Source organism: Chelonoidis abingdonii, chromosome 1 (assembly GCF_003597395.2).
Source record: "Chelonoidis abingdonii isolate Lonesome George chromosome 1, CheloAbing_2.0, whole genome shotgun sequence".
Taxonomy (NCBI): Eukaryota; Metazoa; Chordata; order Testudines; family Testudinidae; genus Chelonoidis; species Chelonoidis abingdonii.
The window spans coordinates 147,558,353-147,620,172 of NC_133769.1; the positions used below are offsets into that span (position 1 = coordinate 147,558,353).

The window sequence follows — 61,820 nt, forward strand, 5'->3', positions numbered from 1 at the left end:
CCGCAGCTGGAACCCAGAGCCTGAGCTTTGGTGCCTCCCCGCTGCAGGGCTGAAACCCTGAGCTCCCGGTGCCCCGCACTGTGGGGCTAAAGCTGGGAGCTGTGGGGTGGAAGCCCCAAACGCTGGTTGCTCCCCCTCCTCACAGTGCTAGAGCAGAGCACTCCCAAGGGCAGCTCTACCCCACTTCCTACTCTCCCCGCCCCCAAGGGCTCCCCCTCCCCCCGTGGCCAGGTTGGAGGCAAGAAGCTGGAGTCGGGCAGTGTGGGCAGCTGCTTCTCTGGCTGGTGCCATGGAGCGGGCAGCCGCATTGCTCTGTCTCCTGCTGGTGTTTGGGGTTGTGGCTGCTCTTCAGCTCATGCACCTGGTAAGAGCTGCCCAGGCAGGATGACCCCGCTCTGTGCCCGGCAAAGCCCTTGGGGAGCAGTGGCCACAGGGGAGTCTTCTTGGCACACAGCCCCTAGTTACCTTGTCCCTGCACCCTGAGCTATCCCACTGCCCACATACAGCCCCTAGCTATCCCACTCCCTGCATTCTGAACTATCCCCCCTGCCCTCACACAGCCCTTAGCTATCCCCTTCCCTACTCCCTGGGCTACCCCCTGCCAGCACACAGCCTCTAGTGACCTCCATCCTGAGTTACCCCCAGACCCACACATAGCCCTAGCTATCCCCGTGCCCGCACACAGCCCTAGCTATCCCTGTGCATGCTCACAACCCATAGCTACCTCCTCCCTGTACCCTGAGCATTTTTCAAACCTTTTGAGCTGAACCCCCACCACACACAACCTAGACAAGCTGGGTGGTTTGCTGAGGTGAGTGAAGGCGTGGAGGTAGTGCTGCCTCCATGGACCCTGCCATGCAGAGCTGGCCCAAGCCCCACCAGCCCCTTCCCCCCCCAGAAATAAAAGTCAAAGTATGCCTATGCATGAGGGCCCACCCTGGGCCCAGAGCCTCAAGTCTCCCACCTCCCTGGCTGGGCCCTGGAGTTTTTATAGCATGTTGATGGAGGCCTCAGAAAGAAAAGGGTTGAGAACCCCTGCTCTTAATAATACTTAGTCCTGCCATGAGTGCAGGGGATTGGACTAGATGACCTCTCAAGGTCCCTTCCAATCCTACGATTCTATGATTCTATGATATTTCATATCTTCAGATCATTAGACATATCACACTAACATTTTCTTTGGGTTTATTATTTATGTGAAATTTTAAATCATTAAGAAAAAAATTAAAACAACAAAGACATTTCCAGATAAAAACAATATTAAGATGAATATAAGGGTTGTGAGAACATATTAGTAACTTTGGGTATAATACTTCAAAGGGATGCTGGACTTATCCCCAAAAAAGCTTGTTAAGGTATAGAATTGAACTCAAACAAATCTGCTCTGTATTGATACCAAGAGGAAGATAAACTCAAATGTGTTTTATAAACATCAGTTTAATCTAATTTGGGACTACAAACATTAAAAGGCATTTATTATAATCTTATGACTATTGCATGGTGTCACTTCAGTGCAGAGTTAAGGTTGTTTGGGTGCCCTAACTGTGCATTTATAACCCACTGGTCAGTAACTGCGAACTAGGTTACATTAACATTTAGATTTCTTTTAAATTTAACCTTGCCTTTCAATTTCCTCCATTTATAATGCTTATTTTGAGATAATTCCAAAACCTCTTTAATGCATTTTACACTAAATTACTGAAATGTTCTCTCAACATTGCCTCCATCTTAATGTGTTTTTGGTCTGGATTATAATAGATTGATCAAGGGACAGGTGTGCAGTAGCCAGGCCCCATGATCCAGTTGTAGTTGTAGTACATATGGGGCCAAAGTGTACAATTTAAATCCATAAGGGGGTATCTGGGCTAAATATCCCATCAGGGTAGTTGCAGTTGGTGACAATGGGAATATGACTGAAGATTACAGCTGGGGAATCACAGAAGGGAAATCCTAGAGACCTATGTGTTCCAAACCCCATTCCTTGAAAAGGAAAGAGTTAATATCGTAACTTGTGATGGCTCTGACACTACTTTTCTTGATTTCATGAGATATTAGGGTCATGGATCTAGATTGCTGGCTGAAAACCCAGTCTCTTTCAGAATTGTAGGCTCTAATATCTGTCAACTTCTCAAAAAAGGTAATTAAATATATTTTTCTGATTGAACCCCCTTTAAATAGCACATGATGCAAGAAACTGTAATATGTCCCAGTGGGGAAAAAAAGACTGTCTTGACCAGGGTAAGGAGTACATTGAAATATGTGGAGCAAAATAGTATGCTATCCACAGCACCAGAAGGATTTGGGGTAAAATAACAGGCAGGAATATTTTATGGGAAGGAGAAATCTGGAACTTAAAGGGGATCCACAACAGAAAACAAAATTGAGCTTTTGCAATTTTATTATTCCTTTAGGAGGGATAAAGAGGGCCTGAGAGGGTTTCTTTTTTAAAATCTGCCCCTCTATTTTTAACTTCAGAAATGAGAAGACTTGTCTTCCCTGTTGTTGTTGGAAGACTCCTTAACAAGACCAGAAAACTGGAGATGGAGATTTCTCAGCCTTTAATTGAAGGGGGAAGAGAAGAGAGAGAGGAGTGTTGAATGTTTAAAAAAGACATATTTCCTCCCAGCTGATTTTCAAGAATTTGAATTAAATAGTTAACTAACAAAAACCAAAGTGTTTTAAACAGCCTGGATCCAGTGACAGGAGACTCGGGCACCCTGTCTGTATTCACAGTCATATCTGCTCACATCAGAAATACATTTTTTTTAACTCTTTTTTACTCTTAGTGACACTGCAGAGACTGATAGCAGTGGGCATGTGAGATGGTTCTATTCTACATTGTGCATCAGCAGCAGAATTGTTACATTCCAAATGCAGGGTTAAACTCTTATCTTACATCTCTGCAACCACATTCAAAACAGAGGGCCTGATTCTCCATTCCCTAGCAACCAGTGCACTCAATTTACACCTGTGTCCAACTCTATGGCTTGAACTTTTTCCCACACTTAAGTAAGGGCAGCTGTACAGTTAAAACGTTGCATTGGTGCAGCTGCACTGAAGCTGCAGTGCTGCTGTAGCACTGTAATGAAGATGCTCTACGCTGATGGGAGAGAGCTCTCCCATTGGTGTAGTTAATCCACTTCCCCAGGAGGCAGTAGCTATGTCAACTGGAGAAGCACCCTGAGCAACACAGTTATACCAATGTCTGTAATGTAGACCAGACCTAAATCTGGAGTAGCTCCATCGAAATGAGTGAAGTTCCATCAGTATAAGTGGGAAAAGAATCAGGCCCAACTGTTCTGATCTGGTAATTTTACACTCACTTTTCACCGGCATAACACAAAGTGCAAAGCAGGAGAGAATCAGGGGTCGTCTGCATTGGCAAGTTTCTGCACAGTAAAGAAGCTTTTTGCACTCAAACTGCATACATGTACACACTGCCAAGTCACTTTGTGCGCAGAAAGTCCTCAGTTACAGCGCTACAAAAAATACACCTTGACAAGAGTCGTACGGCTATTTGCACAGAGGCTCCAGCGCTCTATTGCCAGTGTGAACACTTGATTGCTTTCTATGCTGTAATTGGACTCTGGAGCTGTCCCATAATGCCTCAATTGACTGCTCTGCTCCTTGTTTTGAACTCAGCAGCCCTAGAGTCATGCGCCCCTCCCCTTTCAAAGCACCATTTCTGACAGCCCTTACGAACTGTGCTGATCTGCTTCAGGACATAATGCAAACCATTAATGTGAAATGCTCATGCTATTGACCACAGAGGCAGAGGTGTGTGTGTGAGAGGCCTGGTCTACGCTACGCGTTTAAACTGATTTTAGCAGCGTTAAACCAATTTAACGCTGTACCCGTCCACACAATAAGGCCCTTTATATCGATATAAAGGGCTCTTTAATCCCGTACACATACGGTGACAGTAAAAAAAGCTGAACGGGCTCCATGGTTTGCCGTGCTATGGCATCTGCCAGGCAATCCAGGGAAAAAGGGCGCGAAATGATGTCTGCCGTTGCTTCCGAGGAAGGAATGACTGACGACATTACCAGAACCCCCGACAATGATTTTGCCCCGATCAGGCACTAGGATCTCAACCCAGAATTCCAAGGTGTGGGGAGACTGTGGAACTATGAGATAGCTACGGAAAGCTACCCACAGTGCAACGCCAAAATCGACATTAGCCTCGGACCATGGTTGCACACCACCGATTAATGTGCTTAGTGTGGCCGCGTGCACTCGACTTTATACAATCTGTTTTACAAAATCAGTTTATGTAAAATCGAAATATAGACGTACCAGAGAGAGAGAGAGAGACGAGCGATGCTGTACAGAGAGCTCAAGGAGAGACGGCTGATATCAAGGTTTCCCCTCCCCTACCTCAGACTTGTTGCTTTCTGTCGCTGTCTGCACTTAAAAGACAGCATGCTGACAGATTCTGTCCCCCAAAACAGATGTCTCTCTCCCACCTCCATACACACACACACTCCATTACACACACACACACACCACACAACACACGACTTCATGAAAAGCAGCTGACAATGTAGTAGGATGCCCATGGAACAATGAGATTGGGAAACCTGCATCATGTGACATTGTGCCTGCCCCATGAGCATGCAAACCCTTCCCAAAGTACCCAGCAGCCAGCTGCATAGTGAGATAGCTACACAGTGCATTGCTTCTTTTCTGCTGCAAGAAGCTGCTAATGTGGAATGCATGCCAGCGCACCAGGAGCAGAGGTGGAACACGCAACAGTGGTTTAATCCAGCATTCTCCAGGAGTAGAGGGGCAGTTCACACCCATCTAGGCATGTATGGGACAAACCAGCCCTGCCTCACAGGACAAAGGACTCTGCCCTAGCAGCAACAAAGGATCTGTTGGACTCTCGAGTGAGTCCACCCCCTTCCCTGATCAGTCAGGGACTACGAGACTGACCCTGAATGGGGTGGGTGGGCAAGCCAAGAGGAAAGAAAACATAAAAGGGAAGAGATTGCCATGCTCTCCTCTCTCTTTCATCTACATCTACAGACATCACCACCAAGCGACTGAAGCACTGATCAAAGAGGAGATCCTGTGAGGGGCACCACCAGCCTGTGGTGAGAAGCTAAATTGTAAGGGCATTGAAATGTTGTAAGATCAGATTAGAGCATTTGGTTTATTTCGTTTGACCAAATCTGACTGTTAGCTTTGGCTTATAATCACTTAAAATCTATCTTTGTAGTTAATAAATTTGTTGGTTATGCTACCTGAAAGCAGTGCATTTGGTTTGAAGTGTGTCAGAAACTCCCTTAGGATAACAGCCTGGTACAGATCAATTTCTTTGTTAAATTGCAAACTCATATGGCTGCAGTGTCCAGCAGGCATAACGACACTGCAAGATGGAGGTTCCTAGGTTTGTCTGCAGGACCGGAGATATTGGCTAGTGTCATTCGGTTGCAGAATCCAAGCAGCTATCATGCAAGCAGGATCGGCAACCTATGGCATGCGTGCCAAAGATGGCATGCAGCTGATTTTAATGGCACGCTGCTGCTTGCCTGGGGTGGATAAGAGATGGAGGCAGTCAGGGACAAGGGGAGCAGGATGGGTTGGATAGAGGGTGGGGATCCCAGAGATGGTGTAGGCAGGGGTCTCTGGAGGGGGCAGCAGGGAAGCAGGGGGGTTGATGGCCATGAAGGTCGGGGCGTCGGGGGCATGGATGTCAGGCAGTCAGGGGATAGGGACAAGGACGGTCCTGGGAGGCAGTAAGGGTGGGGGGTCTCTGGAGGGGGTGGTCAGGGACAAGGAGCTGGGGGAGTTGGATGAGTTAGGGAGTTCCTGCGGGCGGCTGTCAGGAGCAGGGGTGTAGAGAGGGGTGGGGCCAGGCCAGGTGAGCAGGATATATTGTATGGGTTGGGAGTTCTGGGCCCTGTGAGGGGCAGGGAGCGTTTGATAGGCATGGGAGTCCGAGGGTTCTGTCTGGTGAGGGAGTGTGGATAAGGGTCAGGGTAGTCAGGGGACAGGTAGGGGGTAGGGTCCTAGGGGGGCAGTCAGGGGACAAGAAGCAGGTTGGCTTAGATAGGGGGTGGGGTCCTGGGGGGCAGTTAGGGGGAGGTGTCCTAGGAGGGGGTAGTCAGGGGACAAGGAGCAGGAGGGTTGGGAGTTCTGAGGCGGGCAGTCAGGGTGCAGGAAGTAGGAGGAAGTGGATGGGGACAGGGCTAGGGCATGACAGGGGTGGGGCTAGGGCAGGGTTCCCTGGGTGCACATCCTAATGAAATGTGCGGCGCACACCTATGGGCAGAAGCTTGGTTCTGCCGGCTCACCTGCCTCTTCCCGTAGTGTGCTGGGTTCCTGCCCCTTCTCCGCCTCTCCATCCCTTCATCCCTGCCAGCTGATCAGCTGATGGCCCTTGTGAAGAAGGGGGTTGAGAAGGAGCAAAGTCAGCATGCTCGCTGCTCCCCGTGGAGGCAGAGAATCAGTGGGGGCAGGGCCTTGGGGAAGGAGAAGGCATATCCCCTCCAGCCCCCTGACCTGACCCCCCTACACACACCTTCCAGCCCTCTGCCCTGACCCCCTCTCACACACACCCAGCCCTCTGTCCTGAGCCCCGCACACCCCCCAGGCTTGTGCTCTGAGCCGTGTGCCCTGCACCACCATCCCCAGGTCCCTGCCCTGAGCCCTGTACCTCCCTTATACACACCTAGCCCTCTGCTTGACTCCTTCACCCCCATCCCTCACAACTCCATCCACACATACCCAGCCCCCCCCAACCCTGACACCTGCATCCCCTTCACATGCCCCCAGCCTCTGCCTTGACTCTTGCACCCCCCCCACATCCCCATCTGCTCCACACCCAATGCACCTGCCACATCCCCACCCTGAGCACCAAACAGGAGCTCCTGCACACACCAGTCCACCCCCACATTCCCACCTGCACCCCTCACACCAAATGGGAGCTGCCCAGGTAAGTGCCCCACACCCAAACCTCCTGCCCCAACCCTGAGCCTCCTCCCTCATTCTAGCTCCTGGCCAGACCCTTCATCCCTAGCCCTGTGCTTAGTGCATTCCCACCCTCAGCTCAGTGCAGAGAGAGGAAGAGAATGGGCCAGAACCAGGGAGAAGGTAAGTACCCACTGTATGTGGACAGGGCCGGGATCCCAGATAGGCAGCGGGCTGAGCGGGTCCAGCAGCTGGAATCCCAGCTGGCAGGAGACAGCAGATGGACCCCCTGAGCAACAGGGGGCTGAGCCGCTCAGTCCACTGCTGGTCTGGGGTCCCAACCGGCGGCCTCACACAGCCCACTGCCGGCCTAGGTGAACAGAACCCCAGACCAGCAGCGGGCTGAGCAGGCCAGCAGCATAAGAGCAACATTTTAATTTCATTTTAAATGAAGCTTCTTAAACATTTTGAAAACCTTGTTTATTTTACAATACAACACTAGTTTAGTTATATAATATATAGACTTATAGAGAGAGACCTTCTAAAAAACCTTAAAATGTATTACCCCAACGGCACACTGAAAACTTCAATAAAAAGCAATGAATAAATGAAGACTCAAGCACACCACTTCTGAAAGCTTTGCCGACCCCTGTGCTAGAGGCTGTGCGTGACCAGCCCAGGAGTTGGGGTTCTCACAGCAGCAGGGTAAGCCGGCTCCAGAGTTGAGGATTGGAGTGACCTAGCAATCACAGTCTGGATAACACAGGAGAACGTCACTGATACCAGATCCTTTGTATATATCTTGAGATCTACTGAGGAAAAGTAACAGAAAACCTAGGCACTGATCATAATTATATTGAGAGATATGCTGCCTTTTACATTTTAAAACATTTTAATTAACATTTATTTTTTCATGATGTATGAGGCACCTCAACAAACAAGTAAAGAACTGTCACTCATCAAAACAGTTCCAAGTCTACATTTAGGTGCTATAACAATCAAGTCTTAGACAAGATGGTTGGGCAGGGAGGGAGGAAGAGAATAATAGAACAGATTTTTTGAAGGTATTTAAAGATGCAGATAGGCATGTAGTGGGATTTTCAATGTGCCTAGGTCCCTAACTTCAATAGGTGTTAGGCACCTAGGTGTTTTAGAAACACCAGGACCACAAAGCTGAATCTGAAATTCTTAGGTACAGAATTACAAAACCCTGAATAAAACAGAAACAGCAAGAAGCATGAGGGACACTGTACATTATCTTTGTAAGAAAGTTTACATAACCATTTCGTGACATTTTACACATCCAAGAAATCTATTTATTCTACATCATTCTTTTTAGAGCTCCATGTTAGAGTTCTCAAGGAGGTTGGCCAGCTTCATTTCCTTCAGCGCTCTCATTGCTGAACTGAGGTCCCCAATAAGTGAGATTTCTCTTTACAAATGCAAAGATGGTTTGCTGGGTCTAGGACTGTGCTTTGAAGCCCTCTCTGAGAAGCGATTGCTTTACTCGTGTTATCATCTTTCTTCTCAGCTGGGCTGAAGCTCAAACAAGGAAATATTTGCGTTGCAGTCATTTCCTAGGTCTCATTATGGTCAGTTTCCTGTCCACTCACTCAAGTCTGCTACAATTGCTATCACCATATCGGCCCTTCCCCCGGACCCTACCAGCTTTCCGTAGGAATTATCATTCTTCTCCATGTAGGGATGACTATTCTCTTTATCACTATCCAGCTGGCACTGAAGATGTGCATTCATGAACCCTCCCACAATGGCTCTGTTTTCTCTGCTGCTACTGTGATCCTGAATTTCAAAATGTTCAAGTACTGTGGACTACAGGCCAGTGATCCACATGTGAAGAAAGTCCATGGATTTATACATCAAGTTGTGTTCTATGGAGAAAGGGCGCTGGACTGAGGCAGACCCACACTGCAGAGCCAGTTCCTGAGTAACCTGCACTCTGATGTGGAAATGGAGATTGAATCTGTGTGGGCACATTCTTCATGACCTGATAGGTATACAGGAAATCTGAAAAACCATAAGAAAATAGGAATTAAGGTAGAAATTCTGAAATAAACAATCAATGCTTCATTGCTTATGTAATTTAAAACTAGAGCCGACGAAGCCCCAGAGAACACATTTTAGGGAACCATTTGACATTTGTCTGATTCGGGAGGAACAAACGTGTTGGGTCAGAACAGGAGTAGCCTAAGGCTGACTCACCACTCTGTGCACTCTGTAAGCCTCCCTGCCTGGGCTCAAATGGGAGATAACTGATTAAAGACTGGGTGATCAACCAGTTAACAAGGGGATTCAGCTCATCAGCTGGGGCAGTTAAAACGGAGAGAGGATGGAACTGGAGGCTGGAAGGAAGAGCAAAGAAGCCCAGGAGCTTTCTGAGTGAGCTCACCCTCCTCCTCTCATCCGGTGCCTAGGGAGTAAGTAGAAACTTGGGGAAAGCCTTATGCTATGGAGACCATGAACGGGTATAAAACAATATAAGCACATGGTGCTGGACTTAGAGAGGAGTGTGTGGGGGCTGTTTGCAAAGCAAAACACAAGGAGAGATGGAACCTACCATGTGACACTTTTGCATATGGAAAACTCTCACTATTGCCTAGTGTGACACACTTTCTAAAGAAGGTTACTTTAGTCACAACTGGATGCTAGGTTACTGGGCTGTTTGAGTGTTTGGAATGTGCAAGGCAGTTCAAAATCTAAAATGGTATTTAGATATGAAAGAATGGCCCAGACCATCTTCAGGGATGGAGAGGACAAAATCCCAGCAAAATCTTTGTGAGGAATCCACAGAAAGGGGAAGTCCCACCTGTAGCACAGGTCTCCTCATTTCCAGACTTCAGAAAAGTCTCCTGTGCTAGGTCTTTGAGGGGTAGAAGTGGAGTGGCCACCAACTTGGTGGAGAAAATCATCTAAATTAATTCTGCCTCAAGCATTTCCCCAGTTCACACTGGGAACCAATCTTTAGTGGGGCTTCTGGGGACATCTACTAGTTTTGGAGCCCTTATCAATATAGCGCTACACTAGAGAGAGCTATTAAAAGAGTACAGGACCTCTGGATCCTAGATGATTCACATAAGGGTAACCTCATGGAGTTTAATCTATTGCATAGGTAATTCCTGTTTAGGGAATAATCTTACCCACTAAAATTACTACTGTCAATTTCTCCTCCCATAAGGTGGAAATTTATACATACAATGTATTGCAATCATGACTGTAGCAGCATAATGTGCATATAGTCAAATAAAAGACAGGCAACAAGATTAAATGAAACAGATTGATCCAGATCTGATCTCATTTAAGCTGGTGTAAATCTGAAGTAACTCCATTGCAGTCATTGAAGTACTTTCAGATCAGCATTGATGTAATAGAGTAGAAAGAGGCCCAGTCTCTTGACTTTACTGTTCCCATACGCACAGCAATGCAATTTCAGTATCTAATTCTTCTCTCCTCCTTCTCTAACTAACTAAAAAGAAGCTGAGCTCTCTCCTAATGAACAAAGGAAAATAATAGTTCAGAGGGACAATAGCTCCAGCTTCTGTGAAGGACAACAGCATTAGGCCAGGTCTACACACGGGTTTTATAGTGGTACAATTAGTTCAGTTAGGGGCGTGATATTTTTACTGAAATTGTTATGCCAATATAGCCTTCCTACTGTGGACACAGTTGCATCACTATAAAGGTGATTTTTACTAGTATAGCTTATTCCCCTTCCCCTAAGTACATTTATACCAGTATAACTGTGTCCACACAGTCGGGATGGGGGATGGTTCCACTTTAGATGGTAAAAGTAAAGCAGAACAACTTTTGTGTGTAGACAAGCCCTTAATTTCTCACTTTCCTTACTCTCCTCTTACATAGCACATTTGAAAGATAACTCACAGACTCATATTAAGTGTTTCTCCATTCACCCAGTAGAACTCGGCTCCTTTCTTGCGCAGCCCAATCCAAGAGTCTCTTGTGCGCATTCGATTCATTATGAAATTCTAGACAAAACATATGTCACAATGAATTTCCACGCTGGGAAGTGCATCTTTTATGAATCCATTCAGTATGGAAGAGTTTACGTTCAGAAAATGGGTTCCTGCCTTTATTTTAAAGACAGATACCGGGGGTCTGATTCTCCCCAGCCCTGCAGCTTGTGTTGTCATTTTTGCCTGACCATGTGGGTGTAAAATGACACCATTCTGAATAGGGAGGGTTTTACTCATCTTTGCACAGATCTAAATAGCCACACAAGGTACAAGGCAGTGGACAATCAAGCCCAATGTGTTTTCTTGATTAGATTGCTACTGCTCTATTGCTAAATTTCATTGCAAGAAACAACTTTAAAAGCACAGAGAGGTCACTAACTATAGTCAATAGAGGATGAGCTAGTCAGCCACGTTGTTGGACAGACAGAGCCTTGGTCACTGATCAGAGCAGACCAAAATACAACTTCAGCCAGTCAGAAAGAAACCAACACAATGACACTGGTATATCCTCACCCCACCTCACCTCATGCTCCGCTACTCCTGCAGTTGCAAAAGTGCACAGATCATTAATATCATCAGCTGTGTATCATCAATAACAGAAAATACAATGCTCTGAAGGACAGCAAAATATTTCAGCGCAATGACTTCACTCAACTAATAGTGGTGAAGGGTGAGAGTAGGACAAATCTAAGTAAATACATCTCTAGATTAAGAGACTACAGTGTTTAAGTACACTGGACCTGATTCACCAATGTCCTGATGGAGTTTTATGCCAGAATAACTCCACTGATTTCAGTAAAGTTACATCAGCATAAAAGTTGAGAAATATAGAACAAATATCCCTCACTTTCCCAATTGTTCAATTTTCTTTCCTGATTTTGATATCATTTCACCATTTCATTCTATTTTCTTTCTGGGTAGATCAGATCTAAATTCAGATCCTGCACTCACTGAAGTCAAATTGCAAACCTCACACTGACTTTAGGAGTACAGGATGAGACCCTAAATTTCTAATAAGCAAAAAATTATTATTAAAAAAAACATTTAGGCCTTTTTGTTCATTAAAAAAGAAACACAAACAAGTCCATCTCAAATTTTTATTTCCTTTAATGGTTACTTTTAATTTCATGCCCACTTTGCAGTTTTAATTTCTGAAAACTCCTTCCACCCCATCTCAGAACATGAATGTGCTTCTGTAATGTATGCTAATGGAAAAAACCTATGTTACTGAACATAATGTTTGTGATTTGACTTCTTTGTTAATGACAAACAGTTCTGTCACATGTTATGTTGGATTCTAGCATATTCTGATATTCCAGGGTGTATGGAGAGTGGGGGTGGAAGGGAGAGAGGAGGAAGGGGGAAGAGTGATGAAATTACAGGAATCATTGGAGTAAGAGAAGCGACGCTGTATCAGAAGGATGGAAACTTTACCATTTCTTGTTGGCTTTCAATCACAGCAAGAGAAGCCCCATGTGCAGAGCAGAAGCTTTGACTGGAGTCCCAGTCTGCTTGATCTTCTGAGAGGTAATAACATTTCTTTCTGTAATATAGCCAGTCATCACGGCACGGCTCCAGGTGAGGCAATATGGGAAGACCTTTATTTGAACGAAGTGAACATTACTATCCTAGTACATAGCAAATACATAAGACTGTGTGTTTTATTCACTATTCTCTAAGAATACCACAGCAAGCTGGTTCTACATTCTGTGGCAAGGCACTCTGGTGTCTGTGATACTGCTACAACAACCTGGAAATTCTGCTGCAACTTCTAGTATATTAAAAAATGGAAGCTTGTACTGAATTAAAGATTAAACTGAACAATGCAATACAATATCTTCTGTTAATTATTTAAAATATTAAATTTAATTTATTTTATTTTCTCCCTAAATTATCAACTGACAATGGGCTGTAAATTTCTGTATTGAAAATACACAGCTAAAAGTTGGCAGAACATGGGAGGGCAGACAGCTGACTGCAGAATGTTTGGGGCTTTGGGGCATTGGAAAGGATTTGAGATTGTGAGATAAACACATTGAGTAAAATGTTCAAATTGACTTTGGCACTTACAGTGATCTTTTCAAAATCACCTAAACAGGTTGGGGGCCTAACTCCCATTAAAATCACTTTTAAAAGAACCTACTATTAAAAGGCTACGTCCCACTGACTTTCAGTGAGGTTTAAACTAGTGTAAACGGTGGATTCTCTGTAACTTGAAGTCTTTAAATCATGATCTGATGATAACAGCAACTCAGTCAGAGATTAGGGGTCTATTACAGGAGTGGATGGGTGAGGTTCTGTGGCCTGCGATGTGCAGGTCAGACTAGATTATCATGATGATCCCTTCTGACCTTAAGTCTATGTTAAAAGAACATTATTTAGGTTGCAAAAGGAAAGCACTCATAACCTAGAAAATGCCAGAACTTAGGTGGCCCATGTAACCTTAATTTGGCCTTCTGTGCATATGCATTATGATACAATGTTTAATTACACAATCACATACTCTTTTTTTTTACAGGTCCCTGTCTCCGTCAGTGCAACTGATGGATAATGGTCAGAGAATGAATCAGGGTTGTGTAGTAAACTAGGCTGCATGTGGGATCCCTACTTCACTTGCTCTAGAAGTTAGAAAATGTGTGGAGAGGATGGTATTATAGGTAAAGCAGGTGAATGCTAAATAGGCAAACTCATTTCTATCTTTGGCTCTGCCATGGGACTCTTATGTGATGCTGAACAAGGCACTTAAACCAAAAATTTTGCAGGTGACTATTAATGACATGTTTCTCATTTTCTGGGTGCCCAACCAAGACACCTGAGGTCCGATTTGCAGAAGTGCTGAGCACCCGTAACTGCAATTAAAGTCACTGGATGCTTGACAGTAAGGCAGCATGGTCTGAAGGAATGAAAATAAGGCTGGGAGTGAAGTTGTCCTAAATTTTAAGTCTGGTTCTGCCACTGAAACACTGTGTGGTCTCAGGCAAGTCTGTCTCAATCACCCCATCTGTAAAATGGAGATCATAATGCCCTTCTACCTCACTGTAGAGAGAAATTTCTCAATGTTTGCGAGGTCCTCAGATAGTACAGTGACAAGTGCTCAACTACAGACTACCAGGAAATGAATAATGTTTTATTCACTGCAGGCTTTGGATACTGTACACTAATAATTAAACAATGAGAATAAAAATATTGAACAGCCGTCTCACTACCTGCACACCAACCATACTGGATACTGAATGAGGCTGGGGTCCCAGGGAAAAAATAGTATATGATCACGTCATTAAAGACTCTATCATAATATATATGCAGAAGGTGGCAGAATTAAGTTGCACAGACAATCATAATACTGGCATTTACTGACTTTTGAGTGCTTGACTCTGCAACCTCAATAACATCTCTTAATGCAGTTAAGTATGTAGGATTGAGCTAAAATAAACATTAATCCTAAACAGTTATGAACGCTGCAAACCTTTCAATGACCTACGTGATGAAGCAGCAATTTATTTACTTAGAATATGGCACCACAAGCAGGTTAGGGGGACCTGAGAAGACAAGGAGAACAATTTTGGGGCTGTTTTGTTAAATACCAGGACTGGTATTATTTATTTTAATGGTCTTATTAAAGACAGAGCCTGGAAAGCACTCTATTTAAATTAAAGACAGTTCTAATTTAAAAATTGATGAGACGCATTGATTCTGTTTAGCTAAAATTTTAATATCAGATTAGAAATAGTATCAAATTTTGCACAGCAATACAGGCACGTTTGCCCAGTTTCACAGAGGTATTTAGGCCCCTAACTTCAACTGAAATTAATGGAAGTTGGAAGCCTAAATCTGGGCCATTGAGGATCTGGGCCTTTATTACTAGTTAGACACAGTGATGGGGAAAAATGGAAAATTAGATGCAGTCTAGTAAATTGAAGACAAGACTGGGAGCCAAGAGCTCAAGTTCCAATCTGCCTGAGCCACTGATTTACTGTGTGACCTTGAGCAAGTCACTTGACAACTCTGCCTCCGTTTCTCCATCTATAAACTAGGAATTATAATATTTACCAAGAGTAAATAGTAGCTAAGCAGTTTGAAAATGAAATGCTTTGAGTGAGCTTGAAAAGTCCATTTGTCTAGTCACTAAGAATGCATACGAAACCTTCCCAGGAAAATACCATCATCTTCTGTTGAACCTAAGTTTTCATTAAAGGCCTGATTCACTGGTATCCTTGGTGATTTGCACTGATACAGCAACTCAGAGCAGACATAAACCTAGCTTGACACAAAATGGCGAATCTGACTCTCTGCTCTTAGCTTCTCTGGCTGAAGCCAGGAAACCTTCCAAACTGAAACCAAGTGTAACCAATATGGTGTTGTCTTCCTAAGTCTGTTGACAAACAGTTCCAGTGCCTCTGCTGCTCCTCAGACCTTTGCCAAGCTGAAGTACAGCAACAAACTGACCAGCCTGATCAGTTTACACTGTTTTTATTCAAAGACATGAGGGCAGCAGTGGAACTGACATGAACCAGGTCAATTTCACTCTGCAGATGCCTGTGAAAGCTCTAAGCAGCAGAAGGAAGCACTGTATCTCAAAATAGCACCCTGGTACCCCCACATTTGCCACGGTTATATGAATATGATATGTTTTGTGATAAGTATGCCTTGTGAAGTATTATTTGAAAAGTCATGATGTTTACTACCCTGTTGAATTGTATGTATTAACATTGTATGTAAAGTTATGAAGTTTTGCTACATGTTTGTTACTGAAGTATGTTGAGTTTGAGACACCCACAGCTACCCTTTCAGTGGCAACAAAGGAGCAACTAACACCCACGCAGCAGATTTTCAACAGTGCTAGCCACCAATGTGTTGATGGCCCATTAATGAGAATCTATTCTCCCGGTGGGCTCCTCCTGAAGACTCCTCAAAGAGTACATAGGCAATGAATAACCGCTGACTTAGCAAGGCACATCAGGACATGTGATCCAAGACTCCATGTTTGAGCCAGTACTTTTCCAGGCACCTGGAGGACAGTATAAACTCAGGGACAGTGACATCACCAGACCACCTCTCTCTTCTCCCATCTCAACACCTGGAAACAAGATCGTTTGGAAGAAAAAAGGAAGCCTCCTTGAACCAGTGAGAAGGGATGGTCCTAACTAGGCTTTCTAGTGAACTGTACTCTGCCTATAACATCCAGTAAGGTGAGAAAAACTCTTTGATTCAAATCTTGCTTAGTCTGATAAAGTTTAGGATTTTACCTTTTATTTCTTATGTAACTAACTCTGACCGCTACACCTAACATTTTTAATCATTTAAAATCTAGCTTTCTGTAGTTAATAAACTTATTTAATGTTTTATCTCAGCCAGTGTATTTTTGATTGAAATGCTTACGGAATCTCAGCTCAGGTTAACAAGGGCTGGTGCATATGAATTTTCTTTGATAAAATGACAGACTTATGAGCTTGCACTGTCCAAGGAAGCCTTGAGCAGTGTACGATGGTATATTACTGGGGTGCAAGGCTGCAGGGATTTACTAGTGTCTCCCTGGGTATAGTTCACGGGAGGCTGTGAGAGCCTGCATGTAACTTTGGGTGTGCCTTCGCATGCTAATGGTTATGTGAGAGCAAAGCCTGAAGGGGCTGCTTGTCACAAGCAGAGCAGTTTGACGTATCCTGAGCCAGAGTTAAAGGGGGCACAGCAGTCCCACAGTCCATGTTGTACTAGGGGGTGGGGGATGACACAGTGAGCAGGGTGAAATGCACAGCTTGTTGCTCTGGGCAAGATTTGCACTTCATATGCTGGTGTAGATATTTTAAGTGTGTTGACTGAATACAGTCAAGAAAGGGTTACACGTTTTGGGCTACTGTCTGAGAGAGACCCAGAAACAGAAGCCTGGGGGAAAGGTAAGGATACCTTTCTCCTCCATCGGAGTAGCCATTAGGTTGTGGGGGAGAGGGGAATAAATAGTCGATCTCTCCCATCCTCACAGCAGCCAGAAGGCTCTGAGGTGGGAAGGAGGAAAGGAAAGAGATATTGTTTTGCCTTTCCAACATCAGTTTGTCTTAAATGCACTTACTCCAGCTAAACCAGATCAAAAGTAAAATCACAGGAACAGCAATCAAAATTCCAGAAACTCGTCTCCAGAACCAGAGGTGTAAGCAGAGACCTGAAAAGAAGAGAGTTGAGAAGCTTCAGTGAATTAAACATGTATAGAACTGAAGGGTTTAGAGACTTGGTCATTAAAAAAAAAAATCAAACATGGATTCAAACTACATTCATATTTAGGCGCCCAAATAAGTGACCTGATTATCAGAGGTCCTAAGCAGCTACAACTTTCACAGAAGTCAATGGGAACTGCCGATGCTTGGTAACTCTGAAAATAAGGCCTAAATATGGATGTAGGTGTCCAACTTTAGGCACTCAAAATTTGAAGTGTTTGCCTCCGTGAATGTGTGGTTTCCTACAGAACTGTTAGCTAGAGAATGACTCATTAATAGAGTACCTCTCCTCTTAGAAGGATGGGCAACTGAGATGCTAGAGACCAGGTCTCTCCTACCTCAGTCCACTCCCTACAACATACATCCCTCTCATATCCCAAAGAGTGGAATCCATGTTATATTGAAGGATAATTAGTAGGGTTGTCAAGTGATTAAAAAAATTAATTGCGATTAATCATGCGATTAAAAAAATTAATCGTGATTTATCGTGCAATTAATTGTACTGTTAAATAATGACAGAATACCATTTATTTAAATATTTTGGATGATTTCTACATTTTCCTATCTATTAATTTCAATTACAACACAGAATACAAAGTGTACAGTGCTCACTATATTTATGTTTGATTTCAAGTATTTGCACTGAAAAAAAGCAAAAGAAATAGTATTTTTCAATTCATCTAATACAAGTACTGTGCAATCTCTTTATCATGAAAACTGAACTTATAAATGTAGAAGTATGTACAAAAAAACCTGCATTCAACAAAAAAAATGTACAATTTTAGAGCCTGAAAGTCCACTCAGACCTACTTCTTCTTCAGCCAATTGCTCAGACAAACAAGTTTCTTTACACATGCAGGAGATAATGCTGCCCACTTCTTGTTTACAATGTCACCTGAAAGTGAGAACAGGCATTTGCATGGCACTATTGTAGCCGGTGTTGCAAGATAGTCACGTGCCAGATGTGCTAAAGATTCATATGTCCCTTCATACTTCAACCACCATTCCAGGGGACATGTCTATGCTGATGATGGGTTCTGATCAATAACAATCCAAAGCAGTGAGGACCAACGCATGTTCGTTTTCATTATCTGAGTCAGATGCCACCAGCAGAAGGTGACCAGACAGCAAATGTGAAAAATCGGGACAGAGAGTGGGGGTAATAGGAGCCTATATAAGAAAAAGACCCCAAAATCAGGACTGTTCCTATAAAATCAAGACATCTGGTCACCCTAAGCAGAAGGTTGATTTTCTTTTTTGGGTGTGTGGCTTCTGTAGTTTCCACATTGGAGAGTTGCTGTTTTAAGACTTCTGAAAGCATGCTCCACATCTCTTCCTCAGATTTTGGAAGGCACTTCAGATTCTTAAATCTTGGGTTGAGTGCTCTAGCTATCTTTAGAATCTCACATTGGTACTTTCTTTCCATTTTGTGAAATCTGTAGTGAAAGTGTTCTTAAAATGAACAATGTGTGCTGGATCATCATCTGAGACTGCTAAAACATGAAATATATGGCAGAATGCAGATTTTTCAGTTTGATTCCCCAAACTTAAAACCCAATTATTCCCAGCTCAAGCAGTGACGTTTAAAGCATGTGTATCCAGGAATCCCCTCCCTCACAGATGGCCTGTGAGGTGACCCTGTTCTTACAGCACCTGCCTCTTTCTCTCCCCACACAAACTTCCCCTGCCCCTCACTCCTCTCCTATCCCTTTCAGCTGTACTGTGCTGAAGTGCAAGCTGTCTTGCACATTATTAAGGAAGTATTGCTTGTTACAGGGAAAGGAGAGCAGGCTAGGGCAGAGGAGGAAAGAGCAAGAGGTGAAGGGGAGAGGGACAGGAGGAGGGCAGAAAAAGGCACTGGGTGGAGGGGAAAGGAGAGACCAGGGGTGTGGAGGACAGCGAAAATCTGTAGGGGAAGCTTGAAGACAGACTGGGTGGAGTCGCAGAGAGGGTGAAAGGGCAAACTGGGGAGAAGACGATGAGGGGCTCTAGGAGGCAGCATGTCACACAAACACCATAGACGTTTCCCCTCCCCCTCTTACCCCACGTGGCTTCTATCCAGCTGGCCTTTAGGGTCCTGGCTCCCGGACCTGACCCCAGGAACTGCTCCGCTTCCCTTCCCGCGCCTGTTCCCGGCTGCGGACCGCGGTCCCCGGTATCCATCTGCACCAGGCAGTGCCGTGCTGAGCCCCCTTTCCTGGAGGGATCCGCAGGCCAAGCACCGCCCAGGGCTAGCTGGGCCCCAGCCGGGAGGGGGGCTACATCCCTCAGGTCTGACTCTGACTTGGCTCGACGGTGGCGGCCGCGCCTCCTCCTCAGCTGCGACTTCTCCCCGCGGGGCGGAGGCCGGAGGGACCATTCGCCCCCGATCTGCCCTGCGAGACTCTGCATTCCCCCTGCCCCCACGGCGAAGCGCCCCCCCCACCGAGCAGCTCCCCGGGACCCAGCATACGCTTCTCTTACCTTCTTTCACTTTCACTTCCTCTGCGAGCTCCCAGCCCCCGCCCCGCGCCCAGGGCGGGGAGAGGACTCAGCAGCAGCCCGGCCGAGGTGCCTTCCGAGGGCGCACCCAACAGACAGAGACAGGCATCCTCCTCCTGCCGAGTTACCAACATGCCCAGACTCTGGGAGATCGGGGGGTTCAGAAACCTGAACCTTATAGTGAGCTGAGACCAAACACCAGATGCAGACGCTCTTTCTTGCTGTAGAAAAGGCTGAGGACGCAGGAGAGCCTGGTGGCGGGAGCAAGCAAAAGCATCCAATTTTAGTGCCAATTCATATTATCCACATCAAGACATGGAATTAATGCATTCTTCCTGCTCCACCTGCACCCCTTCTTTGCAACAAGGCACAGGACTGAGGTTTTACAGACAAACAGAGACAGGCGGCATGGGACCATAACATTTTGGCACCTGAGGCAGGTAGCTCAAATGACACCCCATACCCCCTCATTTGGACGAAAACTTTGAAAGGTCTCTATTCTGCCTTCTTCCTGTTCTACTCCTCTCATGGTATTCCTCTGCTACCTACACCAATAAAAGAAAACTAACAACTTAAAATGCCTTGTTCAAAAATTTGAAATAACACTTAATTTTCAAACGCCTGAACAGCAAATGTAACTTTTCTTGTCTGCATAGTAAACACTGGCTTATTTATCTATTTGAATAATCAAAATGGTGCTTTGCATGCCTTCTTGGTTGCAAAGATTTGAACTGCTTCCTGAAAGTCCATAGTCTGGGCTAGCTCATGCTCTATTGAGATGGCTGCAAGGCCGACCAGCCTTTCTTGTATCATTGTGGAGTGTAGATGTGTTTTTATTAACTTGAGCTTGGCAAAGCTGCGTTCTCCACTGGCAACTGTTACAGGAAGTGTTAGAAGTATGCACAGAGCAACAAAAGCATTTGGAAAGAGGGTGGTCATCTTATTTGTGCACATATATTCAAGAACAGCCTTTGGAGTTGATCCTGCTGAAATGTATCTTGAAAGAGCTTTCAGTTCATCACCTAAAACACTCGCATCAATATTGTGCATGTCATCATGTGTCAACACTGTCTCTAGTGCCCTGCATTGCTGGGGTAGGTCTTCAGTTATAGTTAAGAGTTTTGAAATATCATACAACATCCCAAATATACTGCTGTGTTCCTTGCGCTGCATGAAACATTCTTCAACTGACTGTATTGCACAATCTAGCACCTGGTTAAAGAATTCAACTTTGAATTGTTGTTTGGGGTCACTTGTGGTATTATCCCGTGCCTCATAATCAAAATGTCTTCTTCTTTGGTGCCTCTTGTATTCTTGAATGGGTGGGAAAATATCTTCAGTGTGAAATTCCTCTGCCAACTTCTGCGCACTCTTCAGAACGTTTTGAAATCCTTCATCTGACCGGTCAGACTGTAGGTATGACTTTGCTTTGTCTAGTTGTTCCATTGCTCCAGATATATCAAGGTCAACACCTTGGAGTCTCTTGCTTACAACATTTATTTCAAACTGTATGTCATGCCACAACACTAAGCCACAGAGAATTTTGAATTTATGTATGTTTCTGCTGATTCCATTTCCCTCTGTCACTGTTCTCCCATGAACAGTTCCTCCATAATGGCAACTATGGCACCATCTATCTTCCCGATTTGATGTTTGATAGCTTTATCGCCTCCACTCGATTTCCATTGTGTGGGCACTCAGTGGTTTCAGTGTCAGAGAGGATGTTCCCAGATGTGCTTCAAAATTTGCCATCGAGATTGATGCAGAGAAAAAATCATAGATGCTTTGAATTACATTAAAAAATTCAGCAGCCTCACTAGAAGCTGATGCTGCATCACTGACCATCAAGTTCAATGATTGAGAACTGCATGACACAAAAAAAGCTTGATGGTTTAACTCTCAGATCTGTGTCTGCACTCCTCTGTTCTTTCCTCTCATGTTGGCACGTTATCGTAGCCCTGACCTCTCATGTCAGCTGTCACAATTCCCGTATCTTCCAGCTTTTTAGAAGCTGTCATACCAGCTCCTGTAGTTTCATCAATGTCATGACATTTGTCATACCAGCTCGTGTAGTTTCATCAATGTCATAAATTCTAGAAATGCTCTCTGACACTCACAGGCAACAACTTTGTTGGTGCTGGTGGGTGCTCGCGGCCCCGCCCCGACTCCAACGCCTTCCCTGCCCCTATTGGGTGCTGGTGGGTGCTCACATCCCCACTCTGGCCCTGCCCTGACTCCACCCTCCCTATCCCATTGCCCCTCCTCAAATCCTCACCCTGGCCCCGCTCCTCCCCCAAGCGCACTGCGTTCCCCTCTCCCCCACCTCTTCAGGTTTGCTGTGCGAATCAACTGTTTCACGGCAGAAGCACTAGGAGGAGGAGAGATAAGCAGGACCCAGCGGCAGCTCAGCGGAGGAGGCGGAGGCAGAGTGGAGCGGAGGTGAGCTGGGGTGGGGAGTTACCAGTGGGTTAAGAACCACCAATTTTTCCCTGTGGTGCTCCAGCCCCAGAGCACCCATGGAGTCAGGCCTATTCTGACAGTCACCATTGCAGGGACATTTTCACTATCTGTTGTTGCTACAAAAACGCACCATTAAGTCATTTGTTCCATCTGGCTGAGGTCAGGTGTGCAGTCCAGAATAACAGAGTAATATCTTGCTGACTCTGCCACAATCTTCTGTTTGACTTTTGTTGCCAGTAACTTGTATGATCTCATTTTGAATTGTTTTTCCAAGGTAGTGGTGTGTGTACATTTCTTGGGTGGTGACTCTTCTTAGATGCTCCTAGAGTACAGCATCAAACTCAACCATCAGCGCACAATTTAAGGAAGTTTCCATTGTTTGGCCCATACAGCTGACTGATGCCATGCAGTGCTAGGTTTTGGGTAGCAAGCATTCTCACAATGGTGATGAGCCTTTCAGAACATTTTGCCAGTAAAGAGACTCTGATGCAATCTCTCTTGATGCTGATCATCATTTTTAGTCTCATCTCAAGCTCTTTCCACCTATGGAATGCTATCTGCTGATTTGCTGCCTTCTCATGGTATGACAGATTTCTAGCCAGATTTTTACCAGTCCTTTGTTCCCGTAGAACATGTGGCTGGAATATTAGACTGGAAGAGTTTGCAAACAAAACAGTATAGCAGCATTCCGGGTTTTTGAGTACATAAGCCATGGCCTCTCATTTGTCATCATTGGGATTTCACACCAGTAATGTGTTGGAGGGAACTTCTATTTTCATTGTCTTTGGAGAACATGAAGTTTTTCACTTGCTGTGGCCCGTGCAGTACAAGGAAGTCCCTCAGGCTACTGCTCAAGTGGGTCCACAGTCCTGGACATGTAGACTTAAGGAACTAAACTCAGCAGCAACTGTTTCTTGTGCCTCTACCACAGTCTTCTCTGATCTACACTTTTCTTCAGGAATGTGCCTTGTACATCCATTTGAGACGGAGATATGGGTGCTGCAGTAGCTGCCAGGTCACCTGCACTCTGGCTAACTTACCATTCACATCCTCACTGGGAACAGAAGGCTCACCATAACCTTTTGTGTCTATGTATCTACAGAGAGCTCCTTCCTGCTTAGCTAGAAAAACTTCCTTTGCTTTCTTTCTTCTGAATGCTGCCCCAGAGGGGGTGTTTTTCTTCTTCACTCATGACTGCTGTTCTGTGCCAGCTATAGTGGCTCTCAACACTCAATTGAAGGGGACAAATAAGCAGGCTGGTAGCAGGGCCTGAGTGAGGGAGGATATCAGCGTCTAAGGGCCTAACTCGCTCTGCTACTTCAGTTGATTGCCTGTTCTCTCAAGTGGGTTCAAAGAGCAGCAGGAACAGGAAGCTCCCTGACAAGCTGGTGTTAATCAGTCCAGGCTCTTGGGGGTGTTAGAGAAGTACATAAGAGGCTCCTCCTCCTCTCTCTCCCTGCAGCTCCTGCTGCTTTCTGTTGTTCCTTCACCTTTTCTCCTGCCTGCTGTTATGTCTCTGTGCCCTCCTTCCTCAGCATAGCACTCCACCATCTCTGTGCATCTAGAGCAGAGAGATACATATGCAGCAGCCACAGACACAATTTTCTACACTCTGGGTCCTAGTGGCACCCCTCGCAGTCTGGCACCTGAGGCAGCCGCCTCAGTTCGCCTCATAGTAAGGCCAGCCCTGATGGATGGTGCACACACACCAGTAGATGTAAATAAGATGTAAATTTTTAATAGTGAGAGTAATTGACTATTGGAACAATTTACCAAAGGACATGTGGATTCTCCATCACTGACAACTTTTAAATCAAGACTGGATGTTTTTCTAAACACATCTGCTCTAGGAATTATTTTGGGGGAGTTCTGTGGCCTGAGTTGTACAGGTGAGTCTAGATAATCACAATGGTCTCTTCTGGCCTTCGCAAGTATGTTAACTTGTCCAGACAAGCCTCAGTTGAAAATGGAACACTTCTTGTGACTGTATCCAGAACCGTTGGCATCTTTCAACTTACTGTTGTTTCTTGCAACTGCAAGAAAAATACTATTTTGGGCTAAATATGGTCTCCAACCCTACCTGTTCAGCCATTCTTTCCCTCCTGCCCCCTGTCTGGAAATCTCCCACCCCACTTGCTTCTGTGCCATCCCCACCTTCTTCCTTCATCCCCACACTCCCTTTGTGCCATGGCCTTCCTCTGCAATCCTCTCCACTTCTCCTATGCTCATGGGCATAGTTTGGAGGGATGCAGGGAGGGCATTGCCCCACAAACAGAGGTGAGTTGGGGGCGGAGGCACACAGGGTCATGTGACACCTCACCTCACCACTCGGCCTGCAGGAGTGGGAGGTGGGGAAGAGGGGAAACTCTGTCCTTCTCACACTGGCGCCCCGCCCCCCCGCCGCCCGCCCCCGCCTCCCGGCAGGCCAAGCAGAGTAAGCAGTGCAGCTGAGCAGGCAGGCCTGGGTGGGGAGCAGGAGGAGACAGAGCAGCTGTCCTGGGAGGCCACCTGGGTCCTAGTGCCTAGTACCTGCCTGTTTCCTGGACATGGTGAGTGCCCACGGTGGAGTGGGGAGAGGGCAGGGCAAGAAGGGCAGAATGGGGCTGGGAAAGGGGGGTGGAGAAGAGACAATGGGGAAGGAGGATGGGGGGAAGAGAAGTGGATGGGGGGTGGGGGGGGGGCAGGGCTAGTGGGGAGGGGAAGGGGAATGGTATGGGGAACAGTAGGGGATATAGGCAGTGCTTTCCTCAGGAATTGAAATTGGAGGGGTGTAGCAGAGTGGTCACCCTGCTCTGGCCCTGGAGGGGTTAAAGCAGCCCTGGAGAGGGCTGCAGCTGGGGAAAAGGAGTTAAAACAACCAAGCTAGGCTGATTGGAGTAGCAGCCACAGCTGTGGCCAGCTCAATCAGGGCCAAGCTGGCCCTTTTAAGAGGGCTGGGGGCCAGGAAAAGAGGAGTCTCACTCTAGCCCTGAGTGGGAAGTGCTCACTGCCTGGGGGCAAGGTACCTGAAGTGGAACAATGCTGGGGAAGGGCAAAGGGAGCTGGAGAGCTCCAGCCTGGTAAACCACCAGGCTGCAGGCCTTGTTTACAGCCAAAGGATACTGGGGCTGCAGAGGTGCAGCCCAGGGACAGGCAGATGCAGCTGGTCCTACCCCCTTGCCAGTGATGAATGGCCATTACAGATTGCAGTCTGCCCCAGGGAAAGGGGGCTGGATGACAACTGGCAGTAGCCACTGAGGCAAGGTGGGTTTAGAGGGTTGGCAGTTCCCTGGGAGGGGAGACCCAGAGCGTGGGGGTTACTGCTGTGGCAGAACCCTGAAGGAAAGGGGCACCGGGGTCTGGGAGGGACATGGGGCCAGTGACAGGCAAGACACCAGCCTGCAGAGGGCGCTCCATATGCTGGAGAGCTAATTCCCAGGCCGAACAGCAGGAGGTGCCGCATTGGTGAGTTGTTGCATCACTACAGGGGGGTATTTGAATAAACAGAGGGGTAAGGGCCGATGAGGATTGAGACTGTAAGGGCAAAAGTGGGCAGTATGGCACCATAGTAAAAACTGAAAAATGTTTCACGACCATTTTATTAGATTTAACTCTTGTTTTAAAATCATCACAAATTAAAGTTGGCTACTCAAGCCTACTATGAAGCACTATATCTACATCCTTCTTGGTTTCCTGTTGTAATTTTGCACAACCGCTTGGTGTCCTCTTGTATATCCGTTACTTCCAGTCCTTCGTGATATGCTCATGATCAGGCAGAAAGTGACTTCTTTCAGAACACAATAGACTACTGTAGGTCTTTTATAAGACAAGCATTTGTAAAAGCTACATAGAGGTTGAGTAGAATCCAGAAATCACTATTGTATATTCGTAAGAATCAAGTCTGGGTACTTTTTCAGCTGGTTTAACAAACACTTCTTGTCTTCTTCATTTAAGTGCCTTCATTAGTTTACTTCTGGACTGAAATCTTTGCTTCTTTCAATATGTTTTCAATGGATATCTCTCTGATTGATCCATGAGTAGCTTCTATTGCTGGACAAAGATCTACTACTGTTGTAGCAGATGCTGGGATGGCATTGTTTAATGACCCAAGTGGTTTCAACAATAGACTTACAAGAGAGAGAATGGAGATAGTCTTCTCTGAATTTAGTAACAAAAGTAGTCCACCAGCCTCACTACTTAGATCTGTCCTATCTTGGTAGGTGCTTTCCAAAGCCAGTAATAACAGTTGCAGTAATTTTAAGACAACAGCCAAGGATCACTCATGAGAAAGCCAGCAGGTTTTCCCAGGTTGGACTAATTTGAACTTTAGTCCCAATGTATCTTCTATTTCTTTCCAAGACGTTCAGTCCTTTTTGACTCTTTCTGAAAAAAGAGTATAACAAAGCCATTAAATGTATGGCTTTTTAATATCTTTTAAAGATTCTTCAGCTTATACTAGCGCTAGCTGGAGTAGACGGCCTCTGCAGTGTGTATAGGAGAGATTAGGGTTACACTTTTCTCTGAGCAAAGCTTGTACTCCACCATGTCTTCCAGAAAAGCTTGTAACTCTATCAAATGCATAAGCAACCATCTGTTTGAGGCTCAATTTACAAGCATTAACTCTTCTAAGATGTCACAGATGCAGCTGATGTGTCTTCCAATAACCTGAACATCTAGAATGCATCTACTGGCCTACCACAGACACTGAGATAACATACACAATGACTTAATACTTGATGCCTATTTGCATTGATGCATTTATCAGCAATGTGTGCACATTCTTAGAATCTGGTGAGAGAGTTCTTCACTTTTTCAACTGCTGAGTCTTTCACTGTTGCACCACATGCTTCTAGACAGTCAGCTGAGTTTTTTGCAGAAAGATAGCGAGCATTTGCCAGTTTTGTTCGGAACCAGTGTCCAACTTCAGGATTAAGAAGTGACAATAAACTTAATATTGGCCTCCAGTTTGTAGTGTGTGGTATCTCTTGCTTAAATAGATGCAACAGCCATGTTGGCTCAGATAAACTGAGTTGTGTCTCCAGCATTCTTACAGCCTTATTAAGTGCTTCTAAAATTGGCTTTGACAGTGACTGGCTTATAAGGCTTTCTGCATGTTCATGCAGTCCAGAGGCCAGGGGCAGCAGGTTTGTAGAAATTTTGGAGGTGCCCAAAACACCCAGAACACCCCCCTCCTGCAAACTTCTCCCCCCCACTACCACCTGCCTAAGGCTCTGGGAGGGAGTTTGGGTGGGGGAGGGGGTCTGGAGTGCAGGCTCTGGAAGTGCATGGGGGGTTTGGTGCACCTCCTCTGGCAGAGGCTCCTAGGTGGGGCAGGCCAGGGGGTCTCCAAGTGTTGCTGTCCCCAGGCACCACCCCCACAGCTTCCCATTGGCCACAGGAGCATTCGGGGAAGGGGCAACATGCAGCAGCACAGCCCCTTACTCCCCCCATGGGCTGCAAGAACATGCCGGCAGCCACACGGAACGACCATGCAGGAAGTCATTCAGCCCCACTGTGCTGCCGAGTAGCGGTGGGAGGCCTTGGGCTGTTTTAAATTGCCTGGGGGTGGCAGGCAGGGCCAGAGAACACATGGGGGAACTAAATGGGGGGAGGACAGGTGCAGGGCCAGTGTAACCACTAGGTGAACTAGGCAGCCGCCTAGAGCACCAAGATTTGGGAGCTCCAAAAAGTAGTGTCCAGTGCCACGAGAGTTAGCTGAGAGGGGCAGGGTGGGGAGCAAGACCTCCATAACAAACCCGCCCCCATAGCAAAGGGCGCTGTGGTCAATGGGAGGTTGTGGTGGAACAAGGAAGAGATAGCTGGCCGGGCGTGGTGACCAATGCGGCCAAGGGACCGAGCCGTTGGAGGAGGCAGGATGCAGTCCTGAGCTCAGGTGAGCTTCACCCTCCAATGCGCTGTGCCTGGGACCGGGCGCAGCCACCTCCTGGGGTGAGGGAAAGTGAAACTAAACCCCGCAGCATGACGGGGAAAGGGCTGGCACAGGTGCCGCTTCCAAACACCGACCCCTGCCACCCCCGGTGGCACTATGCCAGTGCGGGGAGCTGGCCTTGATCCACAGGGAGATCCTCACCTGTTCCCTGGGAGAGCCCGGCTCTGCCCTCCTTGCCCCTGGGTCCCCCCCGGAAGGCGAAGTACTCAGAGCCTGGGAACATTTAGAGACCCGGTGAGCTGGGGCCATTCTCAGCCTCCTCCTTGCTCATAGGTTCCCCCAGGCCAAAAGAGACCATTGTGATCATCTCCTCTGACCCCCTTGTATTAATTTTAATGAACAATGCCACATTATGCAGTATTCATTTTTGAAAGTTTATAATAAGTGATGATCCGGTGGGAGGGGAGAGGAAGGAGGGGCGCAAGGTGGAAGTTTTGCCTAGAGTGCAAAATATCCTTGCACCAGCCCTGGGCAGGTGGGAACTGGAACCGGGCCCCTGGGCCAGAAATATTCCTGGTGCCCGGGCACCACAGTACCATAGAACTCACTGCTCATGCCAGAGGTATGGTGTTTCATAGCCTTTTCACGTAGGTTGTCAGTATTGGCTTGGCTGATCAGTCTGGCAAACCAAGCTCCTCCACTTTTACTATGTAAATCCATGACATGCCCACATCTTGAATACTGCATGCAGTTCTGTCACACTATCTCAAAAAAAGATATATTGGAATTGGAAAAGGTACAGAGAGACGGGCAACAAAAATGATTAGGGGCATGAAAGAGATTAAAAAGACTGGGACTTTTCAGCTTGGAAAAGAGATTACTAAGAGGGGACATGATAGAGGCCTATAAAATCTTGACTGGTGTGGAGAAAATGAATAAGGAAGTGTTATTTAACCTTTCACTTAACACAAGAACCAGGGGTCACCCAATGAAATTAATAGGCAGCAAGTTTAAAAAAAAAAGAAAAGGAAGTACTTCTTCATACAATGCACAGTCACCTGTGGAACTCTTTGCCAGGGGATGTTGTGAAGGTCAAAATTATAACAGGGTTCAAAAAAGAACTAGATATGTTCATGGAGGTTAGCTCCATCAAGGGCTAATAACTAGGAGGGGCAGGGATGCAAATCATGCTCCAGGTGTCCCTACCCTCTGTTCACCAGAAACTGGGAGTGGACAGTGGGTTGGTTCACTCAGTGGTTACTTGTTCTGTTCATTCCCTCTGAAGCACTTGTCATTGGCCACAGTCAGAAGACAGGATACTGGGCTAGATGGACCTTTGGTCTGACCCAATATGGCCATTGTTACATAATAATTAATTATAATAATAAAAAACTTTAGTACAGAAACTCCTCTTGAGATAGCAATGATGTGAGATAACAACCTTGGCAAATAATGCATGTTAAAAATCTTGGTCTACTAGGAAATGTATATTTATATAAGTTTCCCAATCACAAATCTAGCATTCTAGAGCAAAGTCACTAAAACATAGTCCAACAAACAAATGCTCTGACCGCTGCTGTTTGTTGTGCCACCATTCACTCCACCGCTCTGTCCCCAATGGTCCTGCACCATCACCTTCTGCTGTCACCTGCCACTGTGACCTCTGTGAGTCAGTCTCTCGAGGTTCCACCAGCTCTTAGTGATTTCAACTCTCAGGGCTGGTCTACACTGGAGGGGGGATCGATCTAAGATACGCAACTTCAGCTACATGAATAGCATAGCTGAAGTCGAAGTATCTCAGATCGATTTACTTTGGGTCCTCGTGGTACAGGATTGACATCTGCGGCTCCCCCGTTGACTCCGCTACCGCCGTTCACACTGGTGGAGTTCCGGAGTTGACGGGGAGCGCATTTGGGGATCGATATATCACATCTAGATGAGACGCGATATATTGATCCTTGAGAAATCGATTGCTACCCACCGATAAGGCAGGTAGTCTGGACATACCCTCAGTGGGGGAATCTCACTGCTAGTGCAGGCTGGGTTGTCTCTTCCACAGAAACTCTTTCCCACAGCAGGTCTAAGCACTTAGACCTGATTATCAGTGATTTCAGCTCTAGTGGTCACCTAACAAACCAAAAGACTCTATAGAGCATAATCAGCCCTATCTCTAAGCAGGAGAGAGGGACAAATCAAATATTGCCTGTGACTCTTAGACAGATCCCACACCACCAAGCAAAACGTCTCTGTCCCCCTCTCCCTCTCTCTCTCTCTGTTCACTAGGATATGGCATCCAAACCTCCTGCATAGGAAGTGCAGTTCAGTTGAGGGTGACCAGTGCTTAATTTGTAATGACAGAGGTGCTGGGGCTCAAGCAAGTTAGTTACTTTCATAACTGATGTGACAAGCCTGGAGGTCCCAGGGCTATGAACTGTTGAGACTACGCGTGCCGGATCTCAGCCCTAGCAAGCCCTAACACAAATTAAAACACTGAGGGAGACCTTCTCATTCAAGCAGACTAAGTACAGTTCTGATGCCCTTTTCTCATACAATAAGGATAACAACATTTCATGACCCCCACACTAATACTTGAATGAATTGTAACCAACATGAGCTAAAACTGATCACTTGGGGAGCACAGCTCTATCTGCTGGATACCTAGGCAGAGTAAGTGAGTTTGTATAAATACAAACTGGTCCTGAAGCCTTTCCACCCACCAGCATCTCATCACTAGTTGTCAGGGGAGAGCTCATTCAGACCTTGCTTATAAATAACAATTTGAAATTATTAGGTAGGCCAATATAGCCAAAACAAATTTGCCAACATTGTCATAAATAACAGCTGTGTGAGGAAGTTAGTCCTTGTTCATACTTTTCAAACCCATTATGCTTTCTCAGGTACAAGTCTTTTCTCATATACCATATATGCTTTTAAAGTGTATTAAAGTTTCAGTGCCAATTCAGATTTCCTTGACAACATTGCTTGTAACTGGGGAGGAGGAGGTGCTGGGCCATTAAGGGGGAGGTGTAGGGAAATCTCTGGATATGGGAATGGGGGAGGGGAGCAGGAGCCCAGCATGTGGTGTCCCCCCACCAGCCATCCCAGCAGGGAGTCGGCTGCAGCAGCACAGGCGGGCACCAGAGCAGGCACATCGAGGCAGCAGCTGCTGTTAGAGTGGCTGCAGCTCCCTTGCTCAGGTTGCCACAGCAGACAGCAGTAGCTGGGGATACCCCATTAAGCCATCCCAACTCATTCCCCCAACCCCGGCACCAGCAGCAGTGGGGAGAGAGCCAGTGAGCCAAGGGAACTAGCTTCACTGTGCACATGTGTGTGCGTGCCTGGACTTTGTGCCCCCCTCCCAATATAGCAGTCAAACTATTCCTATGCTCCTTTCAGTGCCATCTCTTTACCTTCTCTCCTGTGTCCTAGGCCACCCCTTCTTCTCTGTACCACCTCCTGCTATTTGTCCATGGCATCTGCTCCTTTCTCTGTGCTACACACTCTGTAACCTCTTCTCTACTCCCAGATCATTCCCATCTCCCTTCCCCATGTTATGCCTTCCCCTTTACCCCTCCACCTGCTATTCAGTCTGCTGTCCTCTGTGCCTTCCATGTACCATCCCCTTCCCCCTGTGCCACTCTGCCCTCTTTGCCCTCTGGAGGCATTGTTCTCCCTATTTCCTACCCCTTCCCATCCCTGCTTTTCTCTCCAGGGCAGAGCAGGGAGGTGCTATCTGGGAGAAGCCGCCCCTGCTATCCGCAGCCTTTCCTGCGAGAGCCCTGGCACGCAAGTGAAAGTGAAAGGGGGAACTGGATCATTCAGGAAGCGCGACGCCTCCTAGGCCTCTTCGCAGCTGGGATGGAGCCTGCAGGGGCACAGAGGGAAGAAGCAGGGGGCATTTCGCCTCGGTCTATGTCAGGAGCCGCTGGGGACCTGCTCGGGGAACAAGGGGAGAGAGCGCCGCTAACAAGCACAACACCCCCGGGAACCCCGAAAGATCGCAGCTCGCCCTGCACTCAGCGGGCACCCGGCAGTGAGCCCCAAGTTCGCAGCGCGTCGGGAGACCGGAGTCCCGTGTGTGATCCTGTAACGGGGAGCCCTTCGTTACCGTCTAATGCAACTTTCTGGACACGGACGCTGTCGGGATGCCGGGAATTCTTCAGTCGAGTGAAGGAAGCTGTGTCCAGTAAGAGATTTTACTCCAGGAGACTGTGGAGTTGGTGCGATCTGAATTGTCCCCACTCCTCTCCGCTGCAGTATGGTGCTAGAAACATTTGGGGGGGAAGGGTGCCCACCTTTGGGGGTGGGGAGATTTTGGATGGGGGAAGGGTAAGAGAAGAGAAAAGGAGGATTGTTTTCGCGGACGAAGAGCAAAGGGGGATTGTGTGGGAGTGAGACAAGGGAGAGGGCTGGAGGTGGGACGATATTACAGGAGGAGGAGATTGTAATGTTTAATTAGATTAAAACCGCTCATCTAGCTTGAATCTAGGAAAGCGATCACGCTGAACTCCTCCATCGCGGGGGAAGTTCGGCGCCACATCCAGGTTGGGAACCCTCTGTTCTGAAACTGCTGGAGTCCCAGATTTGGGTTCCGTGTAGTGCTAGAGAGATGCCCAGATCGGGTGCGGGTGGGGCAGAGTTTGCTGCAAGCGCTAGTTGCAGGTGAAGGACACAACACAATGTTTTTTGCCCAGAGTGCAGGGCTACACACACACACACACACATTTTGACTTCGGAATGGACACAATCTCTCTCAAAATCTAGTGGTGGTGCTCCTCATTCCAACGACTGATTCGCTTTCAAGATGTGCAGCAGGCCCCCCAATCTCAAATTCTGCCATTTGAACTGTGCAATATTATGAGTCTGTTTTTCAGGAACAAAGTACAAATCTTGTCAGCCAAGTGCATCTTAATACATTTGTAATTTGTAAATTCTGTGATTAAGAGAATGTGTTTTTATTTAAGTGGAAAAACAAAACAATAGATTCCTCACTCTTTCACACCCTTTTAAGCACCTCTTTACAGGGATTATCACAGGTTTAAATATCAGGTGCATTAGGAAAACTTAAAGCCACTGCTTATTTACAGGGACACTGCCAATTTAAAAATCATGCTTCTGGTTGAAAATGTTTCCTACTAACTACAGGTAACATTAAAGATTATTGTAAGTAAAAGAGATTACATTTACTTTCTGTTTTCCAGCACATTGGCCCAGATCATGAAAGGTATTTAGGTGCCTAACTCCCACTGAAATACATTTGAGGATCTGGGGTCTTGTGCTGAGTCAGATTCTCTACTTTCCCTGTACAGGAAGGCCAAAAAGTCAGAAGAGGTTAGTGGCTTTGAATGCCTCAGTCTCGGGGTGCCCTCTATGAAAGTTGTGCTTCTCAAACTGCCCCCAAAATCTATGGGAAACATGATTGCTGTTTATTTGTTTACCTGTTGTTTATGTGGGCCTTTCATACAACAACAGGGGTGAAAAAATAAACATTTCTGAAACTAGAAAAATATGATTATAACACCACAGTCATTGGTAGGGGTATTCAGGAGCAGGTATAGAGTCTGAGGCTCCTTTTAACATATATATTTTAAATAGATTAGAATTCAAGTAGGCATACCCTTTTAAATCCAAGTCACTACTGTCTTTGGTTTGGCCTGGTATCCTCTGTATCCCTTTGCCCCTCTCATATGAGATTCTAACTCTTCTCTGTCTCACACCCCATGCCCCTCAACTCAGTGCTGCCCGGGGGGGGGGCAAGTGGGGCAATTTGCCCCAGACCCCAGGCCTCGGGGCCCCCATGAGAATATAGTATTCTATAGTATAACAATATTTTTTATGGAAGGGGCCCCCGAAATTGCTTTGCCCCAGGCCCCCTGAATCTTCTGGGTGGCCTTGCCTCAAGCCTACTCAAGTACCTCATTTTGTCTTGCTGCATTCACTAATATAACATGGTTACAGGTATGCACATGTGGTTGTCTGGGTTGGGTGGATTTGCTAGGTACACACAACTGGGCAGATTCTGATCTCACACAGGAGTTGTGTATGCTTGAAAATTAACACTGGTTAACATGGTGTGTAAATTTAAAGCACAGTAGCTGTTCCTGGATTAATTCATATGTGGCCACTATTATTCCACAAGAAAAGTGCTTTCTTCATGTTTAGCATACATAACCCATTTGCAAACAATAAGAGTGTCCACACATGAAGTTAATCAGGAACAAAATCAGGAATACTGTAATTCTGTGTGTAGAAAAGCCCTGTTATACTGATGTAAAACCAGAGCAACCACTTCTTTGACTTCAGTGGAGTTGCTCAGGATTACATTGGTGTAACTGAGATTAGAAATTGTCCCAGCATTGTCTGATGACTCCTTTATCTGGCTCTGTGGTGCACAGCCTCACTCCAGTCAGTAGTCCTAAACCTGAAATTGCTACACACATGTTAAAGCCTTTAATGATTTTTAGGGCTTTTCTCACGCCAGAATCGCATCGCTGGAACTGTTTCCGTTGCTGTTGTGATTTTGATATTGGTCCTGGTAATTTTCCTGAGTAAGTATTTGTATTGTTTTTTATCATTTGAAGTACATTTCATCTCACTATCATTCTCTAGGACAGGTGTCAGCAACCTTTCAGAAGTAGTGTGCCAAGTCTTCATTTATTCACTCTAATTTAAGGTTTTGTGTGCCAGTAATACATTTTAATGTTTTTAGAAGGTCTCTCTCTATAATATATAACTAAACTATTGTTGTATGTAAAGTAAATGAGGTTTTTAAAACGTTTAAGAAACTTCATTTAAAATTAAATTAAAATGCAGATCTTAACAGTTTAGTGTGATCCTTGCCCTTGCTTTTCCTTGCTGAGTTTTCCATTGTCTGGCACGAATTTGGGTACTTTAAGCTGCACACAGGCTTCTGAGCGATCAGTTGTTAACTAGATCTGAGAGGGACAGAAGATAGATTTCATGTGTGAAAATACCTGTTCACACAGTTATGTGGATCTAAATGCTGAAATCATTGCAAATGCAATTTTCTTCAAACAGATAAATTTCACTGGCCAGCAGGTCAGAACAGAGCCCCCATGGTCTCTCTCAGTAGCTTTAAGTGCACTCCACAGATCTCCAAAGTTTGATGCCCACAATTCGGAGCTTTTTAACTGAATGAGCTGCATTTCGAAATCTTCAACATCCATCCACTGAAATACAGACAAATCCAAGTTACTTTAGTTGAACTTTTCAGGTTTAGTTAGAAAAGAAAGCATTGGGCCAAATCGCTGGAAATCTTGAAATCTGTCAAAAATTTCTGATTCCAGTTCTTGCATGTACATTCCAATCTCATCGACACTGACAGTGCAATGTGTCAATAGCTCTTTTATGTGTTGGAAGTAGTGGAAAGACGAAGTTCAAATATCCTGAGAAAAAACTGTTAGTTTTACAACAAATGCCTTCCAGGTTTCATAAAGATCCAGAACTGTTTGCCCTGCACCTGGAGATGGAGGTTGAATTCGTTTAGGTGAGCGGTGATTTAAGTTAGAAACATGAGCTTACACAGCCATTTGTCATCATCCAGTTTGGGGAAGTTTTGTCCTTTTTATTACAAAAAGGCCTTGATTGCATCAAACCAGTTTACAAAGTGCACCAAAACTTTGCCACGACTTAGCCACCAAATGTTGCTGTGAAGTGGAATGTCATTATAAGCATTGTCCATCTCTTCTAGCAGTGCTTGAAACTGTCTGTGAGTCAAAGCAGATCGAGCAACAGGACATTCACAATTTGCACCACTGTATTCATCACATTATTAAGCTCTGAATTAGAAATTTTAGCACACAGGTTTTCTTGTTGGATGATACAGTGAAATTTGACTGTTGGGTGGCCAATTTGATCTTCAAGTAACTTTACAAATCCCTTCTGTTTTCCAACCATGCAGGAGCACCATCTGTTGTCAGACAAAATATTTTTCTGATGTCAACTGCTCATTCTTCAAAATGGTTTACAAAATTTTCTGCTATATTTTCCCCTTTCTTGTGCCATCCAGGGGTTTTATGCAACAAAGTTCCTCTTGAATTTCATTGGAAGCACAATATCTTGCAACAACTGGTTAACGTGGAACTTTGTTTATATGCACACTCTCATCAACTGCAATGCTAAACACTGCTGTGTCTTTGCAGTTGTCTGATTTTCGTTAATGTTTTCTGCCATTTCGCTTGTGCATCTCTCAACTGTTCTGGCAGAGACAGATATTCTATTCTATTCTAGATATGCATCTTTATTGGGCAAATCATTGAACAAAACCTCCAAACTGCTTAGAAGAAAACTTCTTTTATGTGTTCCCCATCTGTAAACGGCTTTCTGGTTTTTGCAATGCACTGTGAAATCTTGTAACTTCCTTCTTTGGCTTGATTTTTACTTACACTTAAGCATTTAAAAACACTGCTTTGCTTCCCATATCCTTCTACTGCCTTTTTGATCAATTCAGTCTTGTCTGCTTAGTCAAGAAAGGGTTTTTTGTGCTTTGTTTGAAAATGTCGTCGGACACTTGATGTGTGACAAACAATTTCACAACCGAAAGGACATGGTCCTTCTTTTGAATAAATCTAAATGTGTCTGTCCAAGAAGCTGAACTGAACAGACATCTAACTTTGCTTTCTTAGGAGCTGACATTTTATCAAATGTACCCCTCGACTTACAGTGGAAAAAAAAAATCATGACAGACGGCACACACAACGTCAAATGCAGTGCACTGTTCCACATGATGTGATAGTGATGTAAGCAGCAAATCAGGACTTAAAAATATCCCAGTACAGTGTCGCTGGAACAATTTTTAAGGTGAGGGTGCTGAGCTGCACCCCCTCTTGCCCCTGTCTGCACCTCTCACTGCCCTAGGCTGAGGCCAGTGGGCCAGAGCTGGGGGCAGCTGCAGAGCCCCGGGCTAAGGCTAGGAGCAGAGCCCCGGCCCAGTGGCTGGGACTCCAGGATGGCAACAGAGCCCCCGGGACTGGTGGCCAGGACCTGGGCCGGCAGTGGTCTGAGAGGGACTGGCGGATGGGATCCCAGGTGGTAGGGGGCTGGCGGTAGGCAGCAAAGCCCCTGGGACCGGTGGCTGGGACTCAGGCAGTGTGAGTGCCACTCAAAATCATCTTGCATGCCGCCTTTGTCACGTGTGCCATAGGTTGCTGATCCCAGCTCTAGGACTTCAGTTGTCAAATGCAATAATACTTGTATTCAACAATACTGGAAATGCTGTGGCCTAAAGCCAGAATTCCCATTGATGGAGGCAACATTTCACCTTATTATGTCAGGCATCTTTATAGCAATGTGATGCTGCTATTGAGGCAGAATAACTTTGATATAGAATCTTAAAAAAGAATGAAGTCTGCTATTTCAAAACTGTTTAATTCCCCCCCACAAATTAATAAAATCCAGAGGATTTAGCAGTAAAATTGCCTTTTTATTCTTAACCTTTTGTGCCCCTTTCCCACAAACATTCTGTAAGGTCACTTGCTATTTTTCTGTGTTTTATTTTTCACTATTACTCATTAAACATTTGTTAAGGGTGAAATGGAGCCCTGCGTACCCTTAACAGGGCTGTCAGAAATTTTCTGATGAAAATAAGTTTAGCTTCAGGGCATAACTTTTTTCAAAATTGCAATAATTTTTCCAGAAAAGGATTCCCCTCTGTCAGCCATTTCTACCCTTAACTCATTGGAGACCAGAAAGAATCCCATTTTCCTACCCCATACCAACCTGCCATTGGATCAGGGACAGGCAATAATTTTTGCAGGAGGGCCACTCCACGAATTTTGTTAAGTTGTAACAGGCTGCACATTTCTATTATATTAAAGGAGGGGGTGCAGGTCTGGAAGGGAGTTTGGGTGCAGGAGGGAGCTCCAGGCTGGAGCAGAGTGTTGGGGTGCAAGAGAGGGTGAGGGGTGTAGGCTCTGGGAGGGAGGCGCTGTCCACAGGCGGCTCCCAACCATTGGTGCAGCAGGGCTCAGGCAGGATGTCTGCATGCTGTGGCCCCACGCTGCTCTTGGAAGCAGGTGCTGCCAGCTGCTGCTGGCACGTCTGTGTGCACCCCTTGGGGAGAGGGGGGCAGCGGGTCTCTGTGCACTGCCCGCACCTGCAAGCACTGCCTCGGGGATCTGTGAGGACAGTGCTGGGGACGGGAACAGCACATGGAGCCACTTCTACCCCCTCGCCCCTTATGGGGCGTGCAGAGACATGCCAGCAGCAGCCACCGGCTTCCAGGAGCGGTGTGAGGCCACGGTATGCAGACTGCCTGTCTGAGCACCCCGCTGCACTGTTGGAGTCATGACGGGCTGGACAGAAATGTTAGATGGGACAGATCTAGCCTGTGGGCCAGATTTTGCCCACCCCTGCATTAGATTCATATAAGTTCAAAACTAGCATGTCTGGCTGACTCCCTGTTGCCCTTTGTATGGTGGCCTGCCTTGTTACATGGGGACTTCCAGCATCTCTGCCTTGACCATACCTTCCCTCTCCCACAGCAGCAATGAGGAGCTGGCATGTGATGGAATGGTTGGGTCCTCTGCAACTGTATAAATCTCACCCTAAAACCGTGTTAACAAGGTGTTTTTCTTAATATATTTGACAATGAAGCAAATGGAGAGGGCAAGTGTATGATCAAGGTTTTCTTTCTCCTTTATCAAGTTTTGTTACTAAAAACATTCACAATATACAAGAGGCGGAGAGAAAACTCATACTGAGAGAGTGGGCTGCTAGGAGTGCAATGGTCACAGGATGACCTGCCAAGGAGTTGCCATGTAGAATGAGGACGGAGGATGGTTGGATGTTTAGAGAGGGTAATGGATGGAGAGGCTGAATGGTGAGTCAGGATGGGGTTGGGAATTTGAATATAGTGGCACTCTACCCTGGAAGAGGATTTCAGTGGGTTAAAAGAGTATTATACATATTGTCAAACACATTTTGTAACAAGATGTGCATAACTCTAGGTAAACCGTCTGTAAACACAGTTCTATGAGTATGAAAGTACTTACAGCAGTGTAGTTTATGCCTATTCCCCTTCCAGCATAAGCTATACTGGCATAAGCACTGTCATACTGATATAACTGCATCTACACTAAGGCTTTTACTGGCATAGCTATGTTGGTAAAAAGCATACTGATGTATCTATGCTAGTAAAATTTTAAGTGTACATGACCTTATTGTCTGTAACGCTGTGTCACAGAGTCACCGGGGAAATGCTTGGGAACTACTCCATATGAAGCCAGTCAGGACTCTGGGGGAGCATGCCTCCTCTCTCTGAACATACTGTTTCCAGGGCAAGATACTTACACAGCTTCAACCTTCCTGGATCTGACCTCGAAGCATTCAGCATCCCCTTCCACTCCATACACTTCCAGTAGTGAGTCCACCCAGGCGGGGCTCCTGGGGAAGCCAGAGGACCCTGCACTCCAACTCCGCAGCCAGCAGTGATTCTCAGCCAGCATGTAGAACAGAAGAGTTTGTTAGCTGACAGGGACACAGCATAGAACAGAGCTTGCTAGCACAGAAATCAGTGACTTCCAGTCAAGTCCATCTTGGGGACTCCTGCTCTTCCAGTCCTCCCAAGCAGACTGCCCAGCTTCCAGCAACCCAACATCAGACACCCCTAAAGTTCCTCCTCCTTGTCTTTGTCTTGCTTCCCAGGCAAAGTGTCACCTGATCGTCACCTGGTTTCATCCCCGTCCCGAGTCTCGGGTTACGAAGGGCACCAGCCATTGCCTACATACAGGCAGCTGGCACAGCCTAACCTGCCTCCCACCCCTTCAAGGGTCTCAGCCAAAGTCACACACCCTTATTCCCATCACCTAGGCATTGGTGCAGCACACAGGGAAACTGAGGCACACACAATATTCATGCAAAACAGTAAAACTCACATAGGCTCAACAATAAGACTCACATAGGCTCACATACAACATGACAAGGGAAAATCCCCGCTTCGTCACACCCTCTTCTGGTCATCCTCCAATTTTCCCATCTATTGTTGTAGCTCTTTTTTCATGGCTGCCATTAGTTTATAAAGATTTTGGGGTCAGTAATACATCTGTCTACACGTCAGTACAGTGCTATGAGATATTTTGGGAGTTACTCTGATATAAATAATAATTCACCATGAGGTGAAATTTCGCCCTGGTGAGGATCCTTTCCACAAAGCCCCTGACACCATTTATGCCCCCGATGAGGTTGTGCAGATGATAACAGATTCTATATTCTCTGTGCATTGCAGAAAGGGATTTCACATCAGTCCTACATAGACCAATGCAGAAGGTGGTGTTTGGGGCAGGCTGGGAGAATGGCTACACGACTGATGATTATGCAAATCCAATGATCTAACACCTCACAAAAATGGCGAGGAGAAGCTGGAGCAGCAGGAGGTTCTGGCCACAGGGCCTGGGATATAGATTCACTCCCCACAACTCCTCCTCTCCACAGCACTTCACATGTATAAAGCCCATTTATTTTGACTTGAGGTGAGTGAAGTGGCCCAAAAAGAAGATAAGAGCTTGTTACTACTATCATCTAAAGTATAGCTCAAGTGGTAGAGAACTTTTGGTGCCTTGGGTGATGAAGGTGCTTATGACCTAGGATGCACATTGGTACACATGGAGTGTGAGACCATCACTGAGATCCTGGGCATGTCACTGAGGGCGCACTCCTGCCTGGTTTTGAGCTCCCTCAACTCCCATTGGCCTCAGCAGAAGTTAGTGGGAGTTCTGGATGCAGAAGGGCTTGCAGGACGAGGTGTATTATTATTCTTTATTTAGTTTGCTTTTTCCTCTGACATTCACTGTGAATCTTGTCTTCAGAAGGGTTAAACTTGGCTGGATTAGGCTGCCTCAGAGAACCTGAACTGGGAGATTTTATCCAAAAGAAATATGACACATTCTTTTTCCTTTTTAGTTGTATGGCATTTCTCCTATAAAGAACCTCCCATTACCCTGGCCTCTGACCCATGCCCTGAGGACTGGCTGTACTTCAAAAGGAAATGTTATTACCTCTCAGAGAAGGAGGAGGACTGGGATTCCAGTCAGAGCTTCTGTTCCCTTTATGAAGCTTCACTTGCTGTGATTGAAAACCACCAAGAAATGGTAAGGGAATAAAAACAAAGTTCATTTAGTCTCCTCCCTTAGCTCCTGTAATGTCCCCACTTTCTCATTCAACAGTTATCCTTTTAAATCTTTGTAAAAGAAAAAAGTATGTGAGTCAGATAGCGAAAGGTGCCAGATTGTCAGTCCAGGAAGTCAAGAGCCTTTATTTAGCCTCAGCAGAGGCAACAGCAATGCATACATTGCCCTGATGGCTGGATTTGAATTGGCAAATTAGAGGTGAAATTATTAATCCCCTGACCCTTCCTGTTCCTTCCTCCCTCCAGTGCATGTCCAAACTCATTGCACACAAAGATGAATGGATCTGTGGTAAAGAAATCAGATCCTGTAAAACACAGTCCAGTGAAATGGAGATCACCTTCCAGTATCATCTATTTGCAAAACTGATGTCGTCCTTTAAATATGGGGTGAAAAGAAAGCTTGGGTCTATACAAACAACATCTATCATGAGTCATGTTAATTTTATTACTTGGGAATGATGAATTATAGACTAAACAATGGTTTCCCACCTAGAAGATAGTCACAGAATCCATGAGGGTGAAAAACTCCTTGGCTTTGAGGCTACAGAATTCCCTCCAAATTTAAATACAGTTGAGGGAAGGCAGACTGCCTCTCCATGTAATAAGTGGGAGACATGGCTTTCCAACATCATAGAGGTTCCAAGATTAATGAGGAAACTCTGGAGATCTGAGACCATTCTGGGAAGGCCAGGCACCAGGATGGAGGTCACTGCATCCACACAACTTCCTGGCCCCACAACCTTGGGCCTCAGAGGTTTAGCTGTAATGGTTTCTCTAGTTAAGTCTAGGTCAATCAGCTTACTGAAGAAGTTTGATACCATGGAGTGTGAGTCCATCTTATTTTGATATAACCAGTAGGGAAATCAAAATGAGTTTGAAGGGGGATAGTGTGTATGAAGGACAGTTCTTCAATACCCTTTCCACACTTAGTCATCTCCCTGAAACCATGTAACACCATAGGAATGGTATTTCCATGGAGGGGCTTTCTTGGTTTTCACATGAGTGGTGATGCCTCGTTAGTTTAACCCACCTCCTTCTAACAGCATTTTGGCAAAAAGAGTGGTGCTTTTGCTCCTCTGTCAATATATTTATGTCGTGGCCTTCCCTGTGGTATCTGACCACCTTAAAAGAATGTAAGACAGCCATCAGAATCTTAAAACAATAGGCCCAATTCATTCCTTGGGTTGCAGGCACTAGTGGGAGAAAATTTCCCCAGATTAAAGGAGGTGCTTTGTCAGAGCTGTGGGTATGGACTACAATATCAGGAGAGTAGTCTAGTACTCAGTAGTCTGATATTGTAAGCAAGTAGTTTTTAAGTCAGGTTAAACTTGAGGTACACAAGACAAAACAGACTCCTGAAAGGGGTATAGTAGTCTGGAAAGGTTGAGAACCACTGCTCTGTACCTATAAACTGTGATCACAGCTAGTCTATAAAAAAAAACATAGGAACATCTCATCCATTATGCTAGCTGCATCAGAAGAAAGTGTAAGAAACCGTGTAGAAGGCAGTTACAGACACGTGCTCACAGTGAAAGTTTCTTCTTTATACCATTAGTTGGAGACTGGCTTTTGGTTGGAAGCATCAGAGTTTATATCTGTCACAATTCAGGGTAACTGCATCTGCATTTCCCTCAGCAATTCAGCAAGGGCACCCACTCTTGGCTTCCAGCTGCCAAGCTGTTGTCTTCCTTAGTGGAGATCCATGTCTCACTCCCTTCTGACAGAGCTATTCCCAGCTCCCTGCCTTCACTATGTATTTCCCAGGAAGGACTGTCTAACCAGATCTGCTTGCTCTATCTTCAGAGACTGATAACAGAGTGATTACTATAAATACAAGTTACCACACAGCTTTTTCTAAGCCAGCCAACTTTACTCTTAAGGTAAAAAGCATTACAGAGAGAACATTAAAAACAGTGAAAGAACCTACATGCTAATAAGCTTATCAGACGTCACCCCCACTCTAGAGGTTTCTTTGTGGTTATAAGCTCATCAAACAAAGCTTCAGGTTAGAACAAGCACACAATCTTATGAGGCCTCAGTAGGCCAAGTCTTTCCAGTCATCCCCTGAGGACTGGGGCCCTCCATAGACCAGGGCTCCTGTCCATTTGCTGGATCAGAAATGAGGCCCCAAATCAGTTTAAACCCAGGCTTTTATCCAAAAGTCTTTTCTTGTCTGTTGCTCCCTGGAAAATCCAGTTGAAACTAATATATGTGTGTCTCCTCATTGGGCCTCAAAGGTTGATGAGGGAAGAAGTTCATTAGCATCCCCCCCTATTAGAGATGATACATACAATGCCCCAATGACACACACACAGTTGCATTTTTAATATATGGTGCACCAGAAGTATTAGGCCTAGTTCAATAAGGTCTAACTTAATTCAATAAACTTTATCTTAATCCCATTAAGTTTGTTCAGGATATTACAGGATATTGTCACTGTCACAATGTCCCTTCCACAACTTTTAAATAAACCTCCTTACAGTTATAACCCTGAATATTCCTGCTATCCATATGAATAGCTAATGATTTACTGAATCCTGCTCAACACTGGACCTCAGTGATAACTTGTGGTAATGAGTTCCGCAGGCTAACATGCTCAGATTTCTGCTGCCTTGTCCTCCCTTTCCTGCTACCTTCCATTGCTCTTTGTTTGTTTGACTCAGGTTAGGTTAGATTACACTGTGACTTAAACTAAAATTTATAAGCTCTTCAGGGTGATGATTCTTTTACTATATGTCCGAACAGCATAAGTGGGGCCGCTAAGTGACCTTGTTGGGGCCGCTAAGCGTTTCTGCAGTGTAAATAATAAGCAGCAATAATTTGCTCTGGAGCGAACCATGAGTAACTTCACTGAAGTCATTAGAGGTACATGAATGTAAGACAGATTTAATTGCAGAATCAGGCCGATCACTTTCTGTGCAATAACAATGAGAACTCCTTGACAGAATGACTATTCATCCCTCCTGAGTGGGTACAGAAAAGTTCCCAGTTGGGCAATTCAAGTTAATATAAACGTTGTCTTGTTTAGCATTTCCTCACTAAGCGTATGCACATGCAAGACTCCTGGATTGGACTGCGCAAGCGAGAAGAAGGCTTCTACTGGGTCAATGGCATTCCACTTACAACGGACATGTAAGTTCTCTCTGAGTTTCTAATATATTGGTGCTGATCAAGAATAAGGGAAGTAATTAAACAAATGCAGAGTTAGGGCTTGTCTACACATGACTTTTATACAAAAAAAGTAAGTTTCAGTCCTTATGGTGTAGAGAAAAGCTTGAAAATATGAGCCTTAAATATTCCAACTCCAGATGACAAATAAAAAGAACACAAAACATGTTATTTTTAAAAATCTCATGATTTTTGAATGCATGGAGTTGGCAATAGATACTCCTGACAGTGGTACAGTTCCAAACTGCTCTGCTTTCTTCCTAGTACAAAAAACACTCTTGCAGAAAATGAATCAGGGAAATACCTAAAGATAAACAGGGTCTATTAAGGCTGCGGAGAACAAAGAAATGCAGCAAAAATGCAGAATGTGTTAATACTAGACACAGGAGAATAGGAAGGGCTTTCATAAATATTTCTAGATAAAAAAATACATTAAACGTATCAGTAAGTTAGAAGTAAAACACCATAGAGGTATTGTAATTATCCCAAAGTCAAGCATTACAAACTCAGGAAACTGACTTCAACATAAAACAAATCTAAATATTTTATGTATGAAAATGCACAGTTAATGCACCCACAGAATTTTTACTCTGCCTGTAGCTACGCCATGCAATAAACAAACATGATTAGTGCATCATAATGTTTGTGATTAGATTAAGGTGATTTCTAAAGATATATTAGGTTTTTCATGTTCCCCATGTTATCACTACAGAGCAGAGTTAGATTGTTTGGCTGGCTTACCTGGGTATTCCCCATATCTTAACATGTCTGGATGTTTTGGAATTTTTGTTTAGGAATTTCCTTTTTTTAAAAACCAAACAATCATATAATCAAACACTAAATAGTAAGCCCAAAAATAATATTACCATCTGATATTTATATCCTAATAATTTTATTTTTAACTAGGGCTGTCAAATGATTAAAAAAATTAATTACAATTAATTGCAAGATTAAAAAAATAGTCATGATTAGTCACAGTTTTAATTGCACAGCTAAACAATAATAGAATACAATTTATTTAAATATTTTTGGATGTTTTCTACATTTTCAAATATACTGATTCTTCTTTGAGTCCTTGCTCATATTCATTCCAATGTAGGTGTACATGCTCTGCATGCACCGTTGCTGGAAGATTTTTCCTTTAAGTGGTATCCAGTGGGTCAGTTCCGGCGCCACTGGAGTTGCGCCCTCATGGCGCTGTGTATAGGAGCCTGCAGACCTGCCATCCCCTCAGTTCCTGCTTTCTGCTTGTGATGCTTGCTGGAACTGCTCCTTCTTGCTCTGCAGGTACTCTCCCCAGTGGACTTTCTTGTACATTTTCCTGTAAATAGTTATATAAAAGTTTGCAGTTAGTGTTTGCAGTAGTTAGTAGTTGTTAGCATAGAGTAGGATCCTGTTTCACAAGTTCTTTCCTGCCCCAGCACTGGGGCATGCCTCAGTCTCTGGGCTTTAAGCCATGCAAGGCTTGCCATAAGCCTATGCCTATCAGTGATCCCCTCTCCCCCAAGGGAGAGCCATAGAAGCGCAGGGCTGGCACTGCTGTCCACGGCTGAGGAGTTCCAGGCAGCACAGGACCTGATATCCCTCCCAGTACTGCCGTCGCCAACTAGACTCGAGCCAGCACTGGAAGCAAAGACAGTTTCAGTACCAAGCCCCCAGGTGTTGTCAAAAGGAAAGCCGGCAACAATGCAACACCGCTTGCTGGTATCATCCAGCCCCCCTGCACCCTTATGGTCTCTGGGCAGTGAATCCTCAGCACTGGACTTGAAGCCAGAGTCCTATGCCTCACAAAGGAGCCATCACCAGTCAGGCCAACTGTAGTGGATAAAGGACATGACTCAGGGATTCCCACCAATGGGCTGGTCAGCACAATGGCAGATGCTGGTGCACTGGCCATTTTGGACTCCTTGGGCTTTTCACCAGGCCCAAGGACCTCAGTCAAGAAGGTCATATTCAGCGGCTACAGAAAGTAGAGCCCCACCACCACCTCCTCTTCTAGCAGAACAGGGACATGACCAAGACACCAAGCCCAGTACTATGCCTCAGGGACTGGCACCACAGGATCTGTCAGGAGCTCACAGGCAAGACCAAGTGCCAGTATTGATTCTAGGATCCTCTTCCTCCTCACCAAAGGAGCAGTTGCAGGAACCTCAGTGGTGCCCACACAAGATGACCACAAGTCGCACCAAGAGCTGCTAAAGAGGGTCACCCAAAACCTGGGGATTGAGGTGGAAGAAGTTTCAGCAACCTCCCATGCTCTGGTGGATATCTTGGCACCAATGGACCCATCAAGGGTAGCTCTGCCCCTCAATAGTGCCATTTTCAAACCAGTTAAGGCACTGTGGCAGACTTCAGCTTAATTGCAACCTCTGGCAAAGAGGGTGGAGAGAAACTACTTCGTTCTACCAAAAGGGTATAAATATCTTTACATCCATCCCCCTCCTGTGTCCCTAGTAGTTTCAGCAGCAAACAAGCGAGAAAGACAAGGATAACAGGGTTGTAACCTGAAGGCTAAGGATGCCAAAAAGCTGGACCTTTTTGGCAGAAAGATTTATGTCACAGGGGGGCTCCAGCGTCATGTTGCAAATCAGCAGGTGCTCCGTAGCCAATGTTATTTTATTACTTGGGGAGCAATGATAAAATGTAATGAGTTATTGCTCCAGGAGTCCAGAGCAGAGTTCTTGGTTTTGGTTGAGGAGGGCAGGGCAGTGGCAAAGGCATCCCTGCAGGCGGGTCTTGATGTAGCCGACTCAGTTGGGCAGACCATGGTTTCGGCAGTGGTTATGAGAAGGTCTTCTTGGTTGCAGACCTCAGGCCTCCCTCACAAGGGGCAGCAGACAATCCAAGACCTGACTTTTGAAGGCACCACACTGTTTTCTGAGCAAATGGATGCCAAGCTGCACAGCTTGAAGGACTCCAGGGCCATGCTGATGTCCTTGGGACTGCACACCCTGGCCCCACGGAGAAAATATTTCAAGCCACAGCCATTGCCTCAGTTCTACCAGTCACAACTGAGACAGAACTAAAACTTAGTTTCTGCAATTCATAACTGGGGCAAGGGCAAAAAGCTGTGCATATCTTCCTCCACAGTGAGGGAGGGGGCGATTTTCATGAGCTTACACTGTATAGATTTCTGTGCAGTGCAAAACAATACAATTTTGGGTTTACACTCCAGAGAGGGTGTGCATTTGTATGGTGGGAAATCCCCAACTGAGTCTTCCCACACCAAACTGATCGCAGACTCTGTGTGATTCTACAGCTGGATGTGTCCAGTGATGAGCTCCCAAAATCTTAACAACCGGTTCCCTACCGGGTCTTCAGCGGCACTTCGGCGGCGGGTCCTTCACTCGCTCCGGGTCTTCAGCAGCACTTCGGTGGCGGGTCCTTCAGTGCCACCGAAGACCCAGAGCAAGTGAAGGACCTGCTGCCGAAGTGCCACTGAGGACTCGGAGCGCCGCCCGGTGAGTACAAGCCCCATACGTATTTTTACATGTTTTTTTTTTAGTCATCCTGCTGGGGCCTGTCGAAACTGTTCTGTAATCAGGCCCCAACTCCCTAAGCCAGCCTGCACATTGAAGGTTGCAAATTGTATAGGGCCAGATTAGATTAAAGACTGTGCCTCCCAAAACAACCCTGTCCGCCATCTGACCCTAACAAGACCAAGAATGTCCTCGCCCCCGCCTTCGCCGCCATCAGAACCCACAGCCCGTCAACGGTGACCCGCTGCCGCGTGTCCCCTGACCACCCCTCCCAAGACCCCCCACCCTAAACTGCCCCCAGGACTGCACCCACCTAGCCAAAATTGCCTCGCTCCCTGTCCCCTGACTACACCGACCCCATCCACCACCATCCCAACAGACCCCCAGAACTCCAATGCTTACCCAACCCTTCCGTTCCCCATTCCCTGACTGCCCCCCCAGAACCTCTGCCCTCTCCAACCACTCCCTGCCCCTTATCCAACCCTCCTCCCAGCCCCGGCCTGGCCCCCTTACCATGCTGCTCAGGGCAGCGTGTATGGATGCCTTGCGGCCCACTGGAGCTCGCAGCCCCACCCGCTTACCATGCTGCTCAAAGCAGCAGGAGCTGCAGAGCTGCCCAGGAGCAGTCCAGAGTGCTGACCCTGGCAGCGTGACATGCTGAAGCTCTGTGAGAGGGAGGAAGGCGGAGGAGGGGTCGGGGGAACCTCCCCAGCCGGGAGCTCAGGTGGGACTGACAGGATGGTCCTGTGGGCCGGATGTGGCACATGGGGCAGAGCTTGCCCACTCCTTTAACAACCGATTCTAAACCGGCTTCTACATTTAACAACGGGTTTGCGTGAACCTGTGCAAACTGGCTGCAGCTCACCACTGGGTGTGTCCCTACCTTTGTGTGTGCTAGAGAAAGCTTGAGGGCCAGGTGCAGCGGAACAGTTTGAGGGAGCCCTCGCTGGTGCAATGGGCGGGCTCAGTGGAACCCCAATATCTCAGGTGGCACTCCGAATCCAGGTGGTGTAACCCATCACACCCTTCTCATGAGCAAATTCTAATTCAAGCGGTGCAGACACTCCTACAAGTGGGAGCAGTGCAGGAGGTCTCTCCAGAGTTACAGGACAGAGGGTTTTACTCCTGATATTTCCGAATCCCCCAGGCCAATGTTGCTCTCAATCCCATTCTGTATCTGCGAAACCTCAACCTTTGCATGGTCTCCTTGGCCTCCATTATCCCCTTTCTCGATCCAGGAGACTGGTATGCCACCCTCAACCTGAAGGATGCATATTTTCACATATCCATACTCCTGGACTACAGACAATTCCTGCATCTTGTTGTGGGGCAGGTGCTCTATCAATTCGCAGTATTACCATTTGCCCTGTCAGTGATCATGCAGGTGTTCACAAAGTGCATGGTGGTGGTTGTGACCTTCCTGAGAAAACAAGCAGTACAGGTATATTCCTGTATACAGGCCAGTCCAGAGCTCAAGTGGAATTGTAGATTCAGTAAGTACTGTTAACCTTTCAAAGTCTAGGCCTGTTGTTGAACACACAAAAGTTGACCCTTGCCCTCATCCAAAAGATAGAGTTCATAGGGACAGTCCTTGCCTCAGTCTATAGAATATCAAGGTTGGAAGGGACCTCAAGAGGTCATCTAGTCCAACCCCCTGCTCAAAGCAGGACCAATTCCCTGACAGATTTTTACTCCAGTTTCCTAAATGGCCCCCTCAAGGATTAAACTCACAACCCTACGTTTAGCAGGCCAATGCTCAAACCACTGAGTTATCCCTCCTCCCTGCCAAAAACCTTCTTACCAGGCCAAAGCCTTCTTACCAGAAGCCAGGGTACAGAGCTCAATCATAGAGAGCCTCAGAAAATATCCCACCACCATTGCGAGGACCTGCCTGAAGCTGCTGGGGCACATTGTATCGTGCATGTATGTGGTAAAGCCGTGAGGCTGCAACTCAGACCGCTTCAGGCCTGGCTAATGACAGTGTATCAACCAGGCTGGAACTGCATGGACATAGTGGTCACACTTCCCCTTTTGGTGATCGACTCCTTCTTATGGTGGTTGGACCCAGGGGTGTTGTGCGCAGGTGTTCCATTCAGGAGACCACAGTCAGCAATATCTCTAGTCACTGATGCTTCTGAGCTGGGATGGGGAGCTCACCTGAGGCCCTCAGGACTCAAGGCCTCTGGTCCCACGAGGAGCTCTATTACACATCAATGTGAGAAAACTCAGAGTGGTGTGCTTGCCAGATGTTCCAGCCCCACCTAGAAGGCAAGTATGTGTCGGTGTTTACAGACAACACAACAACCATGTTCTATATAAACAGACAGAATAGAGCACACTCTTCTCACCTATGCCAGGAAGCCGAGGCTTCCTACCTTCTGGGGCTCCAGAACGGGTTAGCAGATCATCTCAATAGGTCCTTCTCCAATAAAGAATGGTCCATTCACCCAGATGTTGTGAGGGACATTTTCCAGAGGTGAGGAGCTCCCCAGATAGACCTGCTTGTGACAAAATACAACAGGACATGTCTACAGTTCTGCTCTTTTCATAATCATGGTCTGGACTTGCCTGCAAACATATTCCTTCTCCCATGGAAGGACCATCTTTTCTATGCATTCCCACCCATTCTGCTCATACACAAGGTCCTGCTGAAGGTCAAAGGGGATGGAGAATGCCTGATCCTGGTAGCACTGGCTTGGCTCCGTCAACATTGGTTCACTACCCTCCTGGAGCTTACAGTCAGAAAATCAATCATCCTTACTGCTGTTTCCAGACCTGATCTCATCCTCAAGTCCCTCCATCTGACAGCCTGGAAGCTCCATGGCTGAACCCTTTGGAGTTAGCATGCTCGGGCCTAGTTCAGGAGGTTCTGTTAGGGAGCAGAAAGCCATTCACCAGCGCCATCTATCTGGCAAAATGGAAAAGGTTCTTGATCTGTGCAGGGCAGAAGAGGATCTTGCCTACTTGAATGAAAATATCATGTATCCTGGACCATTTGTTACATCTAAAACAGCAGCGACTGTCAGTGTCTTCGATTAGGGTGCACCTGGCACCCATTTCGGCCTTCGACCCGGGCAAGAGACGCAGGTATATCTTCGCTAACCTGCTCTGTAGCCATTTTCTTAAAGGACTGGACAGGCTGTACCGGTAGGTGAGACAGCCAATCCCACTTTGGGACCTCAGCTTGGTTCTCTCAAGACTCATGGGGGTACCATTTGAGCCCTTGGCAGCATGCTTTTTGCTTTATTTTTCATGGAAGTTGGTCTTCCTCATGGTCATCACTTTGGCCAGGAGGGTCTCAGAAATCAGGGCCCTTACTTTAGAACCATCCTACATGGTCTTCTTCAAGGACAAGGTCCCAGCTGTGCCCCCACCCAACCTTCTTCCCAAAGGTGGTGTTGCAGTTTCACATGCCAATAGCCAGGAGCAGAGGTTGACCTTGCTAGATGTCAGGCAGTTGATGGCCTTCTACACAGATAGGACCAGATTCTTTAGGAAGACTACTCAGCTTTTCATTGCAGTGGCAGATAGAATGAAGGGCCTCCCAGTCTCAGCCCAAATAATTTCTTCATGGATTACTTCTTGTATTCACATGTGCTATGATCTGGTGCAAATCCTTGCTCCGGCACTGACGGCATATTCCACGAGGCCTCAGGTGTCTTCAGTGGCATTCATGGCACAGGTTCCCATCCACGATATCTGTAGAGCAGCAACATCGTCTTCAGTCCACACCATTGCAACCCACTACATCATCACACAGCAGGCTCGAGACAATGCTGGATTTGGCAGAGCAGTGCTATAATCCGCTTGTCGTTGAACTCCGAACCCACCTCCTGCATCTACTTGGGAGTCACATACATGGGAATGGGCATGAGAAAGCACTCAAAGAAGAAAAACAGTTACTAACCTTTCCATAACTGTTGTTCTCTGAGATGTGTTCCTCATGTCCATTCTCAAACCCGCCCTCCTACCCCTCTGTCGGAGTTGCCAGCAAGAAGAAACTGAGGGAGCGACTGTGTGGCAGGCTTCTATATACATTACCATGAGGGCATGACTCTGGGGGCAGGCACTGGAGCCGACCCTACAGATACTGCTGAGGGGAAAAACCTTCTGGCAATTGTGCACACAGTGCACATACATCTACATGGGGATGGACATGAGCAATGCATCTGGAAGAACAATAGTTACGGAAAGGTTAGTAACCATTTTTTTCAATTACAACACAGAATACAAAGTGTACAGTGCTCACTTTATATTATTATTTTTATTACAAATATTTGCACTCTAAACAAAAGAAATAGCATATTTCAATTCACCTCATACAAGTACTGTACTTCAATCTCTTTATGGTGAAAGTGCAATTTACAAATGTACACTTTTTTCAAATAACTGCACTCAAAAATAAAATAATGTCAAACTTTATAGCCCACAAGTCCACTCAGTCCTCAGAGCGTGTTTGTGTGTGTTGAGGGAGTACTGTCTCTTTAAGCAGAGCAATCAGGATCCTGAATGCTTTTTCAGTCAGCTGCAGCTGCTCTCGGCAGCACTCACTCCTGAGCCAGCAGCAGCAGTAGACAGGCTCCCCCTGTTCCCTGACTCCAGCTCAGTGGTGTCTGGGTACACAGGCACAGGGATGGGGACACTCTGACATCAGCCTTCCCCCGGCCCCGCCACCGCTTTGTGCAGCAGAGGGAAGGCAGGCTCCTGGTCTGGAGCAGCTTGGCCAGGGTCGGCTCCCTGGTGATGGGGGAAGTGGGAGCAGCAGCGGAGCAGGGTGGTGGGAGGAGAAGCAGCCTTGCCCTGAGGCACGCAGTGGTGCTCCGCTGAGCATGACACCCTGGGCAGTAGCACGCCTCGCCCACCCCTAAGGCCGGCCCTGTCTAGCAGGGCGGGGATGGTGCAGGTGGCAGGGGGCCTGGCTCCTCTCTTCCCCCTGAAAGGGGTTTAACCTGCTCTCCCGAATCGCCTGCAGACTATAGGACTGAGTCACGATTGACTAGTGCAACAGGGGAAGACCACTGGAGTCACCTGGTGGGTGGGGTCCTGCGGCGGCAGCTCTGAAGCATCCTTTCCCTGCTTTGCATCATCATGGCTGCTAGCAATTGCCCTTACCCCTCCCCTCATGTAAAATAAATCAATGGATTATCATGGGGAGAAGGGGCGCGAGACTGGCTCCCAGGAGTCGCGACACATTTCTGTAATCTGCACATCTGGCATGGATATTAAGAAGTATCTTCTCCCCGGCTGCCTCCTGCTTGCTGCCGCAGCCAGTGCTTCCCTACCCGCCCAGCCGTTGCCAGGTCCCATCTCTAGAGGTGTGCGATTAACGCTCGTTAAAAAAATAACATTAATTTGTTTTGAGTTAATTGAATGCATCAACTGTGAGTAATTGAAAGCCCTAATAATAATTCTAGCTTTGTAAGTTGCACTTTCATGATAAAGAGATTGCACTACAGTACTTGTATGAAGTGAATTGAAAAATACTATTTCTTTTGTTTTTCTTTTTTTACAGTGCAATTATTTGTAATAAAAATAACTATATAAAATGAGCATTGCACACTTTGCATTCTGTTGTAATTGAAATGAATATATTTGAAAATATAGAAAAACATTCAACAATATTTATAATAAATTTTAGTTAGTCTTCTATTATTGGTTAACTGTGCTATTAAAGCTGATTAATTGTGACGTTTTTTAATCTAGATAATTTTTTTTGTATTAATCGTTTGAGTTAACTGCAATTAACTGACAGCCCTATTTTTAACTTTTATAATCAGAGTCACCAATTCCAGCGCTTTCTATCACTCTGGTGCTATGTAAACCAGCCAGAATATAGTGGCCAGTTTCCCGCAGTTTCACCTGTCTCCCTCCCGTTCACCCATGCACACACCAATTCCTCTCCCCAGGGGCGTACATGGTGGGGGGTGAAGCAGGTACATGGTACTCCTCCCAGAAATTGGCAGGGACACAGAATTCCTCTGGCCTCAGGGTCATGATCAGAACTTACAGCTCCTCTGGCCGCAGGGCTATGGGGGGGGGGGGGGAGATTGTGCTCCTTTGGCCTGGGGCCAAAAGCGATGGTATTTAAATTCCTACACATGCCCTTGCCTTTCCTCATTGCTGTCTCCAACATTTCCCTTCAATTTTCTTCTCCCTGCTATTCCTCACATTTCCCTGTACACTCACACACATGCATGCACCAGCGCACGCGCACACCGATTTTCTCCTCTGTCCTGTTCCCAAATGTCCTTACACTCCACTGCTAAATGTCCTTCTTCTGTCCCTGTTGAGTAGATCTGGTGCAACAGTAATTTTTAAAAATAAGTGCTTAGTATTAGAACTGTCCTCTTTCAAAATAGCCACATAGAGCCACCATCTTCCTGAGGACAGTTTGGCTTCACACCACTTGGGAACAATGGAAGATGGTAGTATCATAAGCATCTTTCCCAAATCTGGACCTTAGCGTCCAGAAATCTGGGTGCCTAGCATGAACCCTTCTAAGCTTAATTACCAGCTTAGCTTTGATCTTGCTGCCAGTATCCAAAAATTCCAGGGTTTTGGCTCCCTCTGGTTCCAAAAACCTTCCTGGAGAGACCGCCAAAGACTCAGAGACTCTGAGTCTCACAACAAAGGGAAATAACACCACTTTCTTCCCCTTCTTCTCCCACCAGACTTCCTCTCTGGGAACCTGAGAAGTACTGAGCAATCTTTAATCACCAAAGAGCATGTCTTCCTCTATCCACAAGAGACAAACCCCCAAATACAGGACACAGAAATGATTCTTCCCCCTCCACAAATTACCTGTGCTGCAGAAGCTTACCCCCGTAGATCTAACACAAGAAAATTCCCCTCCCTTCGTTCCTAGCTACCCAGAGAGAAAAAACTCAAACAAGTTGTAAAAAAGAAACTTTATATAAAAAAGAAAGAAAAAAGACATCAAAATATTCTCTGTACAAAGTGACAATACAGGGCTATTGCTTATAAGAAAAAATGAATAAACAGCCTGATTATAAAAGATATGCAATTTGAACATTCCAAGCAAAACTACCCACATGTAATACCAACCAAAAAACATAAAAAGCCTATATTGTTTTTCTACCTGTACTTACAATTTGGAAACAGAAGATTAGAAGATAGAAAGAACCTTCTCATAGCTGAGAGACAGACAAAAGACTCAGACCCCAAAAATTCCCTCCCTGACTTTGAAAAATCCAGTTTCCTGATTGGTCCTCTGGTCAGGTGTTTGGTTAATCCTTTACAGGTGAAAGAAACATTAACCCTTAACTATCTATTTATGACAGTAGCCATTTTCAGAGAGGGCATTTTTGTGAATGACACCCCTTTAGCTTCTTTCTCATTGAGAACATAGGAGATACCAGCCATTCTGAAAGCGTTCTATGCTGGAGAACAGTATTTGTCAGCTCCTGCTGAAGGAGAAACATCTGAAACAGGTTTGAAGAATAACAGGAAAAATGGCTGTTGATCCTAAAAATCGTTTTCAAAATGTAGCCAATGCACAAGATATCCATGAGTTTTAACTATATAGGACAATTTAAGGGTTTGTGTTATTCCATTATTAAGATCATTTGGGACATAAACATGGTCTGACACAAGGTGCTAAATTTTAATTTTAAAAAATATTTTTAACTCATAAACCAAGTAACAAATTTAGTTGTGAATTCTCAGGAGATTCCTTCTGTACTCAGAGGAAGTGCTGTACTTTTAGGGTAGATATTCTCTATTCTTCATGTCTTACAAATTTGTTATACCATTGCTTTATAGTGGAAAACTCAACTCAGCCTTAATTATGGAATTGTGAACAGAACTTCCATAATAATATACCAAGGGAAAACTCAGTAAAAAAATAATCCCTTTAAATTATTAAAGGGCTGAATCTATCATGATTCTAACATAGTTGTAATGAACTGTCTTTTTTTTTAAAACAAGAAAAATAAAGAAATAGGTCATAGAAAATTAAAGATCTTTTAACTAAAACTGGTAGAAGGCAGGAATGAAATACCAAGAAAAAGTGAATATCTGAACATTAGTTGCCAATCATTGCACTGTAAGTGAATCCCTGAACCACGGAGATTCAAGCAGGTACCTGATAAAATAAAAAGAGAGAGCCAATCTGGTAAGAGTATTTAAAATGGAAAGTACAGTGATCCCGGCAGTTACTGTCTGTTAAATCTACCTTCACTCCATAATGGAGCAAACCTTAAGAGAAAATATGTTTTCACTTAGAGGCTAATGGAACTAGTCGATGAGCAATAAAGTGTCAGGTTTATAAAGAATAAATCATGTTAAATACAGTTGATTGATTTTTGTGAAGAAATGCAGCAGTTATGTATATACTGTATCCGGAATTTAGTAAAATGTCTGATGCCATTGCAAAAGCTTAACTGGAAAGTTTAATTCAATCTGAAGTGGATACAAGTAGTCACATGAATTGAAACTAGCTTCAGTAGTTTTGCCTCGTAGAAGACTGCAGGACTTGAATGTCATGTTGGAAATTATTTAGCGATGACTGTTTTGTCATGTATTTTTCAGGTTTCACATTCAGGATCATGAAGAATGTGCTTACACAGATTCATCTAGTATCTCTACATCAGCATGTTCTTTACCCAGGCACTGGATCTGCAGCCGCCATCCCTTCAAGTGAACAGTGCAAGGGGATCTTTAACAACCAAAAGTGGGCCAGAGTTGTACCATCACTTCAAAAAAGTGGCACTTCTAGCCCCACAGCACCAGGGGTGAAAGTAACATAAAACTCTTACCAGTATGGGGGCCCGGCTCCAGGCCCCTGGAAGGGGCAGGGCTTCAGGTGCAAGGGGCGGGGCTAGGGGGGTCAGCCTTCCCCAGCCAGCCCTTCCATGCTGCCCGGCCCACACCACCCAGGACTCCGGCAGCAGTTTAAAGGGCCTGGGGCTCTGGCCACTTCTGCAGCAGTGGCAGCAGCCGGGAGCCCCGGGCCCTTTTAAATCACCGGGCCCCGGGGCAGCTGCCCCTTTTGCCCCCCAGTCAGCAGCCCTAGGGGGGGGCAAAATGGATAGTACTGTCCCACTTTCACTTCTGCACAGCACGCTCTAACATCTACTGACTCGCAAACACTACTCCCTGCAACACCCCATCCCTTCATGTTATACTGGGGCTTTGGTGTTAACACTGACTCACAAGAAAAGTTCCCACCACTGAGTTGCTCATACCATTCCTTGAAGCACAGCACCACCTAGATCCATAATATGATCAGGAATGATTCAGAGAGAAGAGTAGCCCTTACTGAGTTACAAACAATTTCCTGCTGCACCTGGGTTTTTCTTGTAGCTCTTCCATCAACATACTAACCAGACCAGTTTCTCCGAAGCTTCTGTAAGCTCCGATAAGTTCATTAACTGAGACAGCATTGTAAGCAGGAACTCGGAAACAAGAAAATGCTATAGTTCCTCTCACTTTGAAGGTGGTATGGGCTAATGCTACCAGGAATGCTACCAGAAATCACTCAGAGGATGTAATCTAAACAGACAACTCACAATGTGTGCTGTGGGAGATACCAAGAAAGTGGTTTTTGACCTGGTGAGAGTTGAGCTTTGTATCATTTATTAATATTTAACTTTTTTAAAAAAAATCTTTGTTTTTAAAGAAATCTTTGTTACTAAGCTTTCAAGATACAGCAGCTTGGTCCTGCTTTGAGTAGAGGGTTGGACTAGATGACCTCCTGAGGTCCCTTCCAACCCTGATATTCTATGACTCTATGAATGGTGCTGTTGTGCTGGAAGATGTTAATGGCTGAAATCAATCACAAACCTAGTTAAAGACCCTTCTTTCAGGCTAAAAGGAAGGAACAACTAAAGCCCCGTATGAGAAATGGAAACAATAGGAGGCAGGAGGAACAAGGATATATAAGTGTGCATACATTCATGTTCAGGGTAATGTCAGAGGTACAGAGGGTAGGGGGAAACTGGGATGTGAGTGCACAACTGAAAGTAGGAGGTTCAAGTGTGACAGAATATATCCTTTATTCACACCTTATACACTATGGTAATAATAGGTGTGTTTAAACAGATAATACAAAAACAAAGTGAAATCACAGAAGAGTTTGTTTCTTCAGACTTAGATCAGTCAATCATGAATTTAAGGAGGCTGAGTCCCTGCTAAGAGTTGTCTTTCACAGGGGAGGACTTGTGACTGGACAGCAGGGGAATAAGAGACGTTTAAATACTGGGGGGGGGACGGCCTTGTAAAGCATCATCTGAAAACTCATAATGTGCTGGTCAGTATTGTCCTGAAAAAATATATGTGGCAACATTATATGTGAAGTTATCAGGTTCCCCTGAAGGTTGCTATTAACACATGTTCCCAACCCCATAGCTCTGCCCAAGCAGAAGTTTGCAAATACGTCTGTCCTAAACAAAGACATATATGTTTTTTTAAAATTTGCATTTAAGCAGTAAATGAAGTCATCATGCTGGAAGGGAAAACAAAGGAAGCTCAGACAGGTAGAAAAGAAACCAGCAGGGAACATCCTTCCACACAGACTCTTTGTCTCTTTGTTCTCAGCTGGAAATGTTTTTCAAGAGGCAGACTGGAACTATAAAAAAGGAAGCGCAAACACTCCAAGACACCCCTCCCTCTCTCTATCTGTCTCTGACTTCTCACCTAAGAAGACAAAGGAAAACAGCTGTTGGACTATTGGGGTGGGGGAGGGGGCTAACCTGAAGAGTTTAGTCAGTAATCTTGCTGAAAGCATGTGCTGAGAAATTTTGCTTGAATCTAATTGTTAAATTATTGTAACCATTTCTGACTTTTATGCCTCATTACTTGTACTCACTTAAAATCTCTCTCTTTGTAGTTAGAACATAAGAACGGCCATACTGGGTCAGACTAAAGGTCCATCTAACCCAGTACCCTGTCTTCCGACAGTAGCCAATGCCAGGTGCCCCCGAGGGAAAGAACAGAACAGTTAATCATCAAGTGATCCATCCCCTGTTGTCTATTCCAGGCTTCTGGCAAATGGAGGCTAGGGACACCATCCCTGCCCATCCTGGCTAATAGCCATTGAGAGGCCTTATCCTCCATGAACTTATCTAGTTCTTTTTTGATCCCCATTATAGTCTTGGCCTTCACAACATCCTCTGGCAAGGAGTTCCACAGGTTGACTCTGCATTGTGTGAAAAAATACTTCATTTTGTTTGTTTTAAATCAGCTGCCTATTAATTTCATTTGATGACCCCTAGTTCTTGTGTTATGAGAAGGAGTAAATAACACTTCCTTAATTACTTTCTCCACATCCAGTCATGATTTTATAGACCTCTATCATATCTCTCCTTAGCCGTCTCATTTCCAATCTGAAAAGTCCCAGTCTTATTAATCTCTCCTCATATGGAAGCCGTTTCATGCCCCTAATAATTTTTGTTGCCTTTTTCTAAAGCTGTTCTAATTCCAATATATCTTTTTTGAGATTGGGCAAACACATCTTCAACCAGTATTCAAAGTGTGGGCGTACCATGGATTTATATAGAGGCAATATGATATTTTCGGTCTTATTATCTATCCCTTTCTTATTGATTCCCAACATTCTGTTTTGCTTTTTTTGACTGCCACTGCACATTGAGTGAATGTTTTCAGAGGACTATCCACAATGACTCCAAGATCTTTCTTGAGTAGTAACAGCTAATTAAGAACTCATCATTTTATATGTATAGTTAAGATTATGTTTTCCATTGTGCATTACCTTGCACTTATCAACATTGAATTTTATCAGCCCAGTCACCCAGTTTTGTGAGATATCTTTGTAGCCCTTTGCAGTCAGTTTGGGACTTAACTATCTTGAGAAGTTTTGTATCATCTACAAATTTTGCCACCCCAAACTTGTTTTTAGGACTGTCAAGCAATTAAAAACAATAATTTTGATTAATTGCATGATTAAGCCCATTGTTAAATAATATTTAAAATATCATTTATATAAATATTTTTGGGGTTTTCTGTATTTTCAAGTAGAGGCTCAGGGCTGGGAGCTCTGAGCTTCAGCCCTGCTTGGGGCTCCAGTCCTTCTTGGGGTATGAGGTTCCAGCCTGACAAGGGGCCTCCAGTCCACCTTGGCGGGCTTGGGGCTCCAGCCCTTCTGGGAGTACAAGGCATGAGGCTTCAGCTGCCTGGGAAGCTGAGGAATAGGGCTACTGCGGAAGCTGTGGGCTGAGACTGCTCCAGTCTCCCCGCCATCTGGGAAGTTGCTCCAGTACCCCCTGCTGCCTCCGGAGCTGCAGGCTGGGGCTGCTCTGGTCCCCACCACCACGTGCGAAGCTGTGGTCTGGGGCTTCAGCCCCCGCTCCTCCGTTGCCTCCAGCCCTGCCCACAAGGCGTGCGATTAACGCATTAAAAAAATAATGTATTAATTTTGATTTCAGTTAATCACAGCTGCTAACTGCGATTAATTGTCAGCCCTACGTTTTTATTGTTTTATCTCCTCCAGTGTGTTTAAGCTGACATGGCTGGACAACTATTTTAGCCCCCATTAGTCTGAATTGTACCTGGTATGTCACAAGGTCCATGCACACATGTGTGTGCAGGGTAATGTAGGAGGTACATGAGGGAGGGGGAAACTGGGATGTGTGTGCACAGGTAAAGGTAGGAGGTTCAAGAGGCAGATGGAATTTGAGAGATGTGTGTATGCAAGGAAATTTGGAGACTAGAAGAGAGAGGAAAACAGATTTAAACCTTGGCTGCTTGGCGTTGCTCCAGAGTGGTATAAAGCAGCCAAGGTATGCTGGTTAGTCTTGGCCAGAAAAGTTAAAATTAAAAGCAATGATTTAAAGTTGGTTCTTCATATCTTCAAATCATTGGAAATATCACATGGTAACATTTCTTGTGACTTTCTTGTCGAGTGTTAAATGTTTTTAATTAGGAAATCCCCAGACAAAAGTAACATGAAAATGGAGTCAACACTGACATATCAATAATTTGGGATAAAATACATTACAAAAATATTGTAATTAACCCCAATCAAGCACTATAAACCCAGGAAATTCAGAGTTAAGGTTAAATTTAAACAAAATTTTAAAATGTAAATGTAGGGAAATGCACCATTAAAGCACTCAGATAACCTTAACTTGGGGATGAGAGGGAGATCTCACATGTTTTTAAAAATTAGTTTAATCCAATCTGTTTAACCCAAACACTAAAATGCATTAATTATACACATATGGGTTTGGAACTATGGGAGAGAGTTATGGATTTTGGTGTCCTAGCTATGCAAATCCAGTCTAAACATGTTTGTATTTTTAAAAGTTTAATCTTAACTGTTAATTGCCTGGGTTTATAACACTTGATTTATCAGTGGTTCATTTAGTTCAACATCCTGTCTGTGACAATGACCAGTACTAATGCCTAGTGATTGGTGCCTCTTCACAGTGGCTGGTACTAGGTTCTTCAGAGGAATGTGCAAGAAACCACGAACCAGGCAATTATGGGATAACCTGCCCATACAGTGAGTTTCTTTCTAGCCCCCATAAGTTAGTCATTAGACCCAAATTTGCCTTCATTGTATGCAGTCTCCTCTGCTCCAACCTCCCCAGGTCACTCTTCTGTTTGTTGCTACCCTTTTAATTTTATTGACTGTAAATTTGATCTTGGTTGAATTTGCACCATAGAAATATCAACCAAAGAAAGACATGAAGTAGTTTCTCAGTGTCATGGTATAATTCCCCACTCTGAACCTTAGTGTCCAAAAGATGGGGTACCAGCATGAATTCCTCTTAGCTCAGTTACCAGCTTAGTACTTGTAGCGCTGCCACCAACCAGGAATTCCAGTGCCTGGTACACTGTGGTCCCCCCAAAACCTTGCCCGGGGACCTTCAAGACCCAGATCCTCTGGATCTTAACAGAAGGAAAGTAAACCCTTTCCCCCACCATTGCCTCTCCCAGACTTCCCTTCCCTGGGTTCCCCTGGAAGATCACTGTGATTCTAACTCCTTGAATCACAAAACAGAGAGGAAAATGCACCTTCCTCCCTCCTTCTCTCTCCCCCTCCCAGACTCTCCCTGAGAGAGAAAGTAATCCTAACACAGGGAGAAATGAACCTTTCTCTCCGCCTTCCCTCCTTTCTCCCCACCA

General features: G+C 45.5%; 2 protein-coding genes across 4 annotated transcripts; one reads left to right on the forward strand and one right to left on the reverse strand.

The window, feature by feature from the left end:
• Window positions 1-7,376: 7,376 nt before the first annotated feature.
• On the reverse strand, window positions 7,377-19,663 carry LOC116817595 (uncharacterized). The gene is made up of 5 exons (XM_032767880.2): window positions 19,153-19,663; window positions 16,969-17,058; window positions 12,339-12,502; window positions 10,813-10,916; window positions 7,377-8,940 (listed from the first exon to the last, which is right to left on the reverse strand). The coding sequence occupies exons 1-5, from the start codon at window positions 19,499-19,501 to the stop codon at window positions 8,805-8,807; spliced, it is 843 nt and encodes a 280-aa protein (XP_032623771.1). The 5' UTR covers window positions 19,502-19,663; the 3' UTR covers window positions 7,377-8,804.
• Window positions 19,664-31,176: 11,513 nt separating this feature from the next.
• Window positions 31,177-60,579, forward strand: LOC116817589 (C-type lectin domain family 2 member D-like). 3 transcript variants are annotated; one of them, XR_004371973.2, is made up of 6 exons: window positions 31,177-32,106; window positions 34,385-34,468; window positions 40,839-41,026; window positions 44,093-44,196; window positions 45,332-45,519; window positions 56,262-60,579. XR_004371973.2 is itself a non-coding variant. In XM_032767870.2 (5 exons), the coding sequence occupies exons 1-5, from the start codon at window positions 31,779-31,781 to the stop codon at window positions 56,371-56,373; spliced, it is 816 nt and encodes a 271-aa protein (XP_032623761.1). In that variant the 5' UTR covers window positions 31,177-31,778; the 3' UTR covers window positions 56,374-60,579. The 3 variants fall into 3 exon arrangements, 2 of the variants coding, with proteins under 2 accessions (XP_032623761.1, XP_032623762.1); XM_032767870.2 differs by lacking the exon at window positions 45,332-45,519; XM_032767871.2 differs by lacking the exons at window positions 34,385-34,468; window positions 45,332-45,519.
• The last annotated feature ends 1,241 nt before the right edge of the window (window positions 60,580-61,820 follow it).

Bases quoted from the DNA above. Each gene is read 5' to 3' on its own strand.
- LOC116817589 (XM_032767870.2), top strand. From the start codon at position 31,779: ATGGAGCCTGCAGGGGCACAGAGGGAAGAAGCAGGGGGCATTTCGCCT. The intron at 34,469-40,838 runs GTAAGTATTTGT...TTTCCTTTTTAG, and splicing joins GGTCCTGGTAATTTTCCTGA to TTGTATGGCATTTCTCCTAT. The intron at 41,027-44,092 runs GTAAGGGAATAA...TGTCTTGTTTAG, and splicing joins TTGAAAACCACCAAGAAATG to CATTTCCTCACTAAGCGTAT.
- LOC116817595 (XM_032767880.2), bottom strand. From the start codon at position 19,501: ATGCAGAGTCTCGCAGGGCAGATCGGGGGCGAATGGTCCCTCCGGCCT. The intron at 12,503-16,968 runs GTAAGTGCATTT...GTTCAAATAAAG, and splicing joins TTTGATCTGGTTTAGCTGGA to GTCTTCCCATATTGCCTCAC. The intron at 10,917-12,338 runs GTAAAGTTTCCA...TGTTTTGTCTAG, and splicing joins TTGAAAGCCAACAAGAAATG to AATTTCATAATGAATCGAAT.